This window comes from Saccoglossus kowalevskii, chromosome 9, assembly GCF_978046115.1.
Source record: "Saccoglossus kowalevskii chromosome 9, keSacKowa6.1, whole genome shotgun sequence".
Classification (NCBI taxonomy): Eukaryota; Metazoa; Hemichordata; class Enteropneusta; family Harrimaniidae; genus Saccoglossus; species Saccoglossus kowalevskii.
In genome coordinates, this window is record NC_140649.1 from 29683426 (window position 1) to 29755514 (window position 72089).

Genomic DNA, 72089 nt, shown 5'->3' on the forward strand with positions numbered 1-72089 from the left:
TGTTCTTCACATGATTAAACATAGAATGGAATCCGTGTTTCTTGTTAATTCGTCTTATGTATGGACTAGAACATTATGTGTTATGAATCTGCTCCTGTCCGTGGTCATACCTGGTTAGCACAGATCTTCGATTGATGATGTGATAAATACTTTCTGTCTCCCATGTTTAATTAATTATCTAATAATCTACTCTCAATTGTCAGATAACAATTGAAGTTGATCATTACGCTATCCCGGTACACTAATCAACAAGGTATACATTTTTGTCCCGAATTGTTACTAATTGTATTGTAGATTGTTAGTTACATATTTGTAAACATATTCAAAATGTTTCATGTTTTGTATTTTGTGATGTTCTTTGAAGAATATTTATGACTCATAGTTATATATATATAATTAGTGTAACATCATCTAAACAACCATAGCACAGTAAATCACCACATATACGATATACGCCAACTAAAAAAATTACATTCTTTGGAGAACCATGTTTTTATGTCTAATGTTTTATTGATAACCATAATTCAACGTCACAAAAATTGCATAATCATTTATCATTAATTCTGATTGTTATTATTGTTAATCACATACACACTGGAATCTAGCTTCGTATTCCCAATTGCACTGCATATACGCTGAGTAGCAACACACACATAGTGATCGCATGTTATAAAAAAACACGAAATGTATAAGTGTGACCAAGTAAATTAGTTACGTCATCGTCTATGCTGTGCATTTGGAAAAACCAAAACACGTCCACTATACATTGTATATTGGTAATAAGATAATTTACATATATTACAAATATGAATCATCACAATAGAATTATTCACAAAATCTCATATAATAGTACTATAAGCAAGCAAATACATTCAGACTACGTACAGTTCAAACACAAAGTATGTACTTATGCTACCGAAAGAGGGCGCTACATAGACGGCAGCTGAAGGCTAACCTAGTATATTCATGTTATGCAGTATGAGGGTAAACATCATTGAAAAATATTATTTGTATCCGCATTTACGAAAATACGGTGTATAAATGCCTATCTGAAATATTGAGTAATTATTTCAAAATAGTCACCATAAGTATAACGATATAAGATTGTTTATATGGTATCACTAAAATTCATGATTGCATGCGGCTTTACAGACCCAATGTACAATTCATGTTCACCGATACTCAAACAATAAAACAGCGTTCATACCCTCTATTGGCAGCTGCACCAAGAACATCAAACTAACATATTATACGTCAATTTAAAGTACAATGACATTGTTCTAAGACCCCATAATGATATATGTTTCTGATTACTGATTTAACAGCTAAATGTGCATGGATTTATTGATTCGCCTTGATGAAAATTGTATGAATCACCATCATCATTATTCTTCCAAGGACGCTCGTATCTGACTGTTGACTTCAACGCTATCATGTGTCATTTGAAGAAAGAATACAAAACATTTTACTCGCAATGTTCTTTACTATCAAACAAGATATCAGAAACACAACATGATTTGTGAGGCTCGACACAACGAGAAGTGTGAACTCCTATATACATTTCTAGTATAATATATTAAGTACAACCAAGGATAGAATAGTATGACTGTGTCTCGTACGTGGTGATTACGGGAATGACTGTCACGTACGAGTGCCAATGGTGTTGCATTTTGTATGTGCTAACTGTGGTTACCCCTTGCATGGTATTTTCTATGAATTGGACAGATTTGCCAGAAACAGTATTCATTAATTGCATATTACACACGTCTTCAGACTGGCAGCGTAGATGTAACGAACGCTCTATTCTCAATTGCATTACATATCCAAAACTCATTTCGTCAAAATCTGCATACAATAAACAAACAGTTAATTCATTTGAAATGTACAAATTTAAATTTTAGTAACTGAAAGTGGTATTGAATATAATTAAATATAACGTGATAAGCGAATCATCGAAGCACAGTCAAAACATGAAACAATGACACAATTGCTTAACAGACTAGACTCTATTAATGATATTAAAAAACAGATCTTGCAAATAGCATTTGTTTGGACCCGCTCTAATGAATTACATAAAAGTGCTTTCATTAAAATGTACAATTATATTTTGATTTCAAATATCGTATCCCGAAGTGATGTCACTTCCGTGTGTCGCATAACATTTTGAGTTACTCTATTATAAAACAAAATGGCGACTAAAGTTCCATAGAACACAAACACGTTAAATCTGTCTAATTCACTCAAAACAATTTCTGTCGAAAAATTTAACATGATAATATTCAAACACCTAGTATTGTCCATTCGACTAAGGTCTTCAACTTGACAATCGAGATTTTCAGAAGTGAACAACTGACATCCGATCACGTACGCCGTCACACAGCTTTTGAAATTAACGCCAATCTACGGCTTCGACGGTCAAGCACAAAACACGTTAGTGTCGCTAGACAAAATCTAATAAAACATTTATTGCTTTTCCTATGTAATTAAATGCCGTTTTGACAAATACCGAGCTAAATATTACTTATAAACAGATCAATAACAAATTAACACATTTCGCCCTGGGTATGTCGACACTACTTCGACGTAGGACAAAATATTAATTCCCCGAATTTTGTTATATAAAAGAAGATACCAAAATTGTTGGCCTACTACAATATGGAGTATGCCCTGTAGTTGATAATGAAATACATCCAGAAATAATAAATTCAAATATACTCAATACACAGAGTCTAGTAGCCCTGAGTACAGTCCTGTAGGTTGGCCTCCTTCCGTTGATCATTCGGCCCCCACAGTCCTGAGAAGTCGCATAGACCGGGGATTCGACACCCGCCTACAAATTTATGGCGGAGAACCGTTCTGCAGTTTTCATGATTGTAACCAGCTAAAACATCTATCGACTAATCTAGCGATCACAAATACCTTTTTTGTGGCCGAAAAATGAACCTACAGCACTGGAACGTTGGCGAAAGCCAGTTTTACGCAACGAAACAACGTTTTGTTTATGAATGCGTCAAGAACAAGATGGCGGCGTATATTTTCGGTTGACGTTGGAAAATGTCGATTTGATCGACCCTAGTGGGAAATCTTATGTAATTTCGCTTCCAGTTAAGGTATTTAGAATAGTTAGACGTATCGACCTGCTTATTTTTTAACTGCAAAGCTGAATGCCTCTTAAATCGCCCGATACACTCTTTCACAATAGTGTCGAATCCCCGGTCTATGCGACTTCTCAGGACTGTGGGGGCCGAATGATCAACGGAAGGAGGCCAACCTACAGGACTGTACTCAGGGCTAAGAGTCTAGTTCAAGTAACAATTCATTTAAAATTTTGTTGGTTATAAAATATTATACACACAACATTCCGATCTTTATTCTCCTGCATAATCACACTGTGTGACTGCTTCTGGGTCACTTGCCCTTAAAATTTGTCATATCAGACTCTAATCATACGTTGCATGATTGTTTGAATATCCCATAATATATCCCTTGCAAAATAGTTGCATTGTATATGAAATAGCCGGGAGATTTCGGCTTACCTCTTGCACGCTGTATGTTACACGCTGTGATGTCAAAAATTCAAAGAAAAAAAGAACAAACTATAAAAGCAAACAAACAAACTAATATATTTACTACACATATTGAAATCAATTAATATTAAGGAGTTATTCGTATCCGTATAAATGTTGCTATCCTCGGGGCGGAGCTACGTCACGGACGTTCTACGTTGCTAAGACGCGCACCACAGTACCACGTATTTCTATGGGCTCTGTGCGCGCTGCTGTGGAACGCAGGTGGAGCCAGTGAAAACTCGAGAAAACAACACAAACTCAACTTTTAAGTAATTCTGAACAACCAAATTCATATATGTTACACACGTAGGGCTAATCTTGTTACACTGTTCAGGGGACTCTCAACAACCATCGCAAAGTACCGTTTTCTGCGAGTTTTTGGTCTTTGTTTTCACCGCGAGGGTTGCCAGGCGGTAGAAAATGCCCGGATGTCCGCCCCCGAGAATTAACCGTTGTCTGATATCCCTGGCATCTCAGTGCGTGTTGGGATATTCATCGTTTGAAAATCAATATGGACGAAAACGTTTAGAACCAAACTTGGTTAGATTTATTTAATATTATTGCATATGCAGTGATTGTTGTTGTACGTATCAACACAATTAGAGAATATACTTATTCCATGGAACAACTACTCAGCAATGTATTTCTTAAAAGCTGTATAAATAATTACATGTTCTCGTCCATATTGCATTCTTTATAGCACATACATTTAATATTTCGGAAATACACTCAACAACATAAGTATACACACAAAGCCCATATAACGCGGAATTTGAGAACAGGGTCGCTGAACTTTGCCATTGACATATTCATGTCTTCATTATATCATAATTTCACAGGTGTTGTCCAGTAATCGAACAATAATTAAGACTTCATTATTTTCCCCCTGTTTACAAAAGGGAAGTGATTCGTTTATATTTGCTTTATTGGGGGTACCAAGTGAATAGTACCGACACGATATACATTGTCAACAACATCCACGTGTGTAAGTGTTACAGTTGGCAGTTTTATGTACAATTTACGACTTTACGACATTTACGACTAAACACCTGGAGTATTGCCAGGGCGACCTATGTTCTACCTCACATTTTGAACTTGTGTGTGTATTCTGTGTACAAATCTACAATACTGTAACCACTATTTCTTATTACATATAACCTCATGTGTTCTGTGTAAATTCGTAAAACAATCTTTTCCGGCACTTACACATCTGCATGGTAAACAACGACAGTTCCATACACTTTTACAAGTGTTAAAAACACTGAACAATGGACATTTGTCTAGGAAACTTTATTCATGGCCACTGATGGCATATGTACTAACAAACTAAATACTAGTAATTGTTATATTGTTAGTACATCATTGTTGGTTACTGCATAAGTAATATCTACATCACCCTACACTAACAACGTATCCGCACTACATACCAGCTTTACTCTGTCCCACTTAACATGGTGTCTACGCTTAAAGGGCGGCAGTCGTCGCGCCGCGTCCTGTTCGATATGGGACTCATAGCAACGTATACAACGCGTGTAAAATACATTGTTTATTTACATGAAATCGAACACGCGCTGCGCGACGACCACCGAGCTTTAACGTTGTATTCGTGAGAGGGTCTCAGAAGGAGCCACGACGCTATTGTTTTAGCTTTACCCTATGTTCCGTTTGTACCTTCCATGTTAACTACCATCCCACTGCCTACCATGAGATATTTAGTTATATGATTAAATACCTTTACACGTGTCATTAAAGATTATAACTATTTTGGAATGTCTACGTCTGCGAGCTACCCCTTTCAAATATGTATTGCTATTTACCCGTTGTCTTGTAGATAGACCGAGCTTATTGACGCAAATCGAAACAAACACACAAAATATGCGATGTTTTCATGTCAGAATGGGTAATTTGATTCACCACCATGCCCAGTCTTTCAATAACGGCTTATTACTGCACTGAATAAAATTATTTATGTTATCCATTCATATTAATTGTCATCTGGAAGGAGGTTTCCAACAGATGTTCAGCTGGTTATGACAAAATGAGTTGTAAAATACGCAGAGTAACGCCAAAAAAAACACACACAAAAAACAACAACAACAAACAAACAAACAAAAATCAAAGAGGCGCAATGTAAACAAAATGGCGAAATTAAATAAAACTTAAAAGTTTTACTGGCTTTCAAAAACCGACTTAATCCACTTTGTTTCTTTTTATACTCATTTTAGTTTGTTTTTGAAAGTTATAATTTCGTACTCATCGCCTGTTTAACTTGTGCCGTTTGTTTACTACGTGTTATAATGGTGTTGACACGCTTTCATGGTCGTACCCGGCATTTTCGTTCCAGCTCGACGAAGGCTTGTTCCATTTCTTGTCCTTTAAGGTCTCGTCATAGCGTGGTGGCGCGTTCTCCGTGTTCGGTGTCAATCCTGACTGTAATGGCGTCATTTCGTGCGCAAGGTCATGCTGATCGTATTCGTCCAGTTGTTTCTTCGCCATTTTAGCCACGATTCCCGCGCCAATGGAGTCGCCCTCAACGTTAATCATGGTACGAATACGATCCCTGTGGAAATCAAAACAAAACCGGAGATTCAATAAACACGATACGCCACATTATATTGTTGTTTTACTAAGAAGGTGTCCATATACTAAAATGTTATCATAATGATGTGTGCAGTGGAAAAGAAAACATTAAGATGTTTTGACAGAGGAATTCCGTGAAATATTGTCATGTTTTTTGCTATTTGAATTTCAAAAACAAACTATTTTTCTGAACCTAATTGTTCTTCATACGTTGGTAGTTTTAATGACGATATTTTGTATAACACTGGAAACAAATTTGAACTTTGGAGAGGGTTAGCCCCTAATGGTGTTGTCAACAGTTTTGAAGATAAGTTTCCAAAAGTTTTCGGTCATGACCATTTTTTTTGTATTTACATTCACATTATTGGTAGAGTTGTTCTATTCGATATTAACAATTAGTTACTATGTTCATTACTCATAAACAGTTTGAATGGTTATGAATTTTAGGGGAATTCCATCTAAGTGAAGTGTGAACCATAAGAAAATACAACTGAACAATCATCTGCGACGACAATCTGGTGTACATGTTCTCTCTTCTGGGGACCTTCTAAAGAAAACACACAAACCCCGGAGGAAACCCCATGATTGCAAAGCCGTGTTTAACACAAATATTGGAGTTGCTAATGCAATACTATATGTCTCAGACTGAAACCATCACTTGTCTGTAAAGTACACCTGGCTAGATAGTATGTATTCGAGATGTATAACGAACACTGAGAAATGCAACTTACAAACCAAACTTATCCCATTTACTCATTGATTGTTTATGATGCGATGCATACTCTCTCCTTCTACTTACTTCGCACTCACGCCCACACACGTGCTCATCTAAATCATCGGGAATTTTAACTTACAGAATAATATCGACGGATAAGATAAGAGCTATATCTTCTAGAGGCAGCCCAACCGCCGTGAACACAATCACCATGGTAACGAGACCTGCTTGTGGAATACCTGCTGCACCAATGCTAGCAATAGTAGCGGTAATACTGTGGGGAAAATGTAATAAGACATATACTATCCTTGACTGATAATGGTTACGCCGTGCGTTCGTCCACCAGATTTAAAATTGAACCTAAAGTGTATCAGACTGATACACCACGGTAAGCTGTTGGTCTGTGAAGGGAATTGTAAACATTCATATACCAAATAAACATGAACAAAATAAACTAAACTGAAATAAAATATTGTTTGTAATGAACATCTAGCAGACACCGGTGATCGTGACAGCCAAGACTGCTCACGATTGACCGCTAAAAGCAATTACACATGATTAAAGTAATCTACATCAGCTATTTTAGAACTAGACAGAATTACTGCTGAGTGACCCCGGAGAATAGAGAACGAGGTAAAGCACCAGGTCATAGTAGCCAAGCTTTACAACGTGCTGAGAGAGTTTCCAAGCGCTCACACGTCATATCAGGCGGATGTATACTTAATGGGACCACCAAGTTGAGAGAGTAGTGAGATATATAGATATTATCAGCATCCCATAATATTATTTATTGACATGCGTATCAATTTTACTGCTTCCAATATATTACACGTTATAATCATGTTTGAGTGAACGCAGAGAAATCTGTCGTACACTAGTAAAAACTGTTCTTGGAATTCACGCGTATAAATTAGTCGGAGTTTTGCAGTCCGAAGTAGAACAGTCATTATATGACTGGCATAAATGATAAATAATCAAAACATTTTAATGTTTTGGCCGTAAAACATGATTTTTTAATCCCCTGTACATTTTGTCTGGCACGAATGCGCATTGGAATATTAGTCAGAGTGTCTCCATTGAACCACAGTAGTAAATAAAGGGACTGTGATTGAACGAATACTGTTATGTCTGCTGCCAAAATAAAGATTGTTTGAAAATATCATACCTTACTGTTTTATCAAGACGTAATGTGGAGGGGGGTAAACTTACTCAAAACTAATCAATAATATCAACATTTACTGTATCATGGCTAATTCAGGAACTGCATCAAGACAGTCACATGTGGATACGGCCGATCTGTTTTAGACATACTTTGTCGTACATGGTTTGATAATAAAGTAATTCTCACAAGTACATCGTAGAGTTTGTTTAAATAAACGCCCGCCATTAAAATAGTGCAGAGCATCGATAACAAGCACTTCATACGTCACGGCCATACTGGTGGCCATACCCATCAATATATATACAAAGTGTTAGTAAGCGTACCGCGCGAGTGTTCACTTGACGCCGCAACTACGGGATTACACAGACTTTGTTTAATCCCGAGCGCGACTCGTGATTGGAAACCAGGGTAATAATCGCTTTATTCGCGTAATAACTTAGCAATCAAGTCAAATATAAGATGATCTGTAAGAACTGAACAAAGTGTAATCTGTTTCTACATGACATCCAATTTATAGGTATACAAAAACATTATTAATTCAGATAATTACGCCTGCGACCTCACATCGCTATATTACAAGGTGCTGACTAGGGGATTTCAAATCAAAACACTATTCCTTCTAGCAATTATTCCCTGTAAACGCACGTACAAGAGTACGTCGCTGAGCTAGAGTCGTGTTGACAGGGTCAATCAATGTCTCCGTGAGATATTTTTCTCCTGCGTTCACTATAAGCCGAGCTTGTCTCAAGTACATCCTGTGCACTGTTTCAGCGTTGCACGCAGGTATTACGTACGCTTCCAACATCGGATAATGTGGCTATGCATCCGATTAGGATCATTTACCAGTAAGATAAGCGGTCATTAAAATAGCCTCTGCAAGACGAGCGATGCATGTCAAATGTCTAGAACCTCAGCGAAAGGCATAGCAAACAAAAAAAAAACATTTCTATTTAATTTGTTTAAATTGTCAGAAAATTTTTTTTATTGGATTTGCCCTCACACGATATCTGATCTTTTCTTTAAATTTCCTTAAAATTCGGACAGTAAAACGACACAGTCCCCAAAAAAACAAATATTTACCACTCTGTAAATTCTAAAACTATATGAGATATATTTATCTGAACATATTATTATGGCTATATATTTCTTGGAATGTCATATTTAACTGCTGATGCATGTTGGGTATTTTAATTTTAGAGTAGGAATCTACTTTGAATGGAACACATCATAACGCAACGCAAGACATATCAGATAAGAAAGCAATAACATGCAGCGCAAAGCCCAGGGGAACACTACTGTGTCATCTTTCTGCCTCTTTGGATACGTCATCAAAAGCAAAAGTGTGTTCACCCTTGGACAGCAGTGATCTTAAATATCGAATCTCCCTCGGAGTATCCAGAATGGAATCGATCAAAGGTCAAGCAAACTATCTCACTACGATTGAAAACATGATTTATGTCATATAAACCGTCACAATAATTGGCGTATGATTTGAATGTTTTTGCAACAACACGCAACACGCTGTTATTTTTAGACGTGTTTTGTCTAGATGTATATTTATAGAAACTTCTTTGGCTGGAACGAGCCTGGCTTCAGGGGTCATTATCTGGCGGATGACGTCACGAACTCAGCTGCTACCCAAACATACAAAGGCTGGATGGGACATGTTCGCAGTTGGATCGGCACGGATTAATGAAAAGTGAGATCAGTAGTGATTGCATTGGAGCGGTTATATAATAAAATCATTACAGCGCCCCTGTATTCATCAATGTCGTAGATCACATGTGGGGAGTTGTATCTTCAACTTGAAGAACACCATTTCTGTATTATCGAGACACCAGGATTGGCAAACCCCGAGTATGTTAATATTTTGGTTACATCATTCGTACTCACACACGTGTTAATATAATGTTTATATACACGATGTGTTATACTATAATAGTTAGCGGACGTTGTATTGGGCAAAACATGAAGATATAAACCTCCATGTGCAGAACAACGACGTTCTATTCCATTAACATTTGGGCCAATACTCGCGCTTGTATGCGCGGCGCCGTGCGCAGTAAAGGTCGCGCAGCATAAATATTGGTCAGTGACATATGCCGTGACGCAACTATTAAAATCTCACTTATATGGATTTAATAAGTACAAATTCAATTGGGGAGCTGACATTTGGTGATAATTATCTTTTATTTTCGGTCCACTGCTTTTAATAATGCCCGCAATAAATACACCGACAGAATAAATCTTTCTCACCTGATTGTGATGACTTGGCCGGCGTCCAAAGAAATGTCGTTATACTGAGCAACAAATATGGCCGCCACAGCTTCGTACAAAGCTGTGCCGTCCATGTTGATAGTTGCCCCAATGGGTAAAACAAATCTGGTTACTCTCTTGTCAATGTTGTTGTTTTCCTCCAGGTTTTTCGTAGTCAAAGGAAGTGTTGCAGAGCTAAAAATAAAAGAATATATAAAGATCGTAATATGCTAACTAGTAAGATTTCATGTCACATTCTTTATGCAAATTGCACTTCGCAACCAAACACTGTAACACCAAATAAGATGAATACGTGTCATAAATATTAGAAACCCGATTTTAACGAATAGCAACATTTTTGGCATGCCATATACACTGAGGTTAAAGTTCAAATCTTGCTATAATACGTTGCATTGTTGTTATTACAGTAAATCACCGGGATTACAAAATCCAGGATCCGGATCTAACTGGTATTGTAAAATCTGGTAAATCCCCTACAAATTGAGAGGTGGATGTGTTTTTTTTAAATGTAACTCACCTGGACGCTGTACCCAGGGCTGTAAGTAAGGCTTCGATCACGCCTTTTAGATAAGCATACGGGTTCTTACGCACTATTATAAAGTAGAGCGCGGGCAACACGACTAAACCATGCACCGCTAAGCCGGCACAGACTGTGGCGAAATACATGCCTATCTGCGCCATCACTTGCTCCCACTCATCGGCCACGCTGAAACATACTCCCAGTATGAGGAAAAATATACCAATTGGTCCGTACCTGGAGTATATATAAAAAGTTCTGAGAATAGACGACTGTGTTTTATGTCATGGTGTATGGAATGGGACTATTAAGCCTGTTAGCAAACTATGATAGTAATATAATGTATATACAGTTTGGACTAACGAATTAACAACATTAGCATGATACGATATATATTTAAATAATGTTTTGAGGGCAATATCACGATTTGTGGCCTACTCAATATTGATGATGCCAAAGCCGAAGACTTATATTCATTTTTATCCAACGTCATGTGACTGGGTATCAACTAGTCACAGCATGCGTAACAACGGTGAGATGTAATAAATGTTGTCTACGTACATGTATATACAAATGAGTAGTATATGCAAATGAAGCAGTTAATTTGCATATAACTGTGTAGAGATGCGCGCATTACAGCGCAACTGACCAAATCAGAATCAGAAGTACAAAAACATGGTATACTCGCATGCTATAATGACTGGCGATAAAACACAAGGAACTTAATTAAGTAAACGCCACTCGGTCATCAGAGACGTTGAACAGAAAGATTACCAAATTTCACATTCTTGTGTAACATTTAACTCCAACATCATGACGAATTATAATGATCTCATGAATATTCATTTGGTAAAACTGATAATTGTATAACATAGTAAAGTAGCCACAGTGTTTCCGAGTCCCTGATACCTGACCAATTATTATCATGTCGCATCGAAGAAATCAAATGTCGTTATTCATGTTGACGTTTTTATTATAAACAATAAAATGTCTTGTTTGGTAACCTAAATATTTAGGTCGAACATACACAAGGGTATTTGATGCTGTGAGACCTGCAGTAGAGGTAAATATATTTGCCGAAGGTTCGTTTTGATACGCATACCTTAGTAACATTTCCGGCAACAAGATTTTAACGTAAGCTGATTATTACGGGCCGGGATAAACATTACGACTCCAGGACACCAGCAGCGAATGACGACCAACGCAACTTTCATGGGAAATGCGAGGTCACTTCACCTTAAACATCTGGACGCCATATTTCCCCCACCAAAATCTTGGTACGACATTTTACACACTTTCATGTAGTTACTTATTGAATTACCATTTTACATAGGTCTTAATTGATTGTTTAATATAGTATAGAAATAATTATGCGGCTTTATTTTGTGAAACGTAGTGTTCAAATATTACTGTGAGCCAAAAAGCAACTCAACCAGCAGTATTGCAATATAGCTCACTGTTTTGCTAACAAAGTAGCAATATTGATCTCAGCTTACAATTACAAACAGTCACATCCGAACTATAAACATTGCTACTTTGTTAGCAAAACAGTAAGCTATATTGCAAAACTGCCGAATGGGTGGCTTTTTCGCTTACAGTAAAAGTCGGTGGTCGTTGCGACCACGTGCGTTCGATATAGGCACGTGAGTTAAATACATTGTTTATTTACACAAAAATGCGAACGCACGCGATCGCGACGACCACGCTCTTTAATTTGATCCTAATGTATGCCACGTCCAACCGTCCAACACATTAGTATATCATTGTGACAATGTTATCTGTCCTATAATAAATAAAGCTCAGGCGACAAGACGTGACTGAGTGTCGTATAAATGCAAAGTATGCTAGATGCGTGTGTATAACAACACATTTAACGCTATGCCGACAGTAAAAGCAGGTATACCCTCATAAAACGCATTTCATTGTTCTACTTCCGAGTTTACAGTCATATCGATTACTTACTGTTACCAACCCTACCTATAGCCATATGTGCCAAATAATCATGGTACACCCACTATGTCAACGGAATGTGATAGTACTGTTCGATGACATTGTTGGTGAATTTAAATAGACATAACTCACTTCGCTGGGCGTGCTTGAAAATACATAATTGTATCAAGTCATGTAGCAAATGGGTCACAACATTGCGACGCAGAAACAAAAACTGGTCTATTTTTTTTAATAATGTGTGAACAGCAAAAATGCCTTTTCCCACAATATTTTATTGTGGTCCTGTGTTTTTGATTTTCCATTAATTTAGCACTTGCTACATCAAAACATATCACAATGTTTATGTAGCCACATAATCACAGAGAAAACAGAAAGTGTTTTGAATATATTGAATTCTGTTTCGCCATTTTCATAGAACCACGATTTTTTTCTATATCAGAACACATTTACCGCCAATGTAATTATTTGCGACGTCATCGTAATATGCGCAATACCGTGGATACAGTAGATGCGCGACAACTGATGACGTCAAAATAAAAATGGCAAATGACTTACCACATAATGATCATGACTAGTTTCATAACAGCCTCGTTCAAAGCAATGAAGAAATTGCCGACAGGTTTACCATCTTCTCCCATAGTTCCAATAACAATACCCAACGCTATAGAGAACACTACAAGCCCGAGTATGTTCATACTATCATTCCACGTGCCATAATACTCGACCCCCATGGTAGCATTAGTGATATTTGTGGCCTCTTCTATCTCGACGTCTCTCATATCTGTGGCATACTGAAATCCACCAAATTATGATGACATTATGTTTTCTTGACACAACTCTTATTTTCATTGATGTAACACACAACAGGCGATTCTATCATCAGAGTGACGACATACCACCCCGCACAAGGGGACGATTTAGCGTGGAGATCGTGGAAAAGCCGAACTAGTTTTCTAATAATTTCAAATCTTTGCACATCTGCACAACTCTCAGCTTTGTTTGCATTGTAACTACTTAATTTCTCAAACCACCGATCCCACAGTTTACAGATTTCCCAAGAAACATAAACTTCATTTGTAACTATGTAATTTGCTGTTGCGGAAAATATAGCAACTTTCTCTTTTGAGGGAGTAATTCGATTGTAGAGCTGTATACCTATTGAACACCAGAATGAATTCTAAACTGTCTGGTATTGGGTTATCTTTTACCTGAATATGGGGACTACAATTTCAGCATAAATGATTATAAGCATTTCAACAAAAAAGTGTTGTTCAAGTCGTAATCGTTGATTTGGGTGGGTTCATTTCACAATTTCAAATTGTGTATACAAATATTACCACATTGCGCGGACCAATGCGTATTAGCTAAGTGAATCTAGACAAAGTGACATTGCTACGCGAGCAGTGGTATTATGAACACTACAAATAAATCTGTATTTTTTAAGTGAACATCCTCTTAAACGGCGGTGGTCGTCGCGCCACGCATGTGCGAGATATGGTCTCATTTAAACAGACTGTTGTACAAACTGAGAGGTTACCAAGGTTATTTCTTTAGTGATTGGAAGGAGTCACGGGCGGAACTTAGTGCAAGTGACGCCCGGATCAAAACTCGTACTCGTAATTTCATTGGAAAAGCGCATTTGATTATGGGAAAATCAATATTAATCAACAATAATATCGCACCTGCGCGGCGCGACGACCATCACCCTTTAATCTTTATGATGTGAATACCCGTTAACTCTGTACTTTAGATGGAATCGTCAGGATAATTATATTTATAATGTCATAATAATCCTAAGCTATTATAAGTCGACACATTAACGTTTTGATGGCCTTCAAATTTCCATTCGATTTATTCAAGGTTATCGGTTCAGATATGTTTCAACACACCGGTCACGTTGATTGTTTATGGGTTATATTACTGACAACTGCGAAACAAGAATTGTACTCTTTCTCCGTTTAGTAACAACTGGTGGCGTAGTCTAAAACCCGATTGTTTTCATAACATATGTAATAACAGGATTGTAAAGAGTTTATGTTCCTAGCACATAGACTGGGGTGATTGTAATCGAATACAACACACTCGGTGTTGAGATTTGTTTACAAGAATCAGTTTGTGTTGACATGATTAGAGTCATGCATGCTCTCTGTTTGATGATGGTTACGAACCATCCTGTACATCGATACTGGGACACATAACTGACGAACAAACTATTACAAATCAGAAAGTTGTTTATAACATAACATTCTATGCGAAAATATACATTACACTTATAGTGGTAAATATATATTGTTCTTGTACACTGTTTTGGTCGAAAGCAATTAACAACAATCGCCTTGGAGGTCGTTTTACTGGAATTAAAGGTTTCCAGATGGTTTGAAACATAAGTCGACGTTTGGTACGTTTATTGCAAATTAGCCACACATTAGCTACACCCCACTCCCCCATCTAATATGTAACATATACTTACCGTTCTGAAACATGCTGCAACGATGTTTGATGGAAATGAATTTCTACAAACAAACGAGAAGAAGAGATAAAATAAAATTAGTAACCTATGCAGTGATTGTATAATTAATTTGAAAATAATATAGTATATTACCGTTCAATCCTGCTGTAAGTTAAAAGACAAAATGCATCTGGGGAGGATTAAATTGAAAACCATTTTGATCGCCTAATAAAAATCACCTACTGGAACTATTGCAGATTTAGGTTTGTTCTTACATCTCGGGATAAAATACACTGTCTAGGGCACATTTAGAATATACCACTATAATATACAACAATATGGGATTGGGTTGCATGTAAGGCAACGTCAAACAGCGCATGTCATAGTAACTGACAGTAATGTAGCTGCACATTATCCTACCAGTGGTTAATACAGACTCATTCAAGTGAATCTTGGTGTATTTATACCATATATAATTGACATAAGACTGTAATTATTTTGACAATATAATTCAAACCAAACCAAATATTCATAAGAGGCAAGGAATCAAATATCAATACAATACAGAATTTACCAAAAAAAAATGGTTCATGTAGCCCGGGTATCTACTGCAAATTCAGTCACTACATACGAAGCTCACATTCGAAACTGATCAATGCCACTCAGGTATCTACCACCAATACACACATATTACACACTATGAATTAGTCAATGCAACTCGGGTATCTATTACAGGCTTAGGCAATATATACATACTTTACATTATGAACTGATTAATTTAATCAGGGTATATACTACATGCTCAACCAATACACACAGAATTCACATTAGAACTGATTAATGCAACCTGTATGTCGGCCACATACGCAGCCAATACATACAGAGTTCATAATTGGAACTGATTAATGCAACCTGTATGTCGGCCACATACGCAGCCAATACATACAGAGTATACATAATTGGAACTGGTTGATGCAACCCAGGTAATATACTACAGACTCAACCAACATCTCTGTAGTTCACATTAGAAACTGGCTGATGCAACCCAGTTAGGTATCTACCATAGACTCAATCACTACATGTGAAGCTCACATTAGAAGGCTGTAGGGGAATTCTAGATCATCACCTCATTTAAGTTTCTGAGCCTGATAACTAACCTGATCTAAAATTAGTGATAAAACAAATGAATCATCTAAGTTATAAAGATCAATTAAAAACTGATTAGCTTTTCTGTCAGCATAAGTTTTCTTAGTTAAATTGTTTGTCTGTTTGTTCCCAGACCACTTATAATTCGAAGCTTTAAAGCAGCTGGTCTGAATTATTTCAACTGAGAATAATATTAACTGCAGTGTATAGATGATGTTAAATGAAAACAATGAGAATATTCATTCGTGAAGGTTTTTCAGATTCATAGAAGCAAATTAACGTCACGTAATCATGCATATGTACGTGCGTAGAGGTCAAAAATAGTCATGCAAATCATGAAATGTAACAAGGATATAGACAGATATAGTAGAGATATATAGTGGGTTCACATCAAGAGTATTGATATTTGCATGTCATTTGTACCAATCACTTCAGTGAATGAACAAATGGATTCCTCTCAAATTTGGAGATTAAGTGAGTATAGGTTGGTTAATCAGCTTCATTACAAGTGGTGGGTATACCTTCTAAAATATACACATTGCATGAACTGTTTGTTCTGTGATTTGAATGGCAGTAGGAATCTCTAACTGACTCGTCATGGAGAATTATTATTTAAATGTGAAAATGTCAACCACGAGCCCTACGTATATTGGTATATACCGACGGCAAAAGTAGATTCATCCAGGCAAGCTAGTTAATTTAATCGCCAAGAACCATATAATGGTAATATCAATAACTCAATTTGTTTGGGATATCATTGACATTAGGTACATTCACTGTGAAATTGTCACTGTGATAGAGCCTGTGTGTATGGAGCAATTCACAATACGCCATAATATGGCTTCATCCAATGTCCACACTTCACCTATATCATTAAGTGTAAAGTACAGAAAGAAGTCATGAACATCTGCGTATATGACCCACAAATAGACCAAAGGTCATGTTTGCACGTGTCAATTGATAACAGGTTTGCAAGGATTATATATGGCACACTTGCTAACTGTTTTAACGTTGTATCAGGACCTAGCAAAGCAAATTTGACAATCAGTTGACGAATGATCAGGTCGATGAAATGAATGCCCCCTGTATACATCAAGTCATGTCCAGAGCAAATATGTTTTTTTAATAGACAAAATGGCAGATCTAGGTGTTTCTAAAAGAGTGATTACACTCAGCGTTAAATAAATCACATCCAATGGTTTTAGTCCAGGGGGCCAGTATCCGACGAATGACGTTGACATTTTCTGGTTATCTTTGCGACGTAATTATCAGTTGTTTACAAGCTCGTGACACTGTTTAGGCAACTCCCTTGATTTAATTTTCGTTTCTTCACATATATTACATTCTCTGACATTCTCTTTCTCTAAGAAATGTACACCCGTAGCTAGACTGGGTAGCATGATTAGTGCATATTTATATGCTGTGTACATATTATACTAGGAAACATTTCATGATTTAAAAACATAGGAAAACTATTATAGCCTTGTCCTTTGGAAATACTGCAATAATGAACACACACATAACAATTTCCGGGACTGCATGGGACTGCATTTGTCTCACAGAATATTTATATAAATGCTCGTCCTTGGTCTGTTATCATGTAATATATTTTAATTGTTTTCATTTATGTTTCTTACTCTTAATGCGTTTTTACAGTTATTGATAGTTATATTTGTTTCTTTTCAAACATTTCGGAGTTACCTGCATTCATATATTAATTAATTAACGCATTCAGTTTTCAAGAAGAAGGTGAAAATATCACCCCAATAGTCATCACAATTTATGTATTGGAGATATAATAATGAACAAAATTTAGATGAGTCCATTCAAAGTACAGACATATTAAACAAATAAACGATTGCATTAGCGGTTTTTAAAAAGTAGCCCAAAATATCATTTTTAACAGAAATACTCATCAACACTAGAAAAGATATCTTTATGATTTTAAACAAATCCATGAGAGTAAACTGCACTGATTTATTACATTGGTCTACCTGATCTGATTACAATTACTATGTCATAGTATATCAGTGCGTATGTATATAAGAACATTCTGTCATTTGAAATTCAATGTGATAGCACACGAAAAAACAAACATGTTTTCATGACATCTCTAACATTATGTATGTGTGGCAGTCCAATGTCCCAGCAGATCAAGATTACATACTGATTCATAAGATGTATCAGATTGGATTGGACGGACTACAGACATTTTGCCTCCACATAACTTACCCTTAATTTACGTATGCCCAAGTTCACGTTTTTTATTTAGATATATAAATGTGATCGAATGGAGTTCAAACAGGAGGTTATCAGCTCTATTGGCATTTATGTTCAAAATAACTAACTCTTAAGAAGTGCGTATATTTATTTAGGATATATTTGACAAATCTATGTTTGCGATTATTGAAATTAGCATCGATACTTGACACATTGATATCGTTGCTAAACATTAAATACACATTTAAACAAAACAACCAAAGGTGATACAAAATATTAACAAGAAACACATTATTCGACGTTAATAATAATAAAAATAAAAATAGAAAAAAAAATAGACGACCACATAGTAATCTAAAATTACAAATGGCTGCAAAATATCGGGTATAACCATATATGTCTATACTTATTTGCATAATTAGCATCGCAATATATTCTCGCAATTACGCATGAAATAAATGGATCAAATAGTAACGCAATGGCATTATACCAATCAAACGTATACCGAATTACAAATATACACAAAACACATAAAAGCTGAGAAAAATTACAAATTGTCATTTTTACCTCAAATTTGGACACCAGCATCTAAAGTAAGTTCATTCAGGGTGAAAGTCGATTCTCGAACTTTATTTACCTGACCCGTGGCATGTACAAAAATAAGTCAACAAATTAGCCAATTGACTGTTTATATAATTGTTGTATTACTAATAGATTGAATTGAATACATTCGTGGTTTTGGGTCGCTCCAACAGACGGACACCTTCACCACGAGTCTTGTATCGGGGATCTACGCACTTAGTTACACACTTCGGTTATTTACATAAAAGGTATACTGTTCATCGGCATCAGGAGATGTTGAAACATTCACGGGATATAATACGAGTACATTTGATGTATGACAGGAAACGCGGTTTCCGTCATTTTCAAACCAAATCAAGGATGACGTGATAGGGTTTTAAAATCAATTTAATCTGTGCTTGGATTAAAAAAAAAAATCAACATATAGTCTAAGACAGTATGCCCTTGAAATCACTTAGCGTATATAGTAATTGAAAATATATCAGCCAGCTTCTTTCACGGATGCCTGCATATGAAAATCTCGTAAAACAGAGAGAACCATTGATGTATGGCGTACAGAGCTTTTATTTCACCACCAGCGATCAGCGTCCGACAGTACAGTAAACTTGCAGTTAACTTTGTGGTGTGAGCTGTCGACACGTGGTAGTTGATTCGCCAACCACTAATGTTTGATTCCCAATGCCAAAATAACTCCGTCGTATGATTTATAGACTATCTTAGGACATAGTTTCCACATACTATTGTATATATCGATGTCTATGTGTTCGTCATTCTATGAACCAAATATGGGTATATGGTGGGGCACTTTCAAATGTGGACATACATGGCGGTGGAGCAGGGTGTGCTTAATCTTTTCAAAACACTTGAGATCATATCTGTTGTTGTATACCTTGGGGTCCGTTTATCTATATTTTACTGATATGACCATGCCTGTAACGTGTTGTCTATGTGCTTTGATCGTAGTTGTATTATGTTCAAAAACTTGTATTTTCCATATGGAGTTTTCGATTAATCTACGATTGAGTATGTTATTCCAATTGTATATACACAAAGAAATTGCAGACATATTAAGGAAAGTGTTATTTCCAATTATAGTGTATATGGTACTTATCAACTATATAAACATTTCTTTTCAACATCGATGACGTTTGATGTCCAAACACATCGGAAGGGTGTTCAATATTGAACGTTGTTGGATCATGTGATGCTTATTAGTATGAACAAATATTTGATGTGTTTAGCTATGTGGTATATGGCAGGGTTAACACATTGACAGTTATGTGCATGTTTATTTATTGCCACCACATACTATTGCCGAGTATCCAGGGCATAGTACGTATTAAGAAAGTCGACGCCTGTCAATAGACCATTTTCCGTTTACTGCGAGAATCACGCGTTGTGCGTGAAATCGAACGTAAAAACAGGACAAACAAAGGTCATAGAGGCGTCAAACATCGCGTGGGATTCAACAAACGCGAAAATATTCTGGGGGCATTTCCATGCTTAATAATGTGCTGTACACATTTGATGATAGACAATTTCAATTAAGTGAGGGTATTCGAAAGCAATATTCCTCTGTCGAAGATCGGCCGGTCGATGTGAGCTACGAAATAAAGAAATTCGAGTTCAAAATCAAATCGTTCGATTTTTGCGGCAGACGTTCGACGCGCGTCTTTCATGCATCTCGCGAGATCTCACAGTTGAACGGAAAATCACCTATTGAGTGACAGACTTTCTAAGTTTACAATCATAATTGAGGCCAGTTTCAGCCAGCACTTAGTGAAATGCTATTTTAAAACACAATATCACTAAATATCACCGAAATATGCACCTCCCAGGGGATGCGGAGGTATAAGTAGCGCTGTGTCTGAGAGATATGCAATTGTATCTTGCCTGTTTCTACTATTAGGTACTACTGCAATGATCGGAGCAACATTGAATTGTAGACTAGATCCAACATTCCAAAATACGTTATATCTCACTCGGGGCCTGACTTACCGCTAATAACTACAGCTTTTATTCTGAGTACCAACTATATTCAACAAGACTGGGTAAACCGGGGTGCAGACATTTCACTGACTCGGGCGAGGGGTGGGGTGCCATCTCTTCGTCAATTACTTTGGAACAATCTCATTAAAATCGGATCCACTTGGACTTTCCTTCTTTTGTTTTTATCCTTTCAATTGTTCATTTGTTTTTATTTCCGTCATATTTTTTTTCAAATTTATTATTCTAATTCTATTTGTTTTTTTATTTTTTTGACTACTAACGCCCAAAGCTCAGAACAACCTCTATAGACGATCTCGTTCGTGAGACCTCAAATATGTAAATTGGTCAACCAATCAGAAAATGCCTTGTATGTAGTGCCACTTGTGTGAAAGCGTCACAGACTGACCACGATATCAATTACATGTAGATCTGGTCAGACAATCAGATTGACTGTAGAGATTCTTTATTACATGAACTTTAAAGTACCGTTGTTCAGCATCACGAGTTGCAGACAAGACCTAGACTTAGTGTTTTTTTTCAATGAAATAAAAAATTATGTATCGTACCGGCTATGGCCGGACCACTTCTGCACGTCCCCCCTAGCAGACGTGGTCCTTCGGCACACGTCATCATACGCCTCAGGCCTACCACCCTCGATGGATGGCTGGACCAACTAATGTTTGCTTCCTACGGTCTTGAAGGGAAGCATATTTGCAGCGCTATATCTAACAAGCCGTATTCCATGTTATTTTCTGTGATACAAACGCGTTAAAAAGTGAAAATCGCTCGAACATGGCACATACTACACTACGCCCAGGTTGGGGCATGATGGAATCCTATTAAAAACTCTATAATACGGCCCTGAATATGAAGGCGGTAATATTTACTTGTGTTTCCGTTGCCGTGATTTAGACGAGTAATTTTGTGAACACGTGTACGAGTAATCGCAACTGACAAGCAATGCATTAACTGGGTTCTTTCATCCCGTCTCGAGGTCTCGCTAATCTGGCCACCTTTCAGCTACCTCATCTCAAGCAATAATCATCAAAACTATTATTCGATATCTGAAAAGTATAAGGAAAATCTCTCATCAGGAAATTGCTCATCCAAATTTACGTTTTCGTGATTTATTCACAGTGACAACTACCGTCACGTGAATACAGATGACAACAAACAATGCGCGGGCTTACTCTATGCGGTGTCGATGATTATGGCCGGTCTCGGAGAACGTTAGTTTGTATCATCGCATAGTGGTATTCCCGGTGACTTTCTGCTACATTAAGCGTGCACTTAACCACAGGGTTTGGTGATTAGACACAGACAGACATACCACTACTCCGACTCTGTATGTGATTTACTGCCGGTTTTATCAATTGTGGAATGCCGGAGAACGTTCATCCATTACAGCATCATCGACGCCGAATATTTTGGCGTGCTCTATGACGTCACAGCACGCGACGCTTACATGCATTATCATATACTCCGACTAATTAACGTCAAGAACAAGACAAAGCACAGACTGGCCAGGATAACACGTCAGCTTTCACTCTTTGGCATTATCCGTGCTTGCGTCAAGCCACCGAGTGACATTTTCGTTCCCTGGGAAATGATTTATTTGTTCATCCACACGCGGTATTGACATTCTCGCATTTGGGTTGAGTCGAATGAATTTTCAATTGACCTCGCCATGAATATTGTTTTTATGAAATTCTACCCTTCTATAGTGACGTCATAATTTTCCCGCCAACACAAATCACGTCGTTGAACGAACTTTGGGTTCTCAACACCTTGGCAACATGTGTGGCAGAGTACCGGTCTGTTATAGTAAATTATACGGCAATTGACGTTGTAATCAACATTCTAACTGATTATTTGTTTATTTTCCGCCATGTTTATACGCTAAACATCGTCCTATACTTACTACGTAGAATATCGGTGATGACGTCTAAAAGATATACTTAAAATGAAAGATGCAAGAATTATAAACTTTGATTTCGTAGTTTTCTAGGACAAAATGGGTAGCCGCTCTAAAGTGGAGAGCAGCGTCTTTGGTGGAGTTCACAAGCTCGGCCGAGATCATAAATTGGATTTGGATCACTCTCGCCAGACCATAAACATAAGTATGGCGCCAATTGTTTGCTTATTGCCAGCATAAAATAGTTCAATCAACTATCAGAAGTCACAAGTATTGAGGTTATCGCAAACTGTCAGGATATGAAAACACACATGATGTATGTGATGGCATACGTGTCGCAACTACGCATTATATATGCACACAACGGTTTGAATTTGACGAAACCGCTGTCACTATATGTCAATAAAACATTACTGTTCGATATTTGCCTTGATCAATGTAGATGTTCTGATAACAAAGTATAATTGAAACTTGAAATTATGCTGAGAATACTATGAACTACAAATTTGGCGGGAAAATCCGGCAATAAATAGTGTTGACACATTGCCCCGATGTTTGAAATGTTAACATAGAACACAGCATCAAAACTATAGTATTTTTCCCGCACGAAGCTTGGCCATACATGTTATATATGTTGAGCTGATTGGTCAAAGCACTCATGAGAAACAAATTTATTTATTCCTTACTTATTATAGGATAATTCGTTTACATAAGATACATGTGAAATACACTAGAAATCTGAATGTAATCTATCACAGGATCAAATACAAAAAAAAGTATATATGATGCATGATAAATATAAAAAATCAAATCACTCACGATCGACCTGCTCCTTGATAAAATCAAGGAAAAAAAGATGTTTAAATTTACCAATAGAAGTACACGATTAAAGCGGGAGAGTCGTCACATGCGCATGCGTCAGATGGCCTTAGCGTGTCATTGTTTACAAACAAGCGTCTGCCCATGAGCCTTTGCGCTTTTAGCTTGTGTTGTTATCGTCGCTTGGGACCCGCACGTGAGCAGATGACGACCCTCCCGCTTTAAACACTAATGGGTAGAGACTTCCACAAGTGAACACCACGTTAACAAAACGCTCTTCGACCATTACTGGATGTGAACTAGAACATTAAAATATGTGGCCGAATGTGTATGATGGTTGTGAACGTATTTCGTATTCGCTATTCAAATATCCTCACGGGTGTTGACCCTTCAAACCCGTAAAGACTAAGATACATGTAAAGAAAGTGATGCGCTGACTAACGGAAAGCACATCCATTTCTTAAAAAGACATTTAGTCGGGGTGTCATATGAAGCATTTAAAACAATGCGGATGGCTTTCTTTTGCAATGTGTACACGCTTATGTTTGCAGAAATCGTGATCCCCAACACAACAATGGTCAATAGCTGACTGAATTTGACCCATATTCACCACTTTACGAAGAGGAAAAAAAACAGACCAATGGATATGCAACGTAGTAAACCAATTCTTTTGCAAAGTATTGTGCATACTAGTAATTGATCACCCTGTTCATGCCAGTTCTAAACGGAGAGCAGTGTCTGTGATGGAGATCACAAGCCCGCTCGGGCTCATAAATTGGATCTCGGCCACGTTACTCTCTCCTGACCATGATAAATATAAGTGTGACACCAATAGTAAGCAGACTGTCAGACTAAACTAGTTCAGTCAACTATCAGAAGTCACGAGTATTGAGGTTATCACAAACTGTCAGGATATGAAAACACACATGATGTATGTGATGGCATACGTCACTACTACACATTACATGCACATAACGCATTGAATTTGTCGAAACCGAACTAACATTTCAGACCATTCCTTTCAGCGATTTTCTTAAGACGTAGTGACAAAAACAAAATGGCGGAAGAAAAAGAAAGAAAGAAAGAAAGACTTGAACAAAAGCAAAAGGTCGAAACTGACTTGGACCCTACAAATCAGAAGAGGTTTTCAATAAATTTTGCCAGTTATATATGGATCACAGTGTGTTTGGTTTTCATTGAAATTAAGGACTTTCTATGGTTGTTGAAGGTCATAAAATTACGCATATGTTCATAAGCTTTTTCTAGTAAGATTGTTCTATATAACCTGACGTTATAAAGTGTCCTTCGTCTTCTGCTTCATTCCTCCAACATACTTCACACATTCTTTTGTTCTTCTGGGGTTTTCGGATTGGTAGAGAGGTAGCGGCACGAAATCTGCTCACTAACCTCGAAGGCGCGACCTTACTAGGGGGTCCGGGGGCATGCTCGTCCTTCATTTTTTTGAAATCTAGACCCTCTGAAATGCTACTGAATTTTGAGGGACAAATTTTGCTGACGCGAAGGGTTTCAGCTTGATTTTGTGTCTGATTTCCAGTGTCTTCAAGTACTAATTGTTCTGTGATTGTTTTGGTTTTTTGGTTGGGTCGATTTCGCTCAGACTTGGTAGGCAGGTCACACCTTCACTCCAGTTAGGCGATAACATTCTGGAAAAAATCTGACCCACCGTTGCCAAGGCAACAGCTTAAAACTGATTTTTGAATACTTTCGCGCAAAATGTGTCACCTCCTACCAGTCTTGTAATGGTAGTGTTCAAATGATCATGCTTTTTATTTTGGCTAAGTTGCACACCGACGAGAGACCATTTGCATCGACATTGTTACATTGTATGAATGTCCCAACGCAACTTTGAACTTTGACTGAACTGTAAATGCTGCGTTCAATGAAAGAATTTGGAAAATACTATCGCAAAACGGTCGGAAATAATAAAAAAGTGTGTTATCTTATCAAATTCTAGTTTAAAGGTCCAACCTGCGTGAATATAATAACAGCAAAGAACGCGCTAGTAATAAAGTGAAGTGACTTCGGAAGACGCTGAATACTCGTTGTGAACTTCGTAAATGGGGCCCCGGTTTTAGCTATAAACCAACATTAGCTTCACGTTCATGTCCTAACATAGCAACAGCGGAAACATGTGTTTTTTTTTTTGAGCGGAGCGAATCGCCCATCAGCTTGTATTAATTGGTGGTTACTTAGGCAAACTATAGTAAGTTCTTCATTTGACAGTGTAAGATAGTATTAAATACGCCGAATGATGTTTATTTTTACCTTTCTGGTTACTTTTATTATTGTCATAAAAAAATTTCGCTTTCTATTGCAAATTGATTTTTTTTAATTTTATTAAATGCAATTTTATTTGCACACTGATTTTTTATTGTGCTATACCAGTTGTGTAGTGTAGTGTAGTGTAGTGTAGTGTAGTGTAGTGTAGTGTGGTGTGGTGTGGTGTGGTGTGGTGTAGTGTAGTGTAGTGTAGTGTAGTGTAGTGTAGTGTAGTGTCGTGTAGTGTAGTGTAGTGTAGTGTAGTGTAGTGTAGTGTAGTGTAGTGTAGTGTAGTGTAGTGTAGTGTAGTGTAGTGCAGCTTTCTTTAAAAGTGCATTTGATGCATTCGTCACAAGGTTATAAGCGGGAATCATATACTAATATCGGACGGTTTAATTTATCAAAAAAGGAGACATCTGCGTTTTCAAATCTAGATTAGATTTATATCCTATTTTTGCCTTCAGCGCAAATGATGCTTTTCCCTTTCTGTTTTAGTATATTCGTGTCCGGGGGAGTCGTCACCTGCGCATGCGTCAGATGGCAATATCGTGTTATTGTTTACAAACGAACGTATACCCATGAACCTTTGCGGTTTTAACGTGTGTTGTTATCGTCGCATGGAACTCAATTCCCGCGAGTGCGCAGGCGACGGCCCTCCCGCTTTAAGTGTTCCATTGCCAACACTCCCCGATAATGGAAAAAACGTCACGGTTGCAGAGCATGCGTACTTGGTAACTAGTTTATACAAGTTGGACCCATTCACAGTATAGTCTTACGTTGTATGGTTATTGAGTGTGAATCAGTCTAAACAGAAAAAAAAACTGCAACCAACAATATACTACACGGAATACGAAGTTCAAATTCTAAACTCAAATACTGTCTTTACAATGAATAGACTGTGTAAATATCACCTTCGCCTCACTTGACCTTTTTGCTCAGGGATTTTTCTCAAAAGCAAGCCGTTCCAAAATGTTTGTCAGCAGCTCTCCCGATTTCTTTATCTGAAAGCTTCAAATTGTTTGATGAGCATATGATAGTAACACTGTGTGGTCGAGTAATATTTACTACACAGTTCGGTAGATATATAACACTTTTAATTTTATCATAGCCACCACAACGAACAGTGACGTTTCGACTCATAATTAAAGCGCAGTGGTCGTCGCGCAGCGCGTGTTTCGAATTTCATGTAAATAAACAATATATTTTACACGCGTTGTATACGTCGCTATGAGTCCCATATCGAACAGGACGCGGCACGACGACTGCCGCCTTTAAACCTTGAACATCGATATTAAGCGATAATCCTACCCGTGGAAAATTCCTGAAGGATCTCAATTATCGTTCGTTCGAAATCAATTCTTTTAACGGACATGCACTGATGCTCCCAAAAGTAGAATGAATGTTTTGGCGGACGTTTGCCAATTGTCTACTTTGCTAAGCTGTCGTGATTTGCATAAACGACTCAATGATAAAGTACTAAAAAAGAAATATATCTGTAAACGTATCATGTCTCAAAATGAGTTATTTACGTATATTCTCCGACTACTGAATCGAAAGCACTTTGTCAAGCACTTATCAACATTCGAATCAATGATCTACAAATACTGCACTGTTTATTCGAGACTTACAGAAAACATGTCATTACGTCATCGTGAGAGTGACGACGGTACACAGGGGGCTCACGCGAGATTTGTCGAGGGAGTGAGATACTTTAATCGCCTATAAAGCGAGGTGCCCGAAGGACGCGTCCCGTTTTATTCCTCGCAGTGCGACTGTCGTCGGTATAGTGAACAGTACTTATATTTTTATTTGACGTGATTCGAGTCGGCAACCTAATCAAAAAAGCAATCCAGGCTCATCAAATCCCTTCTCCTCGAACACAGATCTTGTTTTAGATCTCCCGTTATTAATTTGTAAGGAATAATCTTTGGTAGTATTCCAGGGCATGATTTATGCAAATTAGAATTGAGTCAATCGTAAAGAAACCAACACGCACACTGGATAAGGCATAACAGATTCGATTGAAATTCCAAGATAACTCTTAATTATAAAAGTATCCATTTTAATAAATGACCTTTTCATTTTCAATTTACTGTGATGTACAGGCAATATCAGTTTTGATGTCACGGTTTTATTTGGGGAATAAAAAAAAAAAAAAAAAAAAACTAGTATGTTTACATTTCCGCCATCTTGGAATATATTGGAGTTTCGAAACGTTGAAAAGTCACGTAACCCTCGCACTGTGTTTACATAATTCGTGATCGTTTAGCAAAATACTTCTTCGGGAATGCTTTGATGCGATCTACGTGGCGATATAATGTGTTGAACTACCAGCGCTCTCCATAACTTTCCCGCAATTTTTGCAGACGACACGTCTAGGCACCGACATTCCATCCAGTTTCCAATTAAGCTGGCAGACGACAGTGTAAAGACTTGTATCATAGACCTTAGAATGAAGTTTTTGCGTGTATACGTAATCATTTAATGGTTTCTCTAGTTTTAAAAATAGTTTTATTGAGTGAATAAATGTTTCACAAATCTGAATTTATTCACCGTAAGTAGTTAACGATGTCATATACAACATCAACTTCAATTAAGGAATCATGAATGCAAAAAAGTCACACCCTACCAGTAAATAAATAATGACTACGGGTTGCACACAATGAATAATCCAACCTCAAAATTGACGCTTTTAGTCAGTTGCTTTTCCTCTTTTGAAATTCAAAAACATTATCAACAAATTGAGCAAATAAATAGTGACGTATCAGAGCTGGACACTAAATAATTATGAAGACTGATGTTTTAAATATTGTTTTTTTTTTTTTTTAATTCTTGCATTCAAACACTGGGGCAATGCAATTCATTACCAACCATGTTTCTATCACGTGACCGTCCAAAATCTCGCATCCTGTGGGATATTATAATTCCCCATCTCGATAGAAAATGAATGGGCCAATAATCGAACTTTAGTGAAAACGAAGCCGAATCGATCACATTAATCATAGTACTGTTAACATTGGAATCATTGACCTGGCTGATTTCAAAACTGAACGATTTTCACCAAATTGCATATACAAATCCAAAGATTAGAATGGTGCATAAGCGATGTTGAGCCTTGGTACAAGTTCTCACTGTAGCGTGAAATATAAGCCCAGCGCAAATAGCCGATGTTACAACATTTGTTGCTAGGATTCGATGTTGCCATCGACGTTTCCGAGGCCGGAGTCTTTCAATCCGTTTTTTGTTGACTATCCAGCGGAACACTCATTACTGATCGTATTAGAATCATAATATTAACAACGTTCATGGACAAATTCCACTTTTACGACTTGTTCAGAATAACGCCTATTTCATCATTACCGGCGTAGTTTCATGGATTGGCTGATGTAGTTGAATTACATAACGTTATGTCTACAGAGATATTTATAGACGCCACCGATGTTCAAAAAATACAAATAAAACGTGTAGGTACAATTCCGCAAATGTCACGTAAATACAACGGTGTGTGGTACAAGTTTCTCACGATCGGCAATGACTACATTTACTTTTCTCTGAAGTGGAGGTAATAAAATGCCTACCTAAGTTAGTCAAAATATTTAAACCGTATCATCGACCAAATTGTGAACTCTGTTGCCGAGTGTTAGAAGCCTTTCGATATGGGTTTTATGACCACACGGCCTTGTCCCTTTTTACACGAGAAAATACCACACGCTTTACCGAGAACAACAAGGCAAATCGCCACCACGAGTGAACTGCAAATTTGTGGCACTTAAACTATAGGATAGAAGCCCTGCGGCCAAAAAAATAAAGGATAGACCTTAGAAATTTGGCTGGTGAGCTTTGACAGGTCATAATTTTAACGCCTTCTAAAGAGTAATAATTATGAATAATAATTCATGTGTTGACGTGTCAGGTTTGGGTTATTTATCACTCGCCATGAACAAAAATAGTTTGAGCTATTTATTCGACCGAACCGGGCAACCAGAAACGTGTGTTTCATATAAATAGCATTAATCATATTAACGAATGTATGAAATGAGAGATATTATTTTACAGCGTGGTTTCTGGGATAGTTATGCTTCACTAGTTTAGTTGAATTAGTATTATAGACGAGACAATTGTCCCATCACATCGGCAACTATTACAAAGAAAGTAGGTAATGCGGATAAGGAAACAATATTAGATGAGTGAAAATTGAGCGCGCTTATTACTGTTCAACGGGACCAATCATACCCATTTTTTTAGAATACAGATAGTAAACCTTACCGTAATAAGTCCATGAACGCGAATTGTATTGGTACCGGATCTTTATCCTCCCCGTCGGTTTCTTTATCTTGCTTTCCTGCATTTCCCGGCTGTATCGCCAAAACCATGATTATCCCAATAATAACGGCGATAATTGTGGTACACAGGTAGTATACGATGGCATAGAGTCCCAATTTACCGGATATCTTTCTGTCAAGTGAAGCCAAACTAGCTATCAAGCTGGACGTTATGAGTGGTATTATCATCATTTTCAGCATCGACATGAACAGTTCTCCGGGAAACATAATGTAGGCGATTTCTTCGTCTGTAAATTCATATTTGTTGCCAAGAGTAAATCCCAGCACGAAGCCCAGAATTATAGCAAGCAGAAGAAGCGTTACAAGTATTTTATCCGGGGTGACCCATGCGCGGAAACGCTCCCAGCAAGATTCGCTTGTTGCCTGTTCTTCCATTGTGACTGCAGTGAGGTCGGGGTCGGAGCTCCGTGGTCTGCCGTTCGCGTTCATGGTACCCGGGCTCGTAAACTGATGGGAGCAGCTGTGCGGCAGTGTATAAGCAACTCGTACTACTTACAAAGTTGGGCGCTGTTCAAGATTGTGTCTCATATCATAGTGATAGTTATTTATGTACTACGCGTCTTATGTGTGTTTGTTCAGTAAGTTTGATTTGAGAGTTAACTCTACATGGAGGATGTCCATATACTTATATGCAAATTCCGATCCTAATGGACATGCAAAGTGCATCCCTGGATTTTTCTTTACCTTTTTAAATTCAGCGTCGAAATTGAATAAATTCAGAGAAAATAGGATGTGACGAGACGTGGCCGTGAGTTAAACGATGAAAGCATATGAAGGTCAACTACGGGTGTGTGTTTTATGGCTTGTCACGTTCCATGTCACCATGGAGGTATAAACAGTTTATACCTTCATGATGTCACAGAGCTCTTTGGGGTATTACAGATACTAACCACATCATCTGCAATTATAACTCAAATATAAGTCATTAAATTTGACGATTGATTATATGTATTTATTATTATTATTATTATTATTATTATTATTATTATTATTATTATTATTATTATTATTATTATTATTATTATTATTATTATTATTTAAGCTGTCAACAGGTTACTGAATCGCGGCATTAACCCTGTAGACAAGTAGAACACAGTATGACATCGAGTATATACATTGACCTTTGTAAAGCAAATCACTAGGCATGAACGGAATATAAGGGAATACTTTTATGATGGGAATGACTACAAGTGTGACCACATTCAACACTCATATTCGCCTCGTATTCGATATGGGTCCCACTCAACGTACAACGCGGATCACAACACATTGGTTTGTCAGTGCTAGACGACTGTGCATCTATAATGGCAATGAACTTGAAGCACCCTAGTTTTGTTTATTTAAAATTTGTTTATTTAAAGTAGGCTATTAACATGCAAAGTTATATATATATATATATATATAAATGTAGTTTATTGACACGGAAAGTAAACTATACATGCAAAATATCTCATTAACACGCAGCGTTATCTATATATGCACAAAAGTAGCTCCTTACCTTGCAAAGTGAAGTAAAACTAACACACTCAACCGTAGATCGTTAAACAAAAGTCGTATCGGGAAATTTACATGTCCAATTGATCAGAACAAATGACTGACAACAATGGACAAAACAATTCACAAAGAACAAAGAAACAATTGTCAAATACGCTACAACACGTAGTCACATAGTAAGACCAAATTTAGCTATATTTGCATAAAATTAGATCATAAAGTTGCAAAGTAGAATATGTGTACAATTAGATCACTAACTTCAAGATTGATTGTGAACTTCGCCTACGAAAGAGTATGCTACAAGTATATTTGCGCAGAAACAGTTTATTACAAGTTGACCCCGATTTTGCTAATCAATGCGCACGTGTATTATGTAGCAGACGATTATTATGGAGCAGACGATGATTACTACGTAGCAGACGATGATTATTATGTAGCAGACGATGATTATTATGTAGCAGACGATGTAGCAGACGGTGATTATTATGTAGCAGACGATGATTATTATGTAGCTGACGATGATTATTGCGTAGCAGACGATGATTATTACGCAGCAGACGATGATTATTACGTAGCAGACAATGATTATTATGTAGCAGACGGTGATTATAATGTAGCAGACGATGATTGTTATGTAGCAAACGATGATTATTACGTAGCAGACAATGATTATTACGTAGCAGACGATGATTATTATGTAGCAGATGATGATTATTATGTAGCAGATGATTTTTACGTAGCAGACGATGATTATTATGTAGCAGACGAACGATTGTTATGTAGCAGAAGATGATTATTATGTAGCAGACGATGATTATTACGTAGCAGACGATGATTATTATGTAGCAGACGATAATTATTATGTAGCAGACGATGATTATTATGTAGCAGACGATGATTATTATGTAGCAGACAATGATTATTACGTAGCAGACGATGATTATTACGTAGCAGACGATGATTATTATGTAGCAGACGATAATTATTATGTAGCTGACGATGATTATTATGTAGCTGGCGATGATTATTGCGTAGCAGACGATGATTATTACGCAGCAGACGATGATTATTACGTAGCAGACGGTGATTATAATGTAGCAGACGGTGATTATAATGTAGCAGACGATGATTATTATGTAGCAGACGATGATTATTACGTAACAGACAATGATTATTACGTAGCAGACGATGATTATTATGTAGCAGATGATGATTATTATGTAGCAGATTATTTTTACGTAGCAGACGATGATTATTATGTAGCAGACGAACGATTGTTATGTAGAAGACGATGATTATTACGTAGCAGACGATGATTATTATGTAGCAGACGATGATTATTATGTAGCAGACGATGATTATTATGTAGCAGACAATGATTATTACGTAGCAGACGATGATTATTATGTAGCAGACGATAATTATTATGTAGCAGACGATGATTATTATATAGCAGACGATAATTTATTATGTAGCAGACGATAATTTATTGTGTAGCAGACGATGATTATTATGTAGCAGACGATGATTATTATGTAGCAGACGACGATTATTATGTAACAGGCGATGGTTATTGCGTAGCAGACGGTGAATATTATGTAGCAGACGGTAATTCGACCTTCCACTTCTGAAGCGTATCTTCAGACATGTTAATAATATTACAGGAACAGACCATAGGTTAATTGGAGCAATTACATTATCCACGTGAATGAATTAATTGCAAAAACAAAGTAACTTAATGTGGTCTTATCAAATAACAGAGTGTATTTTATGTAGGATTTATGGTTAAACTGTTCAGTTTGTATGTTGGTACCAACGAGTCGAATGAAGTTACCTAATAACCACAAAATGGTTTAAATTAAGACAATTACATCGATATTTCAGTTGAAGCATGCGTTGTAAATATATTGTAAAAACACATTTTGTAGTAAATTATTGGTGATAGCTTTTATATGTCACGTAATCCTTCAACTAGCAATTTAGTAGGTACATTTTCAGGGTTCTTTTTAAGTTGTTTCAAGAGGCATTCTTTTTTTTATTGCTTTTGGTAATGAGTACCACAGTGTATTATACTATGTTTATAGTAAAAATAATTTGTTTAATCAATAAACAAATTCGATTTGAGAAGTGATCTTGTGCTACATGAATGGAATCGGCATGAAATAATCAAATTCATTTTTCGCTATATTTCCATGTTCGGCAGATTTAATTAAATGAGCAATATGGCATGATGATATAATCATTGACATTTTTTCTGCAATCATATAAAAATAGGTTTTAAAATTAACTCGAATGTATGACTCCAAATTTCCATAAATACAACAAATGCGACTGAATGAGGGATATACTTGCGGTATATATTATAAATACATATGCACACAAGAAAGATTTAGTAATAGGCCTCGACAAAAATTAAAATGTGTCTGGTCCAAATAGTTTTTAAATGGAGCAGTGAAGCGATTTTTGTTGCTAAATATTCTACGGCATACAAATTTTGCTTGTTATAACACTTCGTCGGCGAGGGCGCTGTACAGTGGCGAGAAAAGATCGACCCGCACTTTTTTGCATTGATTTGTATTACGTAAATTAATTAATCAATATGTATAGCAATAGACTTGTTGCATTTGCTAGAGCATAAATAACACAGCAACGTTGTGTCCAATACTTTTATTATTCTTGAAAGCATGTGATTTAATGTTATTCTGACTAATTTGCTAAATAATAGATGCGTCAAATTACACAATTACGTCATTTTTAATTGTGTACTTGATTTAGGATAATATTGCCTTGGGCATTATGCTAATTAATTTCCACAGTTTGTACAGAATTTGTACCATAATATCTATCTTGTCCAAATAATAGTTTTCGTGATACGGGTGCATAAACACCACTGAAACACACGGTGGCTTAGTACTCTGCGTAACGAAATCTTAAATGAAAGTGATTATGCTGAAATGTTAAATTCAGACAGCATACCTAAATACAGTAAACACATTCTAAAATTTAAATGTACAAGTTTATTGCTGAGTGATGGCCATTCAGTGGCTTTACCGCGCTATGTCGGCCCCATCCCCCGCAGACTTCTACGTCGAATTTGAAGTTAAAGTGTTGCGTCGGGTGCGGCCAATGAGAGATGTACCTAAATCATGACAAATGCATTTTACAGTTCCAGAAGATGGGACTGACCAATTTAGACTAAGGAGGGATATTGGAAGTTGTTCATAACCTGCCGTCCGGATATTGTTTCCTGCTTTCTCCGCATCTTTTGGGAGCTCAGGCCCCCTTTCTCCATTTTTTTGAAAATATTTTTCCCTGCTCGTGAAATAAATTTTCCGTTTTGCCCAGAAATCTTTTATAGTGTTCTATTTCACTTAAAACAAAGCGTCTTCAAAAAAGTTCTAGGAAAAATATTCTACATTCACCGTGTTTAAAGTTTAACAATACTTTCTAGAAACACCCCAAAATTGTCCCCTGCCCACAAGAAATTCACACAATTTCTTCTGTCCTTGGATTATTGCAAAAGCTTTTCCCACCCTCGAGAAATGCAAAATGTTTCCCCTGCTCTCGAACAATTGTTTTGAAACATTTTTTCGATGATTTGGAGTCAGTCTGCGATCGAAACTATACATTGCTATATTACTTTATAGATTGTCACAGTAATTGATATTGTGTGTATAAATCGACCCCAGTCTTGTGTGTTTATGGGTGCAATAAACTCGTACTTTTGTCCCCTGGTTATTTGTGCTATTCGGAGGGCAAAGTACGAGCCCAAAGGCCAGGGACGTGGAGGCATACAGCACGGAATGTCAGTAGTGTGGATATACGAATTTTAAATCAAGTTACAGGCTATAAATTAGGAGTTAGCGAATGTTCACCACTTTGTAAGCGAAAGTTCGCCACTTTGTAGAAATGCTATTTGAGAGATTGATACAGCCATAGGAATTATACACACTTGAATTTTCAGATTGTTATATTATAAGGTATAACGATGAAACATACGGCCATGTTATTTAGCAAGTTACACAGTCGTGTACATGGTATAGCAAATATTACCCTACGGTAGTTCAGGTTATTAAAAAAACAACACTTCCTACAAAATGAAATTGAACTTCAATGGAAAGAAAACAAAATTATCATTTAAAAAAACATAATAGTAAGCATAACGAGAAGAGTGTTCACAATTGAAACTTTTTACATGGCACAATGTCTCAATAATCAACATAATACTGTCATGTCAAAGTGAAGTATAACGTATGGCCGTCCATCTGGACTTTCCGCCCAGATAAACTAGACGTAACTTCGCCCGGCTTAGATTTTACGTCGAGTCAACCCTCGAGTCAACCCATACGTCACCCTGCATTGAATTAAAAGTGAACTTTAATTTCCGGCCACAGACATTTGGTCAACTTTTTAAGCCACCTACACACTAAGTTCAAAAACCTAAGTAATGTTTTTGTCACAGAATCCACGAACACAGTATTGATATCACGACGCATATATAACTATTTGTAGTCATAACAATATAATGGCATTTTGATTGGAACACATCGTCTGATTCGCACGGTTTCGCAGAAGCCGGTCATCCATGGCCCTCTATAGTTTGGGGTGATGGCAGCATAAACGAACCTTAGGCTGGCGGAGATGATATGAACGAGACATTCGCAATTGACATTTACTTCCTAATTGATGCTTTCCAATGTGAATGACAATTAGGGTTTAAGTATCCCATGTTTTTACATTGTTTGACAGGGAAGATTTCTGCTTAAACTATCGACAAAGAAGCAAATCTATGTTCGAAGATTCTTCCATGTTGTTAGTTGCCATGATACCATATGACGAAATCGGTTAAGCGTTTGGAGCAAGAGTTTACTGAATACAAAATTATTAAAAACTGTAAATGTATAGGATTATATATAAAAAAAAAACAAGAAAAAAAAACAAGAAAAAAAAAACAATATTAAAAAAGGTTATAAATAGTTCATATAAAACAATAGTGTTTTAGGGTTACGAGATTCATATTTGAATTTGGTGACTGGCTTCATTCCTACAATGGATTCATTAATTCGTCTTTCGTAAATCCTTCATTGTCAGCGGTGTATCTTCCTTCTCCCATTTCAATTGCGTCAACACCATGGAATTGTTCTTCTTCTTGTTTCTCAAAGTCCCTCAAAGTATACCTATTTATTATGCCGGCTCCAACTGAATCACCAAATACGTTGACAGTGGTACGGATGCGATCACTGGAAAGTAATGCAATAATCGAAGTTTATTTGTTGTTGATAATAAAATAACAACTGCATTAGGATTAAGGAAAATTAACCCGAAAGATAACATTTGGGAAGTATCGCGCCGGCCAGCGGTAGTTGCATTCGTTTATGTGTACAATCTTCGTTGAGGGCGCAGTACAGACTTTGATGGCAATTCAGGAAATATCTAATAAAATAAATAACGAATATGAATTCAAATCCGGTGTAGTATTTCATCGTTTTCATTTGCATCTCGCGCTTTGTGACATGGTTTGAAATTACTACATATATACTCAGAATTTTGTGAAAGACACATTTGTGAAGCATAAATCAATCTTCAGGAAATCATACCACACGTGACCCACTATTCTGGCCTTGTGTTTTATTTCTGTAACTCCACTCTAGTCTAGCCTAGTCTAGCCTAGTCTAGTCTAGCCTAGTCTAGCCTAGTCTAGCCTAGTCTAGCCTAGTCTAGCCTAGTCCAGTCTAGTCCAGTCTAGTCCAGTCTAGTCCAGTCTAGTCCAGTCTAGTCCAGTCTAGTCCAGTCTAGTCCAGTCTAGTCCAGTCTAGTCCAGTCTAGTCCAGTCTGGTCCAGTCTGGTCCAGTCTAGTCCAGTCTGGTCTGGTCTGGTCTGGTCTGCCCTGTGCAGATTAGTAATCATCATAATTTCGGTTCGTGTACATATAGATTAGTGATTTGAACACTTGTTAACGGTGTCTGATAATTTCTGAACTTGGAGCTTTGCCAGGTACTAGATGTTAGTTCTTTCTCAGTTATTGCAAATTTTTCAAACTATGACGGATTTGGTTGGGAGAGCAATGTAAAAGTAGACGTATCAAGAATACATTTGTCGTTACGTGATAAACACGACAATACGGAGCCGTTTGTGTTTATGCAAAATGTACAGCAATGGGCGAAACAACGTCTTCATTTATTTCACGTTTTCAATCACACGTTACAGTCGTGCTGTTTTCTCGGGTATAAGTGTGGCTGTTGCACTTAGACAACACGGCTACTCATGTGATTAACTATTCTAAAGTGTCACGTGGTCACCGTTATCAGCATGAAGCTAAGAAACAAATGCATTTATGTTTTCCATTGAAATACAAAACCAGGTGTAGGGCGTTTCATGGGTTGTCTAAGAATTCTTAGTGTATCAATGACAAAACTTGTTATTACTGCAACAAATCATTTATTGGAGGACTATTTAGATAACTCGCACGTTGCCATAAAGGGCACTACGCCGAAAACTAGCCAATGAAGGCTGAAGGGGGGGGGGGGACAATGCTTCGCGGAAATATATCACAATGGTACGGCAGATCCAGGAATATCACGATATGAAGTCATTACTTACATCAACCAATCAATAATTATGATCAATGTGACACCTTCGGCTGGTAAACCTACAGCAGTCAGGACGATCACCATGGTTACCAGACCAGCTTCCGGTATACCAGCAGCACCAATACTGGCTAAAGTTGCCGTGATACTAGAAATAATATAGAAACAAGAGTTATCCCTAGTTTGAGACCTGATAATACAATTATGTGACGGAACGTATTAGCTATACCACGATATGAAATAATAAGTGCATGATTTAGAATAAAGTCACTACGCATTTGGGATGTGATAACATATTCTTGGAGTAGGTGGGATTGAAAGCATAATAATAGAGGCACACCGAATAGAGACATACATCAAACAAAATGTGCATAGTCAGCTTGAGTAACAAGATTACTTCATAGTTGCGATGGCATTAGAGATTGATTTTGTGAACAAAGACTACGTTTTGGTTTGTATGCTGTCACAAGATGGCATATATGACGGTGCAGAACAATGGATCGGATAAAATGTAATGAGCAGGGTCTTAAATATAATACGTTTTTTTATGGGCAACCGGTGGAGTTTGTATAGAATGTTAGTTATATGATCACGTTTTACGGTCTTCGTAGTCAGACGAGCAGATGTATTTTGTAGAAGTTGCAGTTTATGTATGTGATGTCATAGAGTAGACTGTTTGCATAATCAATGTTCGTTGCAGCAAACAAAGGCATGGATGAGTTGTTTAGTTATGTCTTGAGTAAGACAACTGATACAGTAAAGGGTATACAGTTGTGGTCGTTTTAAACGTTTTAAAATATATATATTTTTTATAAGCCAAAATGTGTTATAGAATTCAAATTGACCAATTCGAATAGTATAGTGTTGTGACATCAACGTTAGTTATAATTAATATTAATTAGATTGTTCAATAATTTTATTCAATCAGAACGCATATTGCAGATTTATTTCACGAGCGTCACTTTGAATAATTTCTGGGGATTGTTATTAGCGAGTAATATTTGACCTTTAAAACTGTGTCTATTCTAGTAGTCCTAGTATACTAACACCTGTCACGAACACTTAGACCTAGCCCTGTGCTGGATACCAATCAACAATCGGTCACAATCATCACAAAGTATAAGCCATTCCTACTCACCTGATAGTTATGTATCCTCCAATGTCAAGGTCATATCCGTACACCTGTGCGATGAAGATTGCAGCAACGGCCTCGTAGAGGGCGGTGCCATCCATGTTAATAGTGGCCCCCACCGGTAGAACAAATTGCGTCACTCGTTTATCCAGACGTGCTTTTGTTTCTAAACATCGAATAGTCACTGGCAATGTCGCCGAGCTAAACGAATCAATGAAAGAAAAGAAGTCACATGTATTAGTCACAAGAATTTAGATCCAATTCACCAAATCGAATATCATTGTTATTGTTATAATCAATCAAGACTACTTTATTTAAGGTGTGCTTTTTTAGGATTCTGTTTTATATGATTCAAAATCCAAAGCCTTTATGATGCTTAAGGTTCCGAGAATGCAACTTTAACACAAGGGCGCATTTCTTAATCATTAATTGGGCTCATCGGTTTAGACATGAAAACACAGTGTTGACCTGTACTGCACATTTTCGAATTACAATGCAATTTCAAACTGAATAATTTGTAGTAATTGTCGTTAGTTACGTGATTATAGCTACGAGTCAATTTAATTTAAATACAATCAGACAGTTACGGTACTCACCTCGACGCGGTGCCGAACGCAGTCAGGAGTGCTGGCAATACATTCAGGAGAAACTTAATCGGATTCTTTCGCGCAAAGATAAGATAGGCCAGCGGAAGTACAATTAGTCCGTGGATTAATAATCCGGTAATGACAGTGACGCAATACATTCCAAGTTGGCCAGCAACTGTAGCCCAGTCATCCATGCCTAAAACTCGGCCAAGAACCAGAAACATGATACCAATTGGCGAATACCTATAACAAAAAAGTTAATTAATATTAGAGATATTTGTATTTCACCGCGTTCATTTCCCGTCATACCGCGCATCGTATAGGGATTAATTGTAGGCCTTTGTATAATGTAATGTAATGAAATATTCTACGAAAATCGTTTGTACGAGTAGTATTCAATCAGGGACTAGAATGTTGTAAGTTACAGGTTAAAATTGTTCAATTACCAACTCTAGTTGATAATATAAATGCATGTATATCACTCTCATCTCATCACAACACACGTACAGTTAACAGTTTATGAAATCAACTTGTTATAACGTACCACATGACAATCCACACGATTCTCATCACAGCTTCGTTCAACGCCACAAACCAGATAACAAGCGGCGTACCCAATTCACCCATTTTTGCGATTGTCACACCGAGCGCGATGGAAAATACGATAATGCCGAGAACGTTCATACCACTAACCATGCCTCCCTTGGGTGCATCAGACATGATAAGTAGCATGGCATCGTTGTCTGCAGTTCCGTTTGTTGCGTTCAGAGTAGTCTCACCTGGGTCTTCGACTTCCGGTTCAAACGTCTTGTACTGTAAAAACAACCAATTGTATTTAAATAGTTTTTAAATGCACATACGTTCGATCGCGTATGCTTGGCGAATGTGAGTTTCAATTACAAATGTTGTGTCTATTGCCAACTCTGGATATTGAGTGCGCCTTTACCAAATAGAAATGTATTTTTAACACATTTACTAGTATGAGGTACATTTCAAATATATGTAACATTTTAAGCCACGCAATACAGAAATCCATAAACAGAATTGCTGAGTTGAACAATTTCGCTTGAAATGGCAAAATAATTCCTGATATACATCATGAATTCTTCGGCAACCTCGGAGGATAAACCTATCATATACGTGAAACAAATTCTGAGAGTGCGCCAAAAACAGAAGCAATCTACATTTCAATGATTACTGCAATATCTGGGAATAGATCACTACTCTGAAAGTCTATTAGTAAAACTCCAATTTTAATTTCAAAAACAAATGTTTACAAGACGGTTGCCATCTTGGATATACCCCCACAACACATTACCCAGCATGTAGCTCGATTGACATAATATAGGTACGTACTAGCAATCAAATTATTGTATTCGAAATATGATTTTAATACATTTAATTTTGACGAAGCCACTTATTTTGAAGTGTGGAATCGATGTATTTGATATATTTCTAACCTACTGTCTTGGGTAGGCGATAGATGAATTACATTGAAAAACGTAATTCAAGTATGTTGCAAGTATATTTGTAAATGATGACGTATTTTAATTACATTTTCTATGTGTTTGACATATGTTTCGGGAAACGGTTCCCTGTGTTTGTGGGCAGAGTGCAAGCAAAATGCTAACCAGTGCATTCCGTCTCAGAAACCATATCCAATTTTGGGAATGCGTGACAGGACAGTATGTATGACGAGAATGCTTGGTAGGGTCATGTGACCATCCTCTTATTACGACAATTTAATGCGCAACCAGACCTGATTGAGCCAAATTACCTACAAAACAAAGTTGCCATAAAGCCATATATCTTATCGAATGGATCTGGGTCAAGCGCTGTCCTTGGTAAGTCTGTGTAAAACTGAGGGTGTTGCCAGTTGTTTAGTAATAAGACTTACCTTCTCCATTGTCGCGCCAATTAAATTGGGTGGAAATATGTTCCTGCCAAAAACCAAACAAACAAACAATACAATATGAATATCATTAAATTGTAGTTTCATGTAAGTATATAGATTACTCGCTTTAATGATTTTAAAATATGAGAGCGTGCCGCACACAACTACTAACGTCTACACTAGTAGTAAACTATATGTTTCGTTTTCGCGTCGTTGCACATCAAGTTAAAGGGGAACCGCTCAATCCCATGGATTGCACTAAAGAATCATGGGACACTATTGTTTATGTTGTTTTTGTTTACAAAGTTAATCTATCTTTTGATATCCATTGTAATTTTAATCCAGAAAATAATTTTTTTGTGAGATTAGGCCTAAATGGAAGTGCCCCTTTAAGTATTTACGTTAAAGGGGAACTGCTCAATCCCACGGATTGCACCAAAGAATCATGGGACACTATTGTTCATGTTGTTTACAATGTTAATCTATCTTTTGTTATCTATTGTTATTTTAATTCAGAAAATAAATTTGTTTTGAGGTTAGGCTTAACTGGAAGGTACCCCATTAACATTGCCTGCAAGCATATTGTCACAGTGTGTTAGTAACTATAGTCAGGGTGGTTACCATGGTGAAATCTGACAGTTGATTTCATTTGTAAACAGATCACGTTCCCAATGAAATGACACGTGTTTTACAACACTGGTTCATGGAAATATATTTACATGTAATGCATCCTAATTTTAGATCGCGCCCCCAAACGACTAAGCGGCTTTGTTGAGAGCACGAAATAATCGGACTTAAAAGCACTTTCACTGAAAACAAACAACTAACCAATCAATCAATCAATCAACTAACCAACCAACCAACCAAACAACCAACAAAACATGTGTTTGCCTGTGTCCACCGTCATGCGATTTTTTTGTAGCAATGTTTTTAAATATATAAATAAATATATAATAACACATTCAGTAACGATGGAAAAAATGAAAATGTTTTAATATGAGCCTAATGACTACCTTTGCATGAGAAGGACGTACAATGAAATCGTCCGTACTCGCAGTGTGTGGAGTACAAGAGGAACATGAATGCATAACAAAGTAGCCATGTCCGGGCCTCTCCTTGAAATACACCACTGCTGCCTATAAACGCACACTACTTTAGAAAGCGCATGGCAACCTGGCCTGGTTACCATTTAAAGTGCTCGTCTTTGCGAGTAACTTGGGTTTATTGTGATAAACATAACACAGCCCAGCAACTAGAATCGTGCGCATAACGCACTAAATACATAACGCACTAAACACAATAACACAAAATAAACTTATAATCAACTAAAACAGAAATTCATTTATCAAACGAGTTGAGCTCTTACAGACTGGATCAAACAGGGATCACCCTGTTCAGAAGAAATGTTATAGGTGTACCCTGCAATTAAAACTTATGGGAGACGACAATGTAAACTTGAAAGCAGGGTTAATTTACACATATGACCAAAGAAACAAAAAACGTGATTTTTATAACTTTTCAAATCAAGAGATGAACACCATCACCAGGGATGTTGTACAATTGAATCATATTCAACTATACTAATATTGTTATATTTAAATTAGACACAGCTCACCACTCACTTTAGATGTATTGACCCACGATTTCAAAACTAGTTGGTTATCGCTTACATTCGACCAATAGCTTGCCCATTCTAGTATCATACTTAATAAACGGGCTGGTATCATACTTAATAAACGGGTTTGAAATTCAAGGATGTCATTCCTAGCTAAAAGTTGTTTTCAAAATAGAAAATGCCTACGTGATCCCACGCTATGACTGTGATGTGAAACTTGCCTGGGTCAGACAGAAACATTGTGAGTGTTTCGTTCAGGTCAAAGTGAGACAGACAAACACATGAATGAATGAACGCATTGGAAGTAATCAGTCGACCGAAACAATGAACTGCCATGGACACCTTGAATTGAATGAATGCTATGGAGATGGGTATTATAATGCAAGCATTGACCCTGACGCTGACCGACAGTCAAGTGTACACACCGGGGAGATATAACTAGGTACTGTATATGACAGGAATACGATTGCATATTTTACAAAACGAATTTCAGGTTCAACGGTCGATAATCGGTGAACAGACACTTAAAGTACAGTGCCGACTTTCACAGTCCTTTGAGGGTATATATAGTTGTATCTTTTTTCTCCTGCCACAAGTTTACTTTGATGTAAATACAAAATCATTTGCAACTCAGTTTACCCTTTATAGATAAATAAAAAATAAATAAACGGCACATAAGCAGAAAACGTTACCCGACATTAAAGAACAATTAGTCATACTGAAAATACTTGTTGACACTATGTCTCGTTAACCCAAGTTACCCCGCCCTCCACACACCGAGGAATGTAACGTCACTCCCCATGATATCTTGCGTAGCGTAGTATTTATGAAGTACCGGATTACTAAAAGTTTATAAGGGTAGTCAATAGTGATATAATTTATTCAAACAACGCAATTAATTGTAAACATCTGATATAGGCTGTTAAATTAAAGTCTCTTATTGAGGGACTGTGGTTGAATAAATTTAAAACACCAGTCGTAACGCAGCTCGTCTGAAGTTGTATGAAGCGCTTTATACTTCGCATGGAACCAAATACCTAACAAGAATGAACGCTGTGTTCTATATAGTAAATAATGCCCAATCCAAATAATGTACGTAAATTGATGCGATTTTGGATTATTATTTGGCAAGAGAGTACTGTCTACTAGTTATCAGTGACTATCTTTATTACGGATCACAATGCTCAATGTTGTATATTGCCATACAGCCACGTTCTGTCAGCGCCATTGCTTATGATAAAGTGAAAGTGCCTATTACCAGCCACCTGTTCCGACTGCTTGCAATGATGATGTTTAGTTCATGACGACGCAGTCCGAGTTGAATTCGAGTGTATTCGACGAGCCTCACCGGCGAATCGAAAGCTGGGCAGTTTTATTTTTAAATTTGTAATTCAGCCTTTTGATCACGAGTCACGCTAATATAACAAACTATTGATATTGATAAAAAACAGCCGTGCATATTTTAGTCTTCGAATTTTCAATTTGCAGTCCTGCCATAACTGTTTGGTGAAAAGTGGGGTCAGTCTAACTCACATGTAGAGTAACACTAACCTGTCCCACGGCGGTCTAAACCCAGCTCACGTTCCCTGTTGTGTCATTGAACCCCTCTCCAAATACAAAAGACCGTTGAACAAGTACATTATGTCACCCGGCGCGGGAGTGTACCGTGTTACTATTGAATTCAGAGAATAGCCTGTTGTTGTGAAATAGCATTTAGTTCAATTTAGTTGGAAGGCACAGAAGCTGTGTTAGTCAAAGGTGAATACGTATAAACATTGGATAGAAACTACAGTGACATTTTTTATGTGAAGGTCATCCAATTAATTTCGTGTTGGCGAAAACACTTTGATAATTGTGTCAAACTGTGCTGGAGTGTTAACGTTTAGGTAAGGGGGTGAGGGGGCCTTAATGAACTCTTTCCAAATACAGGTGCTGAATTATAGAAAGTATTTTTGCTCAAATCCAAGATGAGTGAAACTATAGTGGCAGGGGTTACTACAACTTCATGTGTGTAAACAAATAAAATGGCGCACACTACACCTGGGAATGTGCTCTACTTACCGCAGTAAGTCCATAAATGCATCTTCCGCCTTGACCTGCTTTGATTGGCCGCTGCGAACCATATCGTCTGGGTTCCCTTTGCCGGGGTGGATCGCCACAACCAAAATGATTCCAAGGATTACAGCAAGAATAGTAGTACAGAAATAGTAGAGAACTGTACGCCATCCCATTCTACCTGCAGTACTTACATCGAGTGTGGCAAGCCCTGCAACCACGCTGGTCACAATCAACGGAATAATCAGCATCTTCAGCATATTCAAGAAGAGTACACCGGGGAAAGAGATGTAGTACACCTCTCTTTTCGTGAAGTCATGGCTAGAGTGTTCTTTCAGCAGAAAACCGATCAACAGAGCGAGAACTACACCGATTATGATTAAAACCAGCAAAAGGTTGTCCTTGATCCATTGACCAAATTTTTCACAACAGGTGGGCGACGATCTAGGTTCAACATACTTGACATCTTCTCCAAGTCTTCCGTTCTTCATTTTGGGTATTAGTTGACCGTAGCTTAGACGAGCTTATCCGACGTACTGCACTGAACTACTGAGAATGTTTTGTATGGGTGTGTCTGCTATGTGGTGCACTCAGCGAATGCACAATAGACCGAATTACCCACAATTCTGACTGGTAGAAAGGACAAGGCAACAAAAGACTTGAAACAAACTATTAAACGCGAAAAGACCTGTAAGCCTCTTGACTGCTTCAACCAGTTCAGCATGAATAGCCGCCCCGCAAAAAACAAAACAAAAACAAATAAAGTAAGAGTTTGTTCTTTAGTGCGAAGCAGTTGATTTAAAATTTAAAAAATGTAGACGTTACTGTGTTTATTGGCGACTGCTAGACAAAAATCGTGACACCTGACAATTTAAATATTTGCATTTGCAAAACAGTATCACGTACCTATCCATTTCTTATTGGCTGGTATCTAGGACCCACATTTTGGTAAGCCAATCAACTACATGTATTAGAACTCATCTATGCTAGCATGGTTGGCTGTCGCATACGACTTGTTTACCACTTCCGTGTCACTGAGAATGTTCTAGAACCGTACTGTGTCTGGGTGGAATTTTTAGAAACTGGTTGAATAGGTAATAGAACACTGTAGGAGGCAATAGAAGGTAATGGAACATTCTAGAAATTTGTAGTAAGTTCCATATATTGAAGATAATATTTGGTAATCGTAGTCCTAAATAACTATTAAAAATAGCTAGACGTTTCGAGCAATGGCTCTTTATCGATAGCATAGAAGCAAGTGTGATAACGTACAGGTAGAACATAGGAACGTAAGAACGCGCATGAACTATAAGTTAGAATCACAAAAAATTCCACAGTAGAACAAATAACGCGCCTTAGGTAGTGAGCTCAACAAATGAGTTGAACTGTTTGTTAATACCATGGGGTTCTTTAGTTCCAAGGCGGAATATAGTTTCCTCCTCGACACGCCTGAGCTGATTTTCGTTGCCATTGACAACACATACACCAGAAATAGACATATCTGAAATATTATGTCCACTAGAATTAAAATGAATACTAATGATGGATACTAATGATGCACTTAGGAAACTAGAGTTATTTCGTTTCACACCGGATAAACCCAGATTTTTGTTTTCTATGGATGTAAAATCCCTTTATACATCTATCCCGCACACTGATGGACTGTTGGCTTTACAGCATTTTCTAAATAAAAGGACAGTTAAGGATCCTCCAACGTTTGTGTTGGTGCGCTTAGCGGAATTAGTTTTGAACGGGAATTGCTTTTCTTTTAATGGTAAACATTATATACAGAAACGAGGTGTGGCTATGGGCAGTTGTTTTGGTCCGAGCTATGCATGTTTATTCATGTCATATCAAGAGGAGTTAATTTTTTCGTCCTTTCAAGGCACTAAACCTGAATTTTATGTCAGGTACATTGATGATGGCTTTGGTGCCATGTCTAGCAGTCGGGATGAGTTATTACAGTTCATTGACTTTGTGAAGAACTTTAATCCCGCCATACAATACACACATGAAATATCAGAAATAACACTACCATTTCTCGATATTTCTACTAAGGTAGATGGTGATCGCATTTCTACATCAATCTACATAAAACCTACTGATTCACATTGTTATTTACAGTATGAATCATCACATCCTACTAGAATGAAGGACTCCATACCTTACTCGCAGTTACTCCGGGTACGTCGTATTTGCAGCGATGATACTGATTTCCGTAACCAGGCGAGGATTTTATGTGATTATTTCAGAAAACGGGGTTATCCTCGTAATGTCACTGGGAAAGCATTGGCCAAGGTTGTGTCAATGTCAAGAACTGATTGTATTGGTTCTACGGTTTCCCGTGACAATCAGGATCGTGTAATTTTGGCACTTACATATCATCCTTTAAATGTCAGGATTAAAAACATTATGTACAAACATTTTCACATTTTACAGACCAGTGAGGAGACAAGTTCTACGTTTCCACTAATGCCTACTACTGCCTGGCGCCGTGACACTAATTTAAGGAGGTTATTGGTGCATACGGGTGAAAGGGGAGACCCTGAGAAATATGGTTCTGTCCCATGTAATCGTCCTAGGTGTAATACTTGTCCTTTTATTACAGACACTAATCGTATATTTGGTCCCAAGGGAGATGTTGAGGTCAAATATCCGTTCAGTTGTATCACTATGAATGTTGTATATTGCATTTCATGTATTAGATGCGGTAAACTTTATATTGGTTCTACAGTTCGTCGACTGGGTGATCGGTTTGCTGAGCATCTACGGCAAACTAGACAGAAAAATCGTTATTATCCGGTTTCACTTCATTTTAATTCTAGTGGACATAATATTACAGATATGTCTATTTCTGGTGTATGTGTTGTCAATGGCAACGAAAATCAGCTCAGGCGTGTCGAGGAGGAAACTATATTCCGCCTTGGAACTAAAGAACCCCATGGTATTAACAAACAGTTCAACTCATTTGTTGAGCTCACTACCTAAGGCGCGTTATTTGTTTTACTGTGGATTTGTTTGTGATTCTAACTTATAGTTCATGCGCGTTCTTACGTTCCTATGTTCTACCTGTACGTTATCACACTTGCTTCTATGCTATCGATAAAGAGTCATTGCTCGAAACGTCTAGCTATTTTTAATAGTTATTTAGGACTACGATTACCAAATATTATCTTCAATATATCATACTTATCAGTCCGAGCAGCGTTTATTTATTTATAAACTACTATTATGTAGTAAGTTCCAGACTCATTATGTATGCTGATGTAGTGGTGCGTGTGACATTGGCCAATGAAATTATTATATATATATATATATTATTTTTACCCATAGTTGTACATATAATACCATGCGTGTCCGCGTTGATTAAGTGCAATACTCACATTAATGGGGGGGGGGGGGTCGTTGCAGCGTGTGTTCGAATTTTGTGAAGACAAACGCACAAACACGCGTTGATACGTTACACGAAGCCTATATCAAAACTTTTTGTTTAGATATAACCACATAAAAAAAAACAAAAGCTTACCGAAATATATTATTTTAGACACTTACACAAGGGGGATGTCTCATGAATTAAGATTTGAAAACTACAGTTACCATTTCGTTGAAAACGGCCGAGAGAGGTGGAACGTAAAAATGTGATACAGGACGCACACTACTATGGGAAATGACAATCAAAATCAGCATTGACATTAACAAGACTGATTTCAATTAAAAGCGCCCGCTGGAGATCTGGATGGAAACACTCGGCCATCTTTTTTTTTTTTCAGTTGCAAGTGATTTAATGTTCAACTTCGGTATATCACGTATATGATATGCATTCAGTGTCCACATTTCGACAATGGCCGATACAAACTAGCCCCAGTAAAACATAAAATGTGTTATTAAAAATAAAAATCGGCAAAAAAGATTGTTAGTCACAGCTATAAATAAAGAAGAAGGAAATAAATGCAGAATCTCAGATCTAAAACGGCTTTGTTAATTAGTGTAATAACAAAATCAGAATAACCCCGTGACGTTTATTTGCAGTGCCATCCTGGTTAAACCCTGATCGGCTATGTGTTAATGTTGGATTCTTATTCTCTTTCGAAATTTCAAGCCTTTTTACTTAGTCAAATTGTTTAAAATCAGAAATACAAGAGTTACAGTTTACTAATTTACATATGTAAGTGAGAGTCACGTGTTCGATACACCACTTGCTCTGATCAGTGACTTCTTTTTTTCCTACTTTTTTCTTTGCTATTAATTGCGCCTCTAGTAGCGAAGCGTTTGCATGACGTAAATATATAGCACGAAGGTCGTTCAGAGGCGTCCATATCGTTTTGATTTATAGTTGTTCAGAAATGACGATTATGTTATTGGTAGATTTTACCATACTATGACGTCACAGAAGGTACTAGCCTAAGAGTGCTCGATTTATAGAAATGATATATTATTATTATTGGAAAGTCGTCGATATACAATGTTCCAAAATATTGACTAATACTATTGTTAAAATACCGGGAAACGTTACACAACATTCTAAATGCGGCAATATTATAAGGCACTCAAATTATGCTTCACTAAAATCTACAAATCTAAAACTGCAATACATATTCGAGCAATAGCTACGGGATAGCACTTAAAGCGAACCTAAATGCGGCCTTAATTTATAGTTGTGTATATTCTAAACTGTATTCGAAATAATATTGCAGTGGTTTAATTTTTTTTTAATTATAACTGTAGCTTGAATAGGCATTTGAAGTGCTTGCAATTAAACACCATGGAGGCCTTTCATGGAGGGGAATAAATAACTAACGAACATATTTAACATCCGGGTACTTTTCAAAGCTATGACGTTTTAGTATCTGATCGCATTCGTATACGCCATTGTACATAGCCGTTCATGCTGCCAAGCATTGTGTACTACTAGTATAAACTCAACTTTTATATGCACAATGTGCTTTTTATAACTTTTAGAGCCTTATTCGTTTGAACCACAGTATTCTGAGAGAGAAAGCCCAATTACGTTAAAGTACCGTACTTCCCGATCGTAAGCCCCTCCCGAGTATGAAGCTCATCCCTATATTTTTACTTGGTATTTTTCGAGTTGAGAGCATTCACGATTATAAGCCCAGAGTGTTTTTACTGGGCGTCGATGATATTCTTTAACATATGCATGTAAAAGGTGTGTTTCATTTCATAATAATCGTGATTGGCATGGTAGTTTGGTTCATGCTTTTAGTTTTATGAGAAAACTCGCATTAAATTCAGAGTGCATGGCGAACGTACACAACGTGGTTCGCATCCTTTCTATTCTGTCATTTACTCAGGATGAACCCCGATGTTGCAATTCTGGAGTAATCCATATTTCTTTGAGTAGTAGCTTTCGAAAAGCCAAAAATGCGATCGTTAAGTCATGTAGCTGGTTATTGGGCATGGTTTACTTTGAGACTACCATGAAAGGCCTAGGGTTTGAACGATGAGACATGTTGGCGACCGAGAAAAGTATTTAAATTCTTCCTCCACACTCAGTTTACCCACGATTACTATTATCGTCGTTTATATTTCGGAAATTGGGAATCGCCAGTTTTTAGGGAAAAAATCATTGTTTTTTCGTTGCAATCAGTGCTACAGATCGCATTTTAACATTGCGGTAATTCACTTCCGCATTGCGTTAAAAAAATAATCGGAAAATTTCATCATTACGACACATCATTTTGATTGCCATGGTCAATGAAAGACATGACCTGTTAGGTCAAAGGAAGTTGTTCCAGCTCAAATCGTGCTGAAAAACCTCCTGGTGGAAAATTGCTTTGCGTCGTGAGTTTGCGTACGATCGAAAACATACCAAAACGAAGATAATGATAATTGCCTTCCTCCACTGTTTCCTCACAGACCCTACCCATTATTTCACCGTAAATTCAGACGGTATGTAATTCGTATTGTAATAAAATGTGTGTGTTTTTTATGAGCATGTTTGTTTCTTCATTGTAAGTGTCGTTCAAATCAATGACGCATTTTTTTTTCAAAAATAAGTATTATTTTCCCGAGCCCGGCGTGGTGAACGAATAATTTTTTTGGATAATATTTTGTTGTTTGCAAGATGGTTACAGTGTTTAACCCCAAAACAAAATCATTTTTGCTGAGTTGGTCCTCGAGTACAAGCTCATCCCTTACTTTTCTCTTACGTGTTCATGCCTCCGGGCTTATAATCAGGGAAGTACGGTATACTGTGAAGATTCAGATCAGTCCAGTGTGAGTGATGAGAGTATTTCGTCGACGATGCCCCTTGTTCGGATGATAGTTTTATTTCAAATTACACGGAAGTCTGTGAACAATCTGCTTGGTGTTCCTGTGACACTTGTCCCATGATTTGCCAGTGCAGCCCCGTGAATACATGGACGAAAATGTTTCCACCACCACCCTACGAAGTCAAGATTGCATACTCCAGCATCCATACTTTGAATAATTTGCACGCCGCACAGTGCAGTACTGGAAACAGCATTTATTAGACAGTTAGACAAAAAACAAAACAAAATGCCTGTCTCGATCAATCGCACATCTATAATGTTTGTATGTTGATACGCTTTGTAAATAACATTAACGTAAAAGTCGAAACAACCTAGACTAGAAGTCAATTCACCTGTCCAGCCAACTATGGCTCTCTAAGTTGCTTATATTTAATCAGATACTATTTCGTCATCATGCTTTGTTACCTTACCTGTTTATACCTCATGAGGGCGTATTTTTATGGCAAGATGGCGCAAACGGAAGTCCATCGCAGGTTTATGGTTTCTCATATTTAAATCATCATAACTCTGAAGATAATCATTTTTTTTAAATTTTTTTTCAAATTTATAATCAATATACATAACTTGATAAATACAAACACCAAAATAGGCTCTATTTAGTTCCCCTTTAATATAAAGAGAACGTTTACTAAATCGACGCATATATACATAGTACTCATACCATCTTGTGTAAAATCAAAACCCAAATAGCATATGCGGGAGCTGAATGCCACATCATATAACACAGACGGATTGTAGTCAATTTAAGGCCCCGGGGAAAAACCCCCACAAACATAACTTTTTTAGAACTTAATTACATAGTCCTCAACCAGTATCAACTTGGCTGAAATGACCATCCACAGTACACGATATGGGCGGCTGACATTGTCCGATTTTACAGTTCTCCAAACTTCTTTATGACAATAATATCTGCTATGATATGTGCTTTAAACACTACAGCAAGCACGGAAAACTCTCCCGAATTGTGCACGAACCTTTCACATTAACTCGTATCTGTGTCCCACAATTTGAATGCACTATGTACATGATCGGTCTATAGTGCATCGGTAAATGTGCCCAATTAAATACCAGGCCTGTGAAATAATAGGTTGTGTGGAACACTATCAAATACCAAGTAATTAATGTCAGTCTGATAACTGTGATCAAAGTTGGGATTAACTAACAGTTCGAACGTCGTGATACATAGTGCTAGACGAATGCCTTTAACGGCGGGAACAACTAATTTCCTATTTCTTCTACTTCTTCCTAGATGCCCGGTCTTTAAATATATAGTGAAATTTCTTGAATTCTGGCGATTACATTGATGTTATACTGCCCGGCGATGCATCTTCTGTGACTTGCAGGCGTATGTCGTTAGAGAAGATGGCGGATGTTCGACTCGATGACTTTCTGATGGTACATATGTAAATTTTCTATGTCGGTTTTATACATTTAATTATATAGAAACTTTCTCAACAACATTATTTCATTGCTGATCGATATATAACTATAACTAAAACGAGAATAAAAAAACACTTTCTCGACTTGCAATGCGTGACAGTTTTGAGACGATAGAGGGCGCAACTTAGCGGAAAGGACTTTTCTCACCCATTTAATTTTACTACCGTAATGTCATTTTTACTACTGCCTCCTGGCATGCAGAACAACAACGAATATTCTCCATTTCTATTAGCTGTGTCTACCTGTGTAACCAATTTTGAACACAGATTTCCGGAAATGGCGTAATTTTTAAAATAATTGCCTTTTTGTCTGGAAATTACGTCATGCGCACTACACGGTTTAATTATTTGTATTAACTTAGGGATTGGTCAGTTACATCGGCCTAGGGGGGTCGGCAGATTCCATTTTGCCAGCTGTAAATCTCACTTGATCCACCCCATCATTATATTTTAAAACATGCTGACCCCCTCCCGAAAAAGCAAAGAAACATTATCAGTTTTGGCTGACATGATAACAAAATGTATTATATGTGCAGTGAAAAAATCATGGTTTGCCATAATTTTGACATAATTTTTGATAAACGCCCTTATAAGATAGGAAAAGAAGATTTGAATCTAGGAGTTTGAACTCTTTGAAAACTAATTTGGATTTAAAATATCTTTCATATCTTATAGACCAATGCTTTACATCCGGAGCTTATGAAAACGAAGGAAACTTCTTAAATATGTGTTTGATTTTGTCATTTTACAGAGCAAACTTCAAACTTTAAATAAAATAATCTGATATCAGCAGCACATGGACTTGGAATGTGTTTAAACCTTAACAGTACAATTGGGGTTCTAGCCGCATTGCATAATCTTCTAGTTATTTAGCAGCTTCTACCCCGAAATATTTAGCCTATAACTTTTTTTTAATCTTTTTTTCTGAGATATTTAAAAAAATATATATGCATGAGCGCGTATGTGAATTCTGAAAAACATGGAAACAACCCTATTCATGATATCAAAAACAGGGTGAACCCTCTATTCGCAAAATCAAAAACAGCGTAACCTCCCTACTAATCCACAGACCCACCCCAGGCCGAAGTAACTGTCCGAACCCTTAGTGTTTAATATTTCAGTATAGTTTCAATTTCGGGGCTGGTTACACTGTATGCTATGAGACATGGTTGCGTTACTATGAAAGTCATATTACTAAACTGGTAAATATTATGAGGTTATTACGAGGATACCTCAAAGTATGCAGAAGTATCGACCAACGAGCAGCGAATGTCGATGTGACATACTTTGAGGTGTCACCAAGTTGCATTGATGTTGTCATGACGATGCTATGGGGCGACACCCTCACTGGCTGAGTCCACATGCCGCCACGACAAAGCATGCAAAGTATAGACTATTGGTTGAACCATGGAAGGTACTTCCATGGTTGAACGATTAACACTGTCGTTTATAAAAATGGGGGGTTCTGGCGTATTAAGTGAGAAGAAGACCGGGGGCGTATGGTGACGATTGTTGTTGTAATAAATATCCGGCTATACTATATTACTGGTGTCCCTATGACTGAATGGTGCGTATAAGTGTCAAGCGATCCTAGTGTACCACTCACTGCCTTGCGAGTTACCCATTCCCCGTTACAACCACTTCCCGTATATTCAACCTGACGAACCATCCACCCATAACAACCCCTGATAGACGAAACCCGCATTGTTTACATGGTGGAGAATCCACTCGACACACGAAGCCAAGACACAAGATTATCTTCAATCTAAGGTACGTACTATTGTTTTTTTCCCTTGTTGCAGATGCCGTACATAAGTCTAATTATAGTGGTGCTCCTGAATACAATATGGTGGGCGGAGTCTCTTCCACTCGTATCTAGACTCAACCACGGCGTAATTTTCTATCCCAGCACAATAATTCACCAATCCGATTCAAATTGGCATGCTACATTTATGGTGGAACGACCAGATATTTCGGTGTTTGACTCCCTATTTGACGAGTTGTCAAATCCATGTACAGTATGGTTCCTGCAATCTATTTTTAATTTCATATTACGTTTTCAAGTATTTTTTTTTAAATTACCATATATATATTTAAAAAAATATATATACAATTTTTTTTGTATATTATGCATTGTTATTTTCATGTATTATTTAGATTTTATTTTGACTAATTGATCATGCTAATTGAAATTTTCCACGAGTGAAAGACTCGCGGTCCAGGTGCATTAAATACATTCGCGGTCCAGACTCATCTGACAGACTCGCGGTCCCGACTCATCTGAAAGACTTGCGGTCCCGACTCATCTCAAAGACTCGCGGTCCAGACTCTTCCATTACCTCCACATTATAATCATCCTATTCATTTAATCATCAATTTTGTTTTTATATTTTCTTCTATCTGTATTTAATTTTTTATATATTTCTTGTTGTCTGTATCTGATTTTGTACAATTCCTATTGCATATAATTAATTTTATGCACTTCCTACTGTTTGTATATTTTTACCATACGTTGCCACGGTCCGAAAATGGGGGTCATTTTCATCTTTTGTTGGACAGGACAGTGTCACCAAGTTGCATTGATGTTGTCATGACGATGCTATGGGGCGACGCCCTCACTGGCGGAGTCCACATGCCGTCATGACAACGCATGCAAAGTATTTAGACTATTGGTTGAACGATTAACACTGTCGTTTATAAAAATGGGGGGTTCTGGCGTATTAAGTGAGAAGAGGACCGGGGCCGTATGGTGACGATTGTAGTTGTAATAAATATCCAGCTATACTATATTACTGGTGTCCCTATGACTGAATGGTACGTATAAGTGTCGAGCGATCCTAGTGAACCACTCACTGCCTTGCGAGTTACCCATTCCCCGTTACAACCACTTCCCGTATATTCAACCTGACGAACCATCCACCCATAACAACCCCTGATAGACGAAACCCGCATTGTTTACAGAGGTATGCTCGTAATAACCTTATTATTATACATTTTTTCCTTCCAAGGATACGTCATGGGAATGCCGAAATTCAAAAATTTTGAACAGAATCAGCGAACTTCTTTGTGTGGAGTCTGGTCAAACCCTGGTGACAGCCATGTTTGTTTTTATTATTAGAGAACTCTTACGCGCGTAATCATTCCATATTTGGAATTTGTATTTCCTAATATGGTAGGATGAAAATACCCCGTAAAATACCGCAAAATTACGGCAGATGTATAACAATAATGTTTATGTGCAAATCGCGGTGGTTCAACACGTTACGTAATACATACCCGATAGTACCATAATAACAAGACAATTTAGAACATCCCAAACGCAGGACACCATATTCATATCGTAGTAGACAACACGACACACAGTAAATATTGACAACTATTGATTGCCAGGTAGGTGTGTATAGTGACTACAATAACGATGTTCTGACATCATGCATTACGCAGTGTCACATGCTGCCAGAAAACGTGCCCCTACGATATCTTATAGTGACTTGTAGTAGTACAATGTACGAACCTAATACTGCAATTATATTGACAGATTCGTTCAGAAAGTGTCAATACAGTATTCCATATCGATTACGCTAAATATTACTTTATTGCTGCCTGTTGTGCCTGTAAATTCTATTGAATATTGTAAACGTGTAGTAATGATAAGCCTAATCGCGAAATTACAAGCATTGTTCCGTTCCACTGACGGAATGGCGGTAAAAAATGGTACACTTTTGAGGGCGAAAACTATTCGCGTTGCTCCTCGCTCTTAGCGAGATTTCGACATCCACTCGAATAAGGTCTTGTCCTTGTTGTTTTAGTATAAATAAACCTTGTTTTTAATATTCATCACATTACTATATGTTCAGTGTAACAAAGATCAAGAAACCATTGCAGTTTTGACATGACCATAAGCTTTAATCACCTTGCCACACTTACTTAATATAATTTAATAATAAATGACATGTGACGAGAAAATAATTTACAACATATTTTTTTTCTGTTTTGCTGAATAAATTACATTATTAATATTCATACTTGTTTTTATCATCGATGCTATTCATGCTTGTATTACATGAGAAAATGCTGCAAATATACGTAAAAACTAAAACATAAGCAAATAATATAATTCGATCCGATTCCATGTTGTGCATCTTCTTATGAACAGCTGCAAACACAATGAATAATATATCAAACACATTTCCATAATTGTAATGGACATTCAACTAACTCATACAAATAATGACTTATATTATTCCCGTCTGTGTCATGTCTGAGTACAACACGAGCTACATGCAATAATGCTAGTATTTAGTGCATGACCTTACCCCTGTAGACTAACGTATACCCTCACCTGCCATCCACGACCCAGCTTTCTCCAAATTCGTTAACATCATCCACCAACGTTAACCCATCCGGTGTCAGTTTAAGAAAATCATCGTCTGGGTTACCATTTCCATTACCCAGCAAGCCGCACACACGATCGGATAAACTATCTACAATTTCTAAATTGACACGCCCATTGCCATTGAACCACACTGTGAACTCGTCCTCTTTGTCTACCTTGACATTCGGTCCATCTTGTTCTATTGTTACCCCAATACTCGCGTCGTTCCATCGTACCATTTCACGGATGTTCAATGGAATGTTCTTATTTATCTGAAAATACAAACGCTGATCATTACTTTTTGTTTGATGTGTTTTTCAAATTATACAATAAACAATAGACGAAATATTAAAAAAAAAATGGCAAGGTAACCGACATTGTGAATTATAGATGCATGCTGGGTACTCCTGATTTTCTCTCTCCATCAATAAATATTATAAATTGTACTCACCGAAACATACCTCTGTTCTAATAAGTCAATTTGTAAGTCCGATAATGGCCAATTCTTCAAATAAATCGAAATACCTTTAACATACGTTATTAGGTTTCCTTTTAGATTTTCCATAACTCCATGTTTGCTTGTCACAACGAAGCGAGGTTCTTCCAACGGTTTGCTACACTCTCTCAATAACACATAGGAGCATTCACCATCGAATCTATACTCCTTCTTGTCAAGTGTGTTGAATATAGGGTCACCTTGTTCTACAACGGCTACAATAATTGTATTAGATCGTTACGATCAGGCATACATTGATCACAATAAATGTATATTCTTAAAGGGCAGTAGTCGTCGCGCCACGCATGCGCAAGATATATGGGTCTCATATAAACAAAGATGGCAACTTTGACTGTTGCGCAGATCAACGAGTACAAACTGAGACGTTATCAAGCTTTAATTAGGTATTGTCAGGTGATTGAAAGGTATCGAACAAGTCATCAGCGATAATGAGTGCAAGTCGCGCCCAGGTCAAACATCATACTTGTGATTTCTATTAGAAGAGCACATTGAATTGTGGAGAAATCAAATCAAATGTCGCACATGCGCAGCGCGATGACTGCCGCCCTTTAATCACTCAAAAGAAAACAGCAGCATTTAGCATAAATTAAACATGTTACATATTAATGGGAGGCACAAGTACATGGCATGTAAATACAACAACATGGCTTATTAATACATTGATTGTCTGAGTCAATAGCAGCACGACGTATGCCAATATAACAGTAGTGTGAGGTAGGGGAATATTGCCAAGAACATGTATTTTGCAATAGCGGCAGTGAAATCATGTTTTTATTGGAAAATATTCGACTGGAAAGGTGGTATACGCAAAGGCGACATCAGTGACATGAACACTTATTCTCATATTTGACGTGGCTAAAAAGCGTCTTTGTGATGATATGAATATATAAATTCATTTACTAACATACAACTACAAACTGTGACATGTTAAATGACACAAATAATACTTACGGCGTGCGGTAGGTGCTGTAAAAATGAGAAATATTTATAGTAAATCGCCGTGTTAAAATATAGAGATATTGCAGGCGCATTGTGCTTATTTTTAAAAAAAAATTCTATTCATGTGTAATTGATTAATTTCGATGGGGGTAGACACCATTGTATACTCACCCTGGCAACATACACAGCTAGTCTCAGGGTGTATTGTATCATTCGGGCAAGTTGCGGATATTGATTGTTCTTTTCCGGCGCAGAACAGGGGTCGGCAGCACCCACCTTCTTCACGACACTCAGAATCTTTAAAATCGAAACGATTATCGTCATGTTTTTGGTAACAAAAATAGAAAATGATTATTTAAATTTTATTTATATGACATTCTATTGTGAACCGAATTGTTATTCATCAGTGAATGAGTTCTGTGTTACCCAGGAAACGGTCTATCAAATGATTGGAAAATGTCATTATTTTATTACTAGTTTGTTTAAATATCAATGTACGTACTTACCACCAGATGACCCAGTATCGCATCTAAAAGTTAAAATCAAAACAGAGTGCCATTTTAAAAATATATCAATGAAAAAATTGAAGATATATCAATGAAAAAATTTAAAGATATATCAACAAAAACTAGTTAAAGTAAAACATTGCTATGAAATACAAATAATAATGCAAACATAATACAGATACATCAGATGATGAATTCGCGTGACGAATTTGCATTACGGAAATTAAATAAGAATACATAAGTTGACTGGCGTGCGGTAAAATAAATGTATATAAATATACTCTATGTTGAACAGTTGGCATCGTTTATATTATTTCTATTACCCTAACGGTGTGATTTAAATACCCACCCCTTCAAACAGCATTGCCTATAGGATGGGCCAGAACATAGATTGGGTCGGTAGTCCCCCATGTGACACGGCCGAGTCCTAGAATCCCGACACACTCCACCAGCATTCGTACACGGAGTATCATCTGTTAAAACATTGACACGTACACAGTCGAATAAATGAAACAGACATTTACTAATGAATTTATATGCTATCATTAATTGGCTATAGCGATTGTATGTTGACTTGAAAAGAAGATTGAACTATCGATATGAGGCTACTCACCACCTGGCAGCCGACAACATTGCCTGTAGTAGAAGCCAGAACATTTGCCAACATCGTACCAACCAGAACATACCTCAACGATGTCTTTACACTCTCCACCTGCGTTGACACACGCTGAATCGTCTTTTGAAGATATATACATGTATATATATTATAAACACAAACATATATATTTATACATATATATTCAGGAACAATAAGTTGCTAAGTGGACATATACCTTTGTTGTCTATACAGCACACCCTACCAGTTCCGTCACACAAACCCGGAGTTGAATTGATGACCCCTCCACATGCTAAACCTTCAGGCTGACAGTCACCGCCTATTAGTTCACATTTAAGGTCACCTGCAGTACAAATTTAAACATAGTGTCAAACATGAAGGGGATAATATTACAATACAGTAAACGGCGAGGATATATGTATTATAAATACTCACAGGTAGGTTTACAGCATTTGCGTTTAGATGGGAAATCACAGAGGTCATCTTCATACGCACCATCACATCTGTCAGTTGCAGCTTTGCAAATCCCCCCGTCTGTTACACAAGGCTCATCTGAAATAAATGCATTTTAATTTAATTTCTCTTTCTCTAACATTTTTACTGATATAGAATATGCTTTGTTAGTTGCATGGTTTGTTCATTGAATGATTATATTTTGTATGTTATTATCTATTGATTTATTTTGATCTGTATAATTATACAGTGTTGTACTATATAAGAATCTTTATGCCAAGTGTTCGCCTTGACTAAACAAAACCTAAATAAGGTACTATTTCAAGTAACACCATATTTGTAAGACGCCGAAAACTCCCCCAACGGTATCCCTGTAACGTAAATGGTAATAAAGATTTCATCATACTCCACTGGTCACGTAAAAATACTACAATAACTGATTCTGTGTATTATCTTTCATGGTGTGAACCATTCCTCAAGATGAACAAAGTATTTGGCATTTTGGTAGATTAAATTTGCAGTTTCTCTAAAATAAAAAAAAATGTTCCTTTCCCAAAAATGTTCATGCCACCCAGGATTCAAATGGTCCGCCAAAATTTGATTATACGCTGTGGGTGCTTGAGAAAATAATTGATCACGTGATCATCGTGTCGGGAACGCGTGTACTTCAGTTAAACGTAAGATATATTGAAGATAATATTAGGTAATCGTAGTCCTAAATAACTATTAAAAATAGCTAGACGTTTCGAGCAATGGCTCTTTATCGATAGCATAGAAGCAAGTGTGATAACGTACAGGTAGAACATAGGAACGTAAGAACGCGCATGAACTATAAGTTAGAATCACAAAAAATTCCACAATAGAACAAATAACGCGCCTTAGGTAGTGAGCTCAACAAATGAGTTGAACTGTTTGTTAATACCATGGGGTTCTTTAGTTCCAAGGCGGAATATAGTTTCCTCCTCGACACGCCTGAGCTGATTTTCGTCGCCATTGACAACACATACACCAGAAATAGACATATCTGTAATATTATGTCCACTAGAATTAAAATGAAGTGAAACCGGATAATAACGATTTTTCTGTCTAGTTTGCCGTAGATGCTCAGCAAACCGATCACCCAGTCGACGAACTGTAGAACCAATATAAAGTTTCCCGCATCTAATACATGAAATGCAATATACAACATTCATAGTGATACAACTGAACGGATATTTGACCTCAACATCTCCCTTGGGACCAAATATACGATTAGTGTCTGTAATAAAAGGACAAGTATTACACCTAGGACGATTACACGGGACAGAACCATATTTCTCAGGGTCTCCCCTTTCACCCGTATGCACCAATAACCTCCTTAAATTAGTGTCACGGCGCCAGGCAGTAGTAGGCATTAGTGGAAACGTAGAACTTGTCTCCTCACTGGTCTGTAAAATGTGAAAATGTTTGTACATAATGTTTTTAATCCTGACATTTAAAGGATGGTACGTAAGTGCCAAAATTACACGATCCTGATTGTCACGGGAAACCGTAGAACCAATACAATCAGTTCTTGACATTGACACAACCTTGGCCAATGCTTTCCCAGTGACATTACGAGGATAACCCCGTTTTCTGAAATAATCACATAAAATCCTCGCCTGGTTACGGAAATCAGTATCATCGCTGCAAATACGACGTACCCGGAGTAACTGCGAGTAAGGTATGGAGTCCTTCATTCTAGTAGGATGTGATGATTCATACTGTAAATAACAATGTGAATCAGTAGGTTTTGTGTAGATAGATGTAGAAATGCGATCACCATCTACCTTAGTAGAAATATCGAGAAATGGTAGTGTTATTTCTGATATCTCATGTGTGTATTGTATGGCGGGATTAAAGTTCTTCACAAAGTCAATGAACTGTAATAACTCATCCCGACTGCCAGACATGGCACCAAATCCATCATCAATGTACCTGACATAAAATTCAGGTTTAGTGCCTTGAAAGGACGAAAAAATTAACTCCTCTTGATATGACATGAATAAACATGCATAGCTCGGACCAAAACAACTGCCCATAGCCACACCTCGTTTCTGTATATAATGTTTACCATTAAAAGAAAAGCAATTCCCGTTCAAAACTAATTCCGCTAAGCGCACCAACACAAACGTAGGAGGATCCTTAACTGTCCTTTTATTCAGAAAATGCTGTAAAGCCAACAGTCCATCAGTGTGCGGGATAGATGTATAAAGGGATTTTACATCCATAGAAAACAAAAATCTGGGTATATCCGGTGTGAAACGAAATAACTCTAGTTTCCTAAGTGCATCATTTGTATCCTGAACATACGTAGGCTGTGACGCAACAATAGGTCTCAACATTGAATCCAAGTATCGAGCTATGTGCTCAGTCGGACAATTACATGCTGAGACAATGGGTCTACCAGGGTTGTTTACCTTGTGAATCTTAGGTAATAGATAAAAGACTGATGTCCGTGGTCTGCGCACTATAAGATTTTTGGCCTCTATCGGCAAATCACCTTTAGCAATATAGCCATTAACCACATCACCTATTTCCCGTTGTATTTCATTCGTAAGATCCACATCAAGTGCCCGGTAGGAGTCTGTATCCGATAACTGCCTCTCTGCCTCAACCAGATACAAATCTCTACGCCAAACCACCACTGCTCCACCCTTGTCAGCTGGCTTAATAACAATCTCATCACGTCGTGACTTAAGAGAATTAAGAGCGTCACGTTCCTGACGAGTTATATTGCTATTTTGCCATTTCTGATTATTAAACTTAATAGTATGTATTTCTCGTCTACACACACTTATATAATGATCCAGAGTATCATTACGACCAGGTGGTGGTGTCCAATAGGACACAGATGGTGGTGCTCCAAATAAACGAGCGTTGTGAATAGTATCCATGTCCTGGCTAGCTTCATCGCGATCGCGATCAGCGTCCTGCGCATGGTACTCCTTCAGTCTAAGTCGGCGAAAAAAACTGTCAGCGTCGCGTTTCACCTGAAATTCATTTACTCTAGATTTAACCGGAATGAAATTCAGTCCCCGACTCAATACGCTACGTTCGGATACACTAAGAGGGAGGTCCTCAGGGATAGTGACCACCCGGCGAACATTTTCGCGCTCAGCAAAAGGCAACCTGTACTCACCCTTTTCTTCAAACTTACCTGCACAGAGTCTGTTCAATTTCATTAATTTGCGTCTCCGCAAAGCATGGTATAAACGCATATTCAGAGAATGAACAGCCGTAAAAATTGCACTTATCTGGGTTGGTCGGCACAGGTAATATAATGAATCCAATGAATCGAGACGCTGTTTATGGTGAAGCTTACATTTAAAAACATTGTCCCGAATAGTAGAATTCATCAGGCTGCGCGAACACCTATTAAGGCGTTGATTACAGTGTCGTAGAAAAGCGTTAGATACACTGCTACTTGCCGCTCTGAAGTTAAGTCTAAATCCAACAGGAATCACTTTTTTCCGAAGGCAAGCATCAATGAAAAATATGTGGCTGGTACATCTAGTCTTCCCAAAAGTCGCCTTGCAAAATCTGACCGCGACAGTTCTTACATTTTCCGGCAGACCCCTAGTACTCTCCACAAACAAACGATGTGCATGGCGTTGATGGAAATTCTTACCCGATGACATTAGTAAGATAGCAGCAAATAGAAAAATCGTAATAGTAGTTTATAAATAAATAAACGCTGCTCGGACTGATAAGTATGATATATTGAAGATAATATTAGGTAATCGTAGTCCTAAATAACTATTAAAAATAGCTAGACGTTTCGAGCAATGGCTCTTTATCGATAGCATAGAAGCAAGTGTGATAACGTACAGGTAGAACATAGGAACGTAAGAACGCGCATGAACTATAAGTTAGAATCACAAAAAATTCCACAATAGAACAAATAACGCGCCTTAGGTAGTGAGCTCAACAAATGAGTTGAACTGTTTGTTAATACCATGGGGTTCTTTAGTTCCAAGGCGGAATATAGTTTCCTCCTCGACACGCCTGAGCTGATTTTCGTCGCCATTGACAACACATACACCAGAAATAGACATATCTGTAATATTATGTCCACTAGAATTAAAATGAAGTGAAACCGGATAATAACGATTTTTCTGTCTAGTTTGCCGTAGATGCTCAGCAAACCGATCACCCAGTCGACGAACTGTAGAACCAATATAAAGTTTCCCGCATCTAATACATGAAATGCAATATACAACATTCATAGTGATACAACTGAACGGATATTTGACCTCAACATCTCCCTTGGGACCAAATATACGATTAGTGTCTGTAATAAAAGGACAAGTATTACACCTAGGACGATTACACGGGACAGAACCATATTTCTCAGGGTCTCCCCTTTCACCCGTATGCACCAATAACCTCCTTAAATTAGTGTCACGGCGCCAGGCAGTAGTAGGCATTAGTGGAAACGTAGAACTTGTCTCCTCACTGGTCTGTAAAATGTGAAAATGTTTGTACATAATGTTTTTAATCCTGACATTTAAAGGATGGTACGTAAGTGCCAAAATTACACGATCCTGATTGTCACGGGAAACCGTAGAACCAATACAATCAGTTCTTGACATTGACACAACCTTGGCCAATGCTTTCCCAGTGACATTACGAGGATAACCCCGTTTTCTGAAATAATCACATAAAATCCTCGCCTGGTTACGGAAATCAGTATCATCGCTGCAAATACGACGTACCCGGAGTAACTGCGAGTAAGGTATGGAGTCCTTCATTCTAGTAGGATGTGATGATTCATACTGTAAATAACAATGTGAATCAGTAGGTTTTGTGTAGATAGATGTAGAAATGCGATCACCATCTACCTTAGTAGAAATATCGAGAAATGGTAGTGTTATTTCTGATATCTCATGTGTGTATTGTATGGCGGGATTAAAGTTCTTCACAAAGTCAATGAACTGTAATAACTCATCCCGACTGCCAGACATGGCACCAAATCCATCATCAATGTACCTGACATAAAATTCAGGTTTAGTGCCTTGAAAGGACGAAAAAATTAACTCCTCTTGATATGACATGAATAAACATGCATAGCTCGGACCAAAACAACTGCCCATAGCCACACCTCGTTTCTGTATATAATGTTTACCATTAAAAGAAAAGCAATTCCCGTTCAAAACTAATTCCGCTAAGCGCACCAACACAAACGTAGGAGGATCCTTAACTGTCCTTTTATTCAGAAAATGCTGTAAAGCCAACAGTCCATCAGTGTGCGGGATAGATGTATAAAGGGATTTTACATCCATAGAAAACAAAAATCTGGGTATATCCGGTGTGAAACGAAATAACTCTAGTTTCCTAAGTGCATCATTTGTATCCTGAACATACGTAGGCTGTGACGCAACAATAGGTCTCAACATTGAATCCAAGTATCGAGCTATGTGCTCAGTCGGACAATTACATGCTGAGACAATGGGTCTACCAGGGTTGTTTACCTTGTGAATCTTAGGTAATAGATAAAAGACTGATGTCCGTGGTCTGCGCACTATAAGATTTTTGGCCTCTATCGGCAAATCACCTTTAGCAATATAGCCATTAACCACATCACCTATTTCCCGTTGTATTTCATTCGTAAGATCCACATCAAGTGCCCGGTAGGAGTCTGTATCCGATAACTGCCTCTCTGCCTCAACCAGATACAAATCTCTACGCCAAACCACCACTGCTCCACCCTTGTCAGCTGGCTTAATAACAATCTCATCACGTCGTGACTTAAGAGAATTAAGAGCGTCACGTTCCTGACGAGTTATATTGCTATTTTGCCATTTCTGATTATTAAACTTAATAGTATGTATTTCTCGTCTACACACACTTATATAATGATCCAGAGTATCATTACGACCAGGTGGTGGTGTCCAATAGGACACAGATGGTGGTGCTCCAAATAAACGAGCGTTGTGAATAGTATCCATGTCCTGGCTAGCTTCATCGCGATCGCGATCAGCGTCCTGCGCATGGTACTCCTTCAGTCTAAGTCGGCGAAAAAAACTGTCAGCGTCGCGTTTCACCTGAAATTCATTTACTCTAGATTTAACCGGAATGAAATTCAGTCCCCGACTCAATACGCTACGTTCGGATACACTAAGAGGGAGGTCCTCAGGGATAGTGACCACCCGGCGAACATTTTCGCGCTCAGCAAAAGGCAACCTGTACTCACCCTTTTCTTCAAACTTACCTGCACAGAGTCTGTTCAATTTCATTAATTTGCGTCTCCGCAAAGCATGGTATAAACGCATATTCAGAGAATGAACAGCCGTAAAAATTGCACTTATCTGGGTTGGTCGGCACAGGTAATATAATGAATCCAATGAATCGAGACGCTGTTTATGGTGAAGCTTACATTTAAAAACATTGTCCCGAATAGTAGAATTCATCAGGCTGCGCGAACACCTATTAAGGCGTTGATTACAGTGTCGTAGAAAAGCGTTAGATACACTGCTACTTGCCGCTCTGAAGTTAAGTCTAAATCCAACAGGAATCACTTTTTTCCGAAGGCAAGCATCAATGAAAAATATGTGGCTGGTACATCTAGTCTTCCCAAAAGTCGCCTTGCAAAATCTGACCGCGACAGTTCTTACATTTTCCGGCAGACCCCTAGTACTCTCCACAAACAAACGATGTGCATGGCGTTGATGGAAATTCTTACCCGATGACATTAGTAAGATAGCAGCAAATAGAAAAATCGTAATAGTAGTTTATAAATAAATAAACGCTGCTCGGACTGATAAGTATGATATATTGAAGATAATATTAGGTAATCGTAGTCCTAAATAACTATAAAATAGCAATATAACTCGTCAGGAACGTGACGCTCTTAATTCTCTTAAGTCACGACGTGATGAGATTGTTATTAAGCCAGCTGACAAGGGTGGAGCAGTGGTGGTTTGGCGTAGAGATTTGTATCTGGTTGAGGCAGAGAGGCAGTTATCGGATACAGACTCCTACCGGGCACTTGATGTGGATCTTACGAATGAAATACAACGGGAAATAGGTGATGTGGTTAATGGCTATATTGCTAAAGGTGATTTGCCGATAGAGGCCAAAAATCTTATAGTGCGCAGACCACGGACATCAGTCTTTTATCTATTACCTAAGATTCACAAGGTAAACAACCCTGGTAGACCCATTGTCTCAGCATGTAATTGTCCGACTGAGCACATAGCTCGATACTTGGATTCAATGTTGAGACCTATTGTTGCGTCACAGCCTACGTATGTTCAGGATACAAATGATGCACTTAGGAAACTAGAGTTATTTCGTTTCACACCGGATATACCCAGATTTTTGTTTTCTATGGATGTAAAATCCCTTTATACATCTATCCCGCACACTGATGGACTGTTGGCTTTACAGCATTTTCTGAATAAAAGGACAGTTAAGGATCCTCCTACGTTTGTGTTGGTGCGCTTAGCGGAATTAGTTTTGAACGGGAATTGCTTTTCTTTTAATGGTAAACATTATATACAGAAACGAGGTGTGGCTATGGGCAGTTGTTTTGGTCCGAGCTATGCATGTTTATTCATGTCATATCAAGAGGAGTTAATTTTTTCGTCCTTTCAAGGCACTAAACCTGAATTTTATGTCAGGTACATTGATGATGGATTTGGTGCCATGTCTGGCAGTCGGGATGAGTTATTACAGTTCATTGACTTTGTGAAGAACTTTAATCCCGCCATACAATACACACATGAGATATCAGAAATAACACTACCATTTCTCGATATTTCTACTAAGGTAGATGGTGATCGCATTTCTACATCTATCTACACAAAACCTACTGATTCACATTGTTATTTACAGTATGAATCATCACATCCTACTAGAATGAAGGACTCCATACCTTACTCGCAGTTACTCCGGGTACGTCGTATTTGCAGCGATGATACTGATTTCCGTAACCAGGCGAGGATTTTATGTGATTATTTCAGAAAACGGGGTTATCCTCGTAATGTCACTGGGAAAGCATTGGCCAAGGTTGTGTCAATGTCAAGAACTGATTGTATTGGTTCTACGGTTTCCCGTGACAATCAGGATCGTGTAATTTTGGCACTTACGTACCATCCTTTAAATGTCAGGATTAAAAACATTATGTACAAACATTTTCACATTTTACAGACCAGTGAGGAGACAAGTTCTACGTTTCCACTAATGCCTACTACTGCCTGGCGCCGTGACACTAATTTAAGGAGGTTATTGGTGCATACGGGTGAAAGGGGAGACCCTGAGAAATATGGTTCTGTCCCGTGTAATCGTCCTAGGTGTAATACTTGTCCTTTTATTACAGACACTAATCGTATATTTGGTCCCAAGGGAGATGTTGAGGTCAAATATCCGTTCAGTTGTATCACTATGAATGTTGTATATTGCATTTCATGTATTAGATGCGGGAAACTTTATATTGGTTCTACAGTTCGTCGACTGGGTGATCGGTTTGCTGAGCATCTACGGCAAACTAGACAGAAAAATCGTTATTATCCGGTTTCACTTCATTTTAATTCTAGTGGACATAATATTACAGATATGTCTATTTCTGGTGTATGTGTTGTCAATGGCGACGAAAATCAGCTCAGGCGTGTCGAGGAGGAAACTATATTCCGCCTTGGAACTAAAGAACCCCATGGTATTAACAAACAGTTCAACTCATTTGTTGAGCTCACTACCTAAGGCGCGTTATTTGTTCTATTGTGGAATTTTTTGTGATTCTAACTTATAGTTCATGCGCGTTCTTACGTTCCTATGTTCTACCTGTACGTTATCACACTTGCTTCTATGCTATCGATAAAGAGCCATTGCTCGAAACGTCTAGCTATTTTTAATAGTTATTTAGGACTACGATTACCTAATATTATCTTCAATATATCATACTTATCAGTCCGAGCAGCGTTTATTTATTTATAAACTACTATTACGATTTTTCTATTTGCTGCTATCTTACTAATGTCATCGGGTAAGAATTTCCATCAACGCCATGCACATCGTTTGTTTGTGGAGAGTACTAGGGGTCTGCCGGAAAATGTAAGAACTGTCGCGGTCAGATTTTGCAAGGCGACTTTTGGGAAGACTAGATGTACCAGCCACATATTTTTCATTGATGCTTGCCTTCGGAAAAAAGTGATTCCTGTTGGATTTAGACTTAACTTCAGAGCGGCAAGTAGCAGTGTATCTAACGCTTTTCTACGACACTGTAATCAACGCCTTAATAGGTGTTCGCGCAGCCTGATGAATTCTACTATTCGGGACAATGTTTTTAAATGTAAGCTTCACCATAAACAGCGTCTCGATTCATTGGATTCATTATATTACCTGTGCCGACCAACCCAGATAAGTGCAATTTTTACGGCTGTTCATTCTCTGAATATGCGTTTATACCATGCTTTGCGGAGACGCAAATTAATGAAATTGAACAGACTCTGTGCAGGTAAGTTTGAAGAAAAGGGTGAGTACAGGTTGCCTTTTGCTGAGCGCGAAAATGTTCGCCGGGTGGTCACTATCCCTGAGGACCTCCCTCTTAGTGTATCCGAACGTAGCGTATTGAGTCGGGGACTGAATTTCATTCCGGTTAAATCTAGAGTAAATGAATTTCAGGTGAAACGCGACGCTGACAGTTTTTTTCGCCGACTTAGACTGAAGGAGTACCATGCGCAGGACGCTGATCGCGATCGCGATGAAGCTAGCCAGGACATGGATACTATTCACAACGCTCGTTTATTTGGAGCACCACCATCTGTGTCCTATTGGACACCACCACCTGGTCGTAATGATACTCTGGATCATTATATAAGTGTGTGTAGACGAGAAATACATACTATTAAGTTTAATAATCAGAAATGGCAAAATAGCAATATAACTCGTCAGGAACGTGACGCTCTTAATTCTCTTAAGTCACGACGTGATGAGATTGTTATTAAGCCAGCTGACAAGGGTGGAGCAGTGGTGGTTTGGCGTAGAGATTTGTATCTGGTTGAGGCAGAGAGGCAGTTATCGGATACAGACTCCTACCGGGCACTTGATGTGGATCTTACGAATGAAATACAACGGGAAATAGGTGATGTGGTTAATGGCTATATTGCTAAAGGTGATTTGCCGATAGAGGCCAAAAATCTTATAGTGCGCAGACCACGGACATCAGTCTTTTATCTATTACCTAAGATTCACAAGGTAAACAACCCTGGTAGACCCATTGTCTCAGCATGTAATTGTCCGACTGAGCACATAGCTCGATACTTGGATTCAATGTTGAGACCTATTGTTGCGTCACAGCCTACGTATGTTCAGGATACAAATGATGCACTTAGGAAACTAGAGTTATTTCGTTTCACACCGGATATACCCAGATTTTTGTTTTCTATGGATGTAAAATCCCTTTATACATCTATCCCGCACACTGATGGACTGTTGGCTTTACAGCATTTTCTGAATAAAAGGACAGTTAAGGATCCTCCTACGTTTGTGTTGGTGCGCTTAGCGGAATTAGTTTTGAACGGGAATTGCTTTTCTTTTAATGGTAAACATTATATACAGAAACGAGGTGTGGCTATGGGCAGTTGTTTTGGTCCGAGCTATGCATGTTTATTCATGTCATATCAAGAGGAGTTAATTTTTTCGTCCTTTCAAGGCACTAAACCTGAATTTTATGTCAGGTACATTGATGATGGATTTGGTGCCATGTCTGGCAGTCGGGATGAGTTATTACAGTTCATTGACTTTGTGAAGAACTTTAATCCCGCCATACAATACACACATGAGATATCAGAAATAACACTACCATTTCTCGATATTTCTACTAAGGTAGATGGTGATCGCATTTCTACATCTATCTACACAAAACCTACTGATTCACATTGTTATTTACAGTATGAATCATCACATCCTACTAGAATGAAGGACTCCATACCTTACTCGCAGTTACTCCGGGTACGTCGTATTTGCAGCGATGATACTGATTTCCGTAACCAGGCGAGGATTTTATGTGATTATTTCAGAAAACGGGGTTATCCTCGTAATGTCACTGGGAAAG

The 72089-nt window shown here is 37.7% G+C and overlaps 3 protein-coding genes across 3 annotated transcripts in view; all 3 read right to left on the reverse strand.

Moving 5' to 3' along the window:
* Nucleotides 1-490: 490 nt before the first annotated feature.
* On the reverse strand, nt 491-30970 carry LOC144351992 (excitatory amino acid transporter 3-like). The gene is made up of 7 exons (XM_085503391.1): nt 30437-30970; nt 15241-15283; nt 13326-13561; nt 10821-11057; nt 10283-10477; nt 7004-7138; nt 491-6129 (listed from the first exon to the last, which is right to left on the reverse strand). The coding sequence occupies exons 1-7, from the start codon at nt 30940-30942 to the stop codon at nt 5862-5864; spliced, it is 1620 nt and encodes a 539-aa protein (XP_085359517.1). The 5' UTR covers nt 30943-30970; the 3' UTR covers nt 491-5861.
* Nucleotides 30971-35959: 4989 nt separating this feature from the next.
* On the reverse strand, nt 35960-46490 carry LOC100368421 (excitatory amino acid transporter 1). The gene is made up of 7 exons (XM_085503392.1): nt 45884-46490; nt 42211-42253; nt 40858-41126; nt 40323-40556; nt 39733-39927; nt 38608-38742; nt 35960-37247 (listed from the first exon to the last, which is right to left on the reverse strand). The coding sequence occupies exons 1-7, from the start codon at nt 46366-46368 to the stop codon at nt 37052-37054; spliced, it is 1557 nt and encodes a 518-aa protein (XP_085359518.1). The 5' UTR covers nt 46369-46490; the 3' UTR covers nt 35960-37051.
* A 10998-nt stretch (nt 46491-57488) lies between these two features.
* LOC102809870 (uncharacterized) overlaps nt 57489-72089 on the reverse strand; it is a 17427-nt gene continuing 2826 nt past the window's right edge. The window contains exons 5-14 of the mRNA XM_006816508.3: nt 60998-61114; nt 60780-60905; nt 60560-60682; nt 60296-60419; nt 59947-59969; nt 59612-59737; nt 59453-59467; nt 58436-58695; nt 57952-58256; nt 57489-57765 (exon numbers count right to left, since the gene is read on the reverse strand). Of these exons, the coding sequence (XP_006816571.1) occupies nt 57756-57765; nt 57952-58256; nt 58436-58695; nt 59453-59467; nt 59612-59737; nt 59947-59969; nt 60296-60419; nt 60560-60682; nt 60780-60905; nt 60998-61114 (1229 nt within the window). The 3' untranslated portion in view covers nt 57489-57755. The remainder of the gene's footprint in view (nt 57766-57951; nt 58257-58435; nt 58696-59452; nt 59468-59611; nt 59738-59946; nt 59970-60295; nt 60420-60559; nt 60683-60779; nt 60906-60997; nt 61115-72089) is intronic.

Excerpts from the sequence above, each read along its gene's own strand:
- LOC144351992 (XM_085503391.1), bottom strand. The coding sequence starts at position 30,942 with ATGAACGCGAACGGCAGACCACGGAGCTCCGACCCCGACCTCACTGCA. Across the intron at positions 11,058-13,325 it reads CTAGTCATGATCATTATGTG|GTACGGACCAATTGGTATAT; the intron begins GTAAGTCATTTG and ends TATATACTCCAG. Across the intron at positions 6,130-7,003 it reads TTATCCGTCGATATTATTCT|GGATCGTATTCGTACCATGA; the intron begins GTAAGTTAAAAT and ends TGATTTCCACAG.
- LOC100368421 (XM_085503392.1), bottom strand. The coding sequence starts at position 46,368 with ATGAAGAACGGAAGACTTGGAGAAGATGTCAAGTATGTTGAACCTAGA. Across the intron at positions 41,127-42,210 it reads TTGGCGCGACAATGGAGAAG|TACAAGACGTTTGAACCGGA; the intron begins GTAAGTCTTATT and ends TTGTTTTTACAG. Across the intron at positions 39,928-40,322 it reads GCGTTCGGCACCGCGTCGAG|CTCGGCGACATTGCCAGTGA; the intron begins GTGAGTACCGTA and ends TGATTCGTTTAG.